Genomic DNA, 72,089 nt, shown 5'->3' with positions numbered 1-72,089 from the left:
CCTTTGTCTTTTCCTGGTATGTATTTGAAAGGGGGGGTGGAGGGGGGAGGGGAAGGGAATTGTTAATTTGGAAAAAAAATTGAGTACTTAATTGTTTTAAGTTTGTTAATGGAAAGAAATTATTTTTCTATGAAAATAAATAAAGATTATGTAAATAAAAAAAAAAAAAAAAAAGACATGGACTCTACCCCTCCGCTGCTGACTGGTGAGCCCGAAGCTTGCTCGGATGCAGAAAGTATACCTGGAACCCAACAACCACGTGTAGCGCCTTCATTGCGGGACGCTGACCTGTTATCTCGCTTTAAAACCATGCTGCAGGGGGAACTGTCAGCAGCCACTTCTAAACTGGCCACGCATCTCACGAAGGAAATTCGTGAACTTGGCAACCGTACGAATGCGTTGGAAGATAGAATGGAGGCTGCAGCAACGGTCATTGATCACCATGAGCAGGACTTACAAGACCTCCGCAGGGACCTGGACGCAGCTCTCCTAAAATTAGAAGACTATGAGAACAGGTCTAGACGTGGGAACCTTAGGCTTAGGGGACTTCCCGAAACTATTGAGGACTTAACTTCCACGGCCACGGCCCTATTCCAGGAACTGGTCCCGGGCATCCCTATTGATCGCATGGAGTTTGACCGGATCCATCGGGCCCTGGGGCCGAGGAGGGAGGGGGGCCCCCCTCAGGACATTATCATCAAGTTCACGTACTACCGTACGAAGGAAACACTCCTTAGAGCAGCACGGGACAAACCTGATCTCCGCTTCCAAGGTCACAAATACCAGCTCTTTACTGACCTGGCCCCCACCACGGTGCTAAAGAGACGTCAACTAAAGCCTTACACCTCAGCTTTGGTGGAACGCCACATTAAATACACATGGGGCTTCCCTTTTCGCCTCGCCTTCACCTACCAAGGTCGGGGCTACACTGTGCGTAACGCGGAAGAAGCTCAAGCAACTTTTGAGGCACTACACTTGCTCCCCCCCCGGATGACCCCAGCATCCGCGAGAGAGCCCCAGGTCCTAAACCCGCTCCTCGGCGCTTGGGCCGTGTATGGGAGCCGGTCAGCAACAGGAAACGACCCCCACCGGATACCCAGCAGCATGTGCGATCCCCCTATTCAGATCCAGGATGACGACTGCACGGAGGAGCCCGTACATGATTCTGTGCTGTTTGCTTGGTAACCTTCTCCAGGCCTTTGGAAAACTGTTTGCCTCCTCCGGGTGCGGGACTTTGTTTTCTACCGGATGATGTGCCAAGTGTTCCTTGTTCATACCTCCTCCCCCCCTCCTTGTTCTTATTTCCAAATTTTTGGTTAGTTCTACTTTGGTTTTTTGTTCAACCCAGAGGCCCTATGCACCTTCCTTTATGACTTTGGGCTTCTACCAGTGATTCGGCCCTACTAGGACTGCCTAATTTTGCCCAGACCTCTCAGCTAACCTGAGGGTCCTATATCAGGACAAAAATTTTATGTTATTTATGATTTTAAATTAATTTTTGTATTTTTCCTTCTTCCTTTTAGGGGGGGGGGGGGGGGGGGGAATGGGACTATAGTCCTGGTGGGGTGGGGGCGGTTTGGGAGGCTGGTTCCGGGAGTACTGTATGTATTGTCTACTTATTATGTATGCAGGTTGCCCTCTGGACCCTAGGAACCATCTGGGGCTTCAATTTTGCATTTTTCTTCCCCTTGTATTTTATTTCGTATGTTTTTGCCCCCCCTCCCCTTGTCCATGGCCCCTCCCTGTTTTCCCGTCAATTCCCCTACTCCCCTTACCCTGCTCTTCTATTTCCCCCCTTCCTGCTTCCCCTCTTGCTCCCCTTCCCCCCTCTCCACTTGACTCCCTCCCTTCCCTGACCTCTCCCTCCCTCTTTTACCCTTTTTGACTCCAGGGGGCCTGGCGGCGAACCAACGCGGGGGTCACGTTTGGGGACCGTGGTTGCGTCCTCTCCTCGGGCGCTCCCTGTGGGGTGGCGCCTGGTGGGGAGAACCTATGGTCCCGGGGCCAGTTCTTATCACTGCCACCCGATAGCAGTTCTACGAGATGGGCCTGGCCCGTCTCATCTGTTTTTGGTTTAGTTCTCGTAGCCCTGTGCAGGGGCGGTAATAGGATAATAAGGTAGTAATGCTCTAGAAAATTGAAGTATTATTGTTCCTACTGTTGTTATGTTTTACTATTCGTTAGCCTTGTGGTTGGTGGTGCAGCCACCTATATTAGTGTCCGGTAACGGGATGCTAAGCCCACCCATTGTGGTGTTTATGTGTGTCACATGTCTATTCAATGTTTCCTCTTCTCTTTCTTCCTCTTCTCCTCTGTGTTCTCCTCCCTCCCGCTCCCCTACTCGGGCTCGGACTGCCTCGCCATGGGATCAGGGTAAGTACGTACCTTGCTGGCTGCGATATCATTATATGTACCTTCCTTTACCCCCCAGATGGCTCAAAATGTGTTGAAAATATTCTCGCAGAACATACATGGGTTCAATTCCCCCAATAAGAGATCGAAGGTCTTCCACCATTTAAAATCACAATCTATTGATGTGGTGTGTCTGCAGGAGACCAGGTTCTCCCAATCCTCATCCCCCAAATATTTGTCCCCCCATTATCCAATGTTTTTTACGGCCTCTGCCACTGAGAAACATAGAGGGGTGCTGATGGCCTTTCGGCGTAACCTCCAATTTATCTGTTCTAAAGAAATAGCAGACCCTACGGGTAGATATTTGATCCTGCAGGGCACCCTGTGGGACCAGGAGGTCACTTTGGTTGGATACTACGCTCCTAACTCATTTCAGCAGAAGTTTTTCTCCCACCTACTCCAAGTGATCACCAGGCACCAAAAAGGCCTTCTGATTATGATGGGAGACTCAAACTCTGTTTTTAACTCCTCTTTGGACAGGCGTAGTCTCAGGGAAGTGCCTCCGTCCCGTGATGCCTCTCAGGAACAACTATTGCATGATCTTTTCCAATCTTATGGCATGGTGGACGTGTGGCATGAGCAACATCCATTGTCTCAGGATTTTACCTTTTTCTCTAACCCCCATCAGAGTTTTTGTAGGATAGACCACGTGTTCCTGCAACTTAGCTCCCTGCCATTGGTACAAAAGATCACTATTGCCACCTCTCCGTGGTCCGACCACGATCCCCTGATCTTTGGAATCACTTGGGCGGGATTCTCCCGCCCGGCCTATCTTTGGCGGCTTAACGAATCCCTCCTAAGTACGAAAGCTACATCCTCCCAGATAGAAACTCATATCCAAACTTATTTTGCAGAAAATGTGGGCTCGGTCGGCTCTGCCATCGCCTTGTGGAAAGCCCACAAGGCGACGGTCAGGGGACACTTGATCCAGATCGCTTCCCGTACAAAACGGGCCAGGGAGCAGCGGATACGGCAATTGACCTCCTTATTAGAGGCGGCGGACGCGACATGGAAGGCGCACCCTACGGTAACCCATAGGCGGACACGTGACAAATTGGCCACTGAGTTGGACCTGCTCGCCTCTGCTCAGGCGGAAAAGGCCCTGCGTTGGTCCAAATATAAGTTTTATAGTTGCTCGAACAAACCTGGTCCTATGTTGGCTAGGAAACTTAATTCAGTGGGACGCCCGGGCAGGCCGGTTCGACTGCAGGTGACGGGAGGGGGACTTACGTCAAACCCATCTAAAGTAGTGGCAGGCTTTGCCTCCTTCCTCTCATCCCTATATAATAGACCGGCAGCCTTCGACCGAGACAGGGCTGAGAGATTCTTCCAATCGATTGACCTTCCTACATTGTCCTTGGCGGCACGAGATAATTTGAATGCTCCTATAACGGAAATGGAGGTCGCCCAAGCCCTAAAGTCCCTTAAGCCTTCCAAGGCTCCGGGTCCGGAGACATTTGCACCCCTGCTCACGCCCCATCTCACATCTTATTTCAACGCCTGGCGGGACGGCGCGAGACCTTCGCCGGACTCGCTGAAAGCCCATATCACTATGATACCTAAGTCGCCTGAGGAGGCCACGGACCCACAGTCCTTTCGTCCCATCTCCCTGTTGAATGTTGACCTGAAGGTACTGGGCAAGGTCCTAAGTGCGCGGGTCAACAGATATCTTCAGGCCCTCATTCACAGGGATCAGGTGGGCTTTGTACCCGGTCGCCAGGCGGGGGATAATGTCCGCAAGGTGGTCCATCTCCTCCATATACTTAATCAGCGCAAAATTCCAGGACTCTTGCTTTCCCTAGACATATATAAAGCGTTTGATTCGCTCTCGTGGGATTACCTTTATTTTGTTCTAACCAAATAGGGATTTGGTCCACATTTCCTGCAATGGATCCAAGCCCTATATTCCGCACCGTCGGCATCAGTAAAATACGCGAGCTTCCTTTCGGACCCTTTCCCAATACTCCGGGGAACTAGACAGGGCTGCCCCCTGTACCTGGCACAGTTTATCCTGGCCTTGGAGCCGCTGGCGGCGGCGGCGATCAGGGCCAATAGTGATATCCCGGGAATTCCTTACGCGGGCACTCAATACAAAGTGAACCTATTCGCGGACGACGCCCTCTTGACCATTTCAAACCCGCTCATCTCCCTGCCCAACCTGCAACTTGTATTAGATCAATTTTCAGCCTTCTCAGGTCTTCAAATTAACCACTCCAAAACCACAGCGCTGAATGTTAACCTCCCTTTGGAACTGGTACAGCGACTTCAAGACCATTTTCCTTATCGTTGGGCATCTCACTCGATTGACTATTTAGGTGTCAAATTGACTCCAGCTTACTCCTCCCTATTCTCTGCCAATTATTATCCTCTGTTACGCATGGTGTCCACCCTTATGCAAACCTGGAAATTTCCCTCACTCTCCTGGGTAGGGAGGATCTCGGCGGCAAAGATGACGATACTTCCCAAAGTCCTTTATTATTTTCGCACTCTGCCTGTCCGGGTACCCGCTTTTTTCCTTCGACTCCTGCAGAATAGGATCCTCCAATTTATATGGGCGCGCAAACGCCCTAGGGTACCTAGAGCGACCCTTTATACCCACAGGCTCCGGGGAGGCCTGGGGGTCCCCAATATCTCTAAATACTACGTAGCAGCCCAGATCTCCCCATTGACCATGCTTCATGCAACCACGGATGTTCCTCTGTGGGTACTCCTTGAGGTACCTGGTTCTGACCCGTGTTGACTTCAGGCACTCCTATGGCTCCCCAGGAATCTACGCCCTCCCTCTCTAAGCCCCATGCTGTTTCATGGTCTGCAGGTGTGGGACTCAGTTCGATCGGTTAACAATTTGATGTCCCCCTTCCTACCCCTACTCCCCATCACCCATAACCCTCTTTTCCTTCCCGGTCATGTGGAGCCCCAGGCATTCTCCTGGTGGTCTTCGCATGGCTACCCACAAGTTCAAAATTTTCTATCTTCACGTTCTTTCCCCTCCTGGGAGAGTATCAGGGAAGCGCAGGGGGCGCCGGTCACGGAGCATTATCACTTTATCCAATTAAAGCACTGGATTGTAGCATTGCGCCGCACGTCCACCTATCCCTTCCAAAAAACTTTTTTTGAACATACATGGCATCACTCCCCAGGGTCCCCGGGTCTCCTCTCGGCCATTTATGCCTCCCTGAATGGTCGCCCGCCATCGGCACCCCTCTCTTATATGACTCAATGGGAAAAGGACCTTCAGACCCCAGTAGACCCTGAGGATTGGAACAGAGCCTGGTACACGGTCGCCAAATGCTCGTTCAACACAAATACCTTAGAGGCCGCATATAAAGTAATGTTCCGATGGTATTGGGTACCTGCCCGCACGGCTCGGGCATTCCCTGGGAGTACTGACAGATGCTTCCGCAACTGTGGTCAGCGAGGTGATGTCATGCACACATGGTGGGCTTGCCCAAGGTTGGTGGGGTTCTGGTCTAGGATCTTTGGTTTACTGCAGACACTCTTTCATCTAACGATTCGAAGGGACGCTAGGCTAGCTCTCCTACACTGCCTGGTTCCTGGCCTGCGCGGCCCTCAACAGAAGCTGGCTACCTATCTATTTATAGCGGCCAAGCGGACCATTGCCCAAGCCTGGAAGTCACAACGGGTAGATTTTCAAGGGGTTAAGACACGTATGACTGCTATGTTACTTCAAGAACGTATGTCCAGTATTGTCCATGATTCTCATGCTAAATTTCTGAAGATCTGGGAGCCGTGGATCTCTTATGAGTTCCCCACGCTCCAAGCGGCATGCCTGGGATTGGTCTGAATTCTCCTGGCGGGGCGCCCGAGCCCGAGCTTTCCCCCCCTTCCTTCCCCCCCCCTTTTTTTTTTCTTTCTCCCTACCCTTCTTTCTTCTGTTCCCTATTTCTCTTCTCTCTCATTAGTAATCTCTCCCATTGCTAATTAAAAACTGCTACCTCCCATGGACGGGGGTGGCAGGAACAGGGCTTACTCGCAGAACATGATTAAGAGACGAGTTGTTTGACACTGAATCAGTCTAGATTCCATCTTTTGCTCATTTCCCTTCCTTATCCTGAGTTTATTAGAAATATATTGTGATGGTTAGCCCTTTGGATTTATATTCGTGATTAGTGGCCCCTGCAAAGGCTCACAAGGAGATGATTATGCTCTTTTGTTTATTACTGTTTATTCAAAAATTCACAATAAACATATTGAAACAGAAAAAAATAGACAAATCCCTCTTGTGGTCCAAACAGAAATTTTACGAATGTTCTAACAAACTCCATAAGATGTTGGTAAACAAACTCAAACCTCGACCCTTCCATGCATTCCCAGATTTTCTCAGACAGTCTGATGGTACCCCCACTTACTGCCCTCTCACAATGTCAAAAGTCTTCGGTGAATTCTATCACAAACTGTACAATTGCCTGCAAACGGACACCCCTTACACCTTTACACACAAGAAATTTAATTCCTTTTTTGATTCTCTACATCTACCCAAACTCTCTCCTGACCACCTTTTATCCTTGAACTCAACAATCTCCCCTGAGGAACTAGCTGAGGTGGTGAAAAACCTCCCTACCTAAAAAGCCCTTGCCCTGACGGCTTGCCGTACTATTACAAAACCTTCCTTCCAATCCTGAGCCCACACCTGATCTCCCTACTGAAAGGCACCAAACCTCATCCCCAGTTACTTCATGCCCCCATTTCTGTGATCCCAAAGCCTGGAAAAGACCCGTCCCTCCCAGATAAATAAAAATCAGGCGATATCCAGTACCAGTAGATTGTCCTGAATAAAACACGGTATAATCCACCTTGATACACAAAATAGTTTGATGATATGTACAGTTTTACTAACACATGTCAAAGTTGCAAACTTGTGTTTAGGCATTAGCATTTGTTTTACGCTTAGGTGAGAAGGGGTTGACCATGGCCCTTTAACGTGGCCCGACGTCAATCCAGCATTGTGCAGTAAAGCAGTATTGCCGCTTTCACTCTGCATTGGCTCAGAGGCAGTCACAGTCAGTGAGGAGGGAGCAGGGGTGGGGCTGAGCCACGCTCTGTATTTAACATCTGCCTACATTTCTGATTTAAAATACAAAGTCAGATTCCTTAAAAAGAGTAATTCCACTTGTCTTGTATGTACATTGCAAGGATTTTAACAATTAAAAAAAAAAAAAAAAAACAGATTCCTATCATTTGTTATTCTGAAGAAATAGCAGTTTGTTTGTGTCCATGTCTAGAGTGAATCTGTATGGGAGTGATTTTATATTTATCAAGCAACTGCTGCACCTTCAGGGCTCTAAGGGCAAGAAGAATTGGTAAGGTCTGCATCTATTTAGATATGATTTCCCTTTGGGAGTATGTCACCAAAAATGACATTTTTGTTGCAGGGGATGGCAAAAATTTGACTTGTATCTTAGTGCAGATTTCTGGGAAAATCAATAATCCAATCACACAATGCATTTTACAGAAAATTACAGTGCTGCAGATTGAAAAGGAAAGGTAATTTGTAATAACATTCAATTACAATATGACTTCAGTCGTAATTGTACTTTATATTCTATATTATTATTATTTTTTTATTTGCCATTTTTTCTCAGGAAAATGGAATTACCCTTTAATAACACAAGATAAAAATAAAACATATTTTGCCCTTTGTTGTAAGATTTTCATACAGATCCATCTTAAAAAGGAGAACTCTAGGAATTTATTTTCAAGTGTGGTGGGTAACAAATGATCAACTGTACAACACTGTAATAGGAGAGGAGGGCTTCGGCTCACTGTTTGTCCACCCCTCTTGGCCATTCATAGAATGCTTTGCAAAACGCAAAGCATTCTGTGAATGGACAAAGGCAGAGGAGAGGAGGATAGTGCAGCTTCTATGTATGAGAGCCACAGCTATCCTGAAGCAGCACCAGAAGTATAGGGAGAGCTTTACTATATGGCACAAGTGAAACAGTAAAAATTAAGAAGCAGTGATCCTGGAGGTGGCATCCTGGTGTTCTTTAATTTAATCCCTAGATGGAGTGTTATTTGTGTGCTGATGCAGAACAAGGAAATCTATACTTGATCCAGGACATTTAAGCCCTGATAAGAGTGATAATATGATCAGACCAGGTTTAGGCAGAGAATAAGAAGAATGATCTGTACTCGAGGTGAAAAACAGTCATGACCTGACCCCACACCTGGGCTTATTTTCCACAAGTCCAAGCAAGGAGCTTACTAAAAACCTTTGCCTTATTTTTCATAGCTCCCACCAAAACGTTCCAAAATTAAGTTATTGCAAGATGCCGACAACCTTAAGAGAATCTCCTACCAATTCTAATTTGGTGTGGCAAGGACCATGCTGCCTCAGCCTTGAAGGAATGTTTGAAGCCCAATTCCAGGCTCTGCAAGCCCACAAACATCGAACCACTCTTGTGGCCCCCACTGATTGCTTTATACTACCCTATCTTCAGTCTGGTCATGTGATGCTGCAGGGTCCTTTTCCTTTTTGCCCCTTCTACAGGCTGGGCAGTCCTGATAAAAAAAAAAAGAAGCTACCTCAGTACCACTGTGCCAATACACAGTCAATGTAGGGTACTCAGGGGTCGGGCCCATACTAATCAGATTGCATGTAAGTACTGCAGCCAGAGCTACTTTATTTTCACTGGCTGAATTAAGATAGCCAGGTGTTGGACTCTAAACCTAAATTTAGGTGAACCTGATCATTTAACTTTAAAACTAAAAAAGTTTCTTAGAGGATAATTACATGAGAGTGAAGGCTCATTTGTAAAAATGGTGTCGCCTTATAAGACATATATAAATAAGGTACCATCATCCCATATAGATTTCAATACAAAAAAATGAGGAGCTCAAAAGAGGGCATCTATGAGCAACCAGAGGGGGAAGAGGGGGGGGGACTATTGCGGTACTAAAGGAATAGAATAATTTGGAAAAAGTATTTTTCTAAAAACACATTTATTCAAAATATTAATTGACAATGACATCACAGAAAAAGAAAACAATTCCAAGAGACAAACATACATCTCAAAAAAGTACTACATAAACATTACAAAGATATATTACAGTAAAGTATAATTCCCTTTCAGAAGAGGCAAAGGTCATTGGATACAGGGTTTTTTGACGTTTTCCTCGACTAGTTTCGCGACAGAGCGTCGCTTTCTCAAGAGGCGTCACCCGTACAATCTAATAAGATATAATAATGATTTATTAAAGAGACATTTTAATATACAAGGAGCAAAAATAAAATAACAATGTCATTATACAGCAAGGTTTATAAAATCCAATGACTCACCCACATAAAAAGACAGATCCAAAAAGAGGCAGAGGGGGCAATTTAGTGAGGTGCCCTGAACCAAAGGACAGGGACACCCCCCTGGGGACGGACAAGGGGGGTAAAACAGCAGTAGCAACAAAGGCAGTTGTCAGCTGGAAACAAAATAAATTCATATTCAATTTACTAGTAGAATTCCCCATTTCAAAAAGGAAAAAGAAAAGGAAGGGGCAAAACTAGAAAGTAGTAATTAAACCAAGATAAAGAAAGGGGAAAACAGAGGGGGAGAAAAGTTTAAGGATTGGCCCAGAACCAAACACCTACCATCCAGGTAAAAACACCATAAGTGAAAGAGATTGAATGAATGGTGCAATTTTCCAAGCAATGATTTGAACGGTTGATTACATACCCCACACAACTCGAGAAATAACTCGCAGCTGGGACGGCTAGAGTTTATACAGATCCAATAGATAGAGACTTAGCACCAAGATTCAGGGTATCCAAGGCTGACTCTATAGCAAAGTTTATTTAAAAGGAAAAGCATAAAGAGTCAATTACTCTGTCCCAGAACTGCAATGAAATTCAAAGCAAAAATACTTCAGACAGCAGTGTTGAACTGGCAAAGAAGAACATAACTCAGTGGGTGATGATATAATAAACATCCTCACCCACCAAGCATACTGATATCAATAGAAGCTGGATAAGGTAAACATTTTGAGTTGGAGAAGTTAACTACCAAAGTAGCGACCTACCTAAAGTGAAGGTATGCAATCGTCCGCCCAGCTGCTGCCGCTCTGTTGAAAAGCGCCGAGCCGGCGCCATTAGAACTCCCAACCCGGAAGTCAGAGAGCGTCATCAGTGTGCTCCCTGACCGTCGTACGTCCATTCCCAGTGCACAGGCACCCGAGAAGACTGTGCGCGCGCACATCATCCCGGCAACAGCTGAAAAACATAAGCCGGTGCCAGGGAGAAGGAGGGGGAATAGGCGGAGCGCGCCGCCCAATTCGGGAACGCCCACCCACCCATCCTTCAGAGTGGACGCAGGCTTGCCGGGTCTGATGGCCAGAGGTGCGCGCGCATATCATGGAATTGCGTACGCACGACCTCTGCACCGAGTATTTGTAGTTGGGATCAAAGTGAAGTAAGTGAAACAAGTTAAAGTGATTGTAAACCCATTATTTTTATTCTTTGAAATTACAAACCTGTCACACTTACCTGATCTGTGCAATGGTTTTGTACATAGCCCTGATCCTCCTCTTCTTGGGTCCCCTGACAGCTCCCCGTTGAATGCCCACCATAGCAAGCCACTGGCAATGGAGGCACTCTGGCAGGCTCTCTCCTGAGCCAGCTCTGTGTCTCCATAGGCAAATGGGAAATTGGCAAATTGATGTAGAAGAGGCCAGATCTTTAATTTAATTGGGAGCCACAGACCAGAGGATTATTATTATGCCTGCCCCCCAAAAGTGATGAAATATATCTCTTCTGCTCAGGCCCCTGCAGCTGAACTGACGTGGTCAAGGGAACTTTTTTAACCTCTGGAAATCATGAACCCTGGAATTCTTGTGCACATGTCCAAAGGTATTTAAAAAAAGTTACCTTTCTGCCTACAGGCCTCCTGCTGAACGGGGGGGGGGGGGCAGACTCAGTGAAGGAAGGCCGTCTACCCCACTGTGTCCTATTGTCGAGGTCTCCCTTTACTTCTTGTCCCAAAGACACATAAGGGAATGAGAGGAAAAATCTCCGAAGTCTGGTAAATCCTCTCTAAGCCCTTGTACACACGGTTGGACATTCCGACAACAAAATCCGTTGGATTTTGTCCGAAACTTGTGTTGCATACACACGGTCGGACAAAGTTGTTGGAAAATCTGATCGTATGTAACATGACGACGTTATTTCGTTACGAAGGGACTGCATTCAGGCGAGTAGCCAATAGCTTTGGTCTAGGAATTTGATCTGAGCATGAGTGGCACTTTGTCCGATCGGAATTCTCTACACACAATCGGACAAAGTCCGATCGGATCATGTTGTCGGAAAGTTTTATAGCCCAGCTCTAAAACTTTGTCTGTCGAATATCCGACGGAAACAGTCCAATGGAGCCCACACACAGTCAGATTATTCGACAACACGGTCCGATGGGGCATTTTCCGTCGGAATGTCCGACCGTGTGTACAAGGGCTTAGACAGTTGTCACCTGCTCTGGGGACAACCCAAAATTTTAATTTCCCTCACTCAGTCCTGATGACAGTGGTTGCTAGGACAAAGAACATAATAACTCTCCCCAGCAGGGAAATAGACAGCAGTAAAAAAAAAAAATGACATGTCGGATGCAGGGAACTTCAAATTTTATAGTGGTTTCTATACCATTGCAGAGTGCGTGAGCACCAGAACAAGAAGTGAGGCACAATTCTCCAATAGTTAAGGAACCAGTGATAAAGACCAGAGGTTCTAACCTTACCCTCTCTGACCAAAAACAAAAATGGGGGTTTTGCTGTAGTTGTGCTTTAATCAAGAAAGACTACAGTCATAAGAACCACCTATGAATGCACCACAATGACACAGACCATTACCAACTCAATGGGAATATCAAACTTTTCTCTATGAGTGATATGATCGTGAAAGCGATATAGGAGTGTGCTCGTAAAAATCCCACCTTGCACTGAATGTTCTAGGAGATCTACAATTTTGGCAGCACTTTTGTTATAAGAAGTCCGGTTTCCGTTATATAATACACTTATCAAACAATGAGCTCTTATTTTCACTGTCGCCTTCCTGACATGGAGGGGTGTATAAATATAGGTGCCAGGCATCCATCACATCACAACAATCACTCAGCTCAATACCAAACATGATCCGAATCATCGCCATTGTGGTGCTCTTCTTTCTCCAGTGCCAGGCTGATTTGCCGCCGGTAATGAAAGGTTTAGAAGAGAACAAGGTAAGAGAAGGACATTTTTTTTTTAAATAATTGCAAAAATAAAAAAATATGTTACTACTCAAGCCTCCATCAGCTACAGCTACACTCCATGGTATTTGCATGGTAAAAAGAGCTAAAACTGCTTAAGCCTACCCTAAAGAAGAACATTATTAAAATAGAGACTTCTTAGAAACCAGCAACTGTTTTTTTAAATAGTTTAGTCAGGAATATGAAATGTACAGTATAACATTAAAAGTGCATGGGTCAGAAGTATGCACTCTAAAATATAGTGCAGGAGTCCATAACACAAAAACTGCAGGGCTCAGAAGTGTGAAAGGTATAGAGTGCAGTGGTCGGGGTGTGTAACATGCGCAGTGCAGGGGTCAGGGGTCTCTACTGCAATGTGTGTAGGGGTTAGGAGCATGTAATGCACAGTGTAGGAGTCATTGGTCTCTCCTGCAATTTGTGCAGGGGTTAAGTTACTGCAATGTGAGAAGGGGTTAGGGGAGTGTCTTGCAAAGTGTGCAGGGGTTAGGGGTGTGTAATGCAAAGTGCACAGGGGTCAAGGGTGTTTAATGCACAGTGCAGGGGTCTCTACTGCAATGTGTGCAGGGGCTAGGGGTGTGTAATGCACAGTACAGGGGTCTTTACTGCAATGTGTGCATGCGTTACGGGCGTGTAATGCACAGTGCAAGGATCAGGGGTTTCTGCTGCAATGTGTGCAGGGGTTAGGGGTGTGTAATGTACAGTTCAGAGGTGTCTACTGCAGTGTCTGCAGGGATTAGGGGTGTGTAATGCACAGTGCAGGTGTCTCTACTGCAATGTGTGCAGGGGTTAGGGGCGTATAATGCACAGTGCAAGGATCAGGTGTCTTTACTGCAATGTGTGCAGGGGTTAGGGGCGTATAATGCACAGTGCAAGGATCAGGGGTCTCTACTGCAATGGGTGCAGGGGTTAGGGGAGTGTAATGCACAGTGCAGGGGTCTCTACTGCAGTGCGTGCAGGGGTTAGGGGCATGTAATGCACAGTGCAGGGGTCAGGGGTCTCTACTGCGGTGTGTGCAGGGATTAGGGGCATGTAATGCACCGTGCAGGGGGCTCTACTGTAATATGTGCAGAGGTTAGGGGCATGCCCTCATCCAGTATAACCCCCCCAATCATTCCTCCCAGCACAAATCATCTCTCCCCCAAATTCCCCATACCAGCACAAAGCTCCCCCACAGACACAGTGGGCGGTGTGGCAGTGCTGGGGGGAGTTCTGATCAGCCACCTTAGGTGTTCTTGATCAAGGTGATCTGCTGATTTGAGAACTGTAGTGGGGACTTTTAATAGCAACTCTAACCGCAGGTATTGTTACTCACTGCATCTCCGGCTTCACTGCGTCTCCAGCTCTGTGGTGTCTTTCAGCAGTGACACCTATGTCGAAATCAGGAGATAGGGTCTCCTCTAGCCCCTCCCATTTCATATTCCTCACCAGTCAGCTTACCTCCAGTCTCTGCCCCCCAAGCCATACTGTGAATTGAATGGGCGGCTGCGAAGGGGCTGAGTGGGCGGCCGCAGGATCCAGGAAGAGCCCTGCTGTGCGTCCGCAAAAAAGCTGGGAGAGCAGTGCGGGCTTCAGCAACAGCCCAGGATTCGTGACCCCTAGCAAATGGTCATTCGACCCTCGAGGGGGTCCCGACCCCAGGTTAGACACTGATCTAGGGGATGTCCTTTTAGAATTTATTGCTGAAGAACTTCACAACTGGAGAGAAGTTTTGAGTCACAGGGCCCTCCAAATGATAATAGGAATCACTCGCAGGACACATTTCTCAGCAGAAAATCCTAATAGGAGCAGAAACATATACTACAGTCCTAAATCAGGTCTTACCCACAATGTCCCTGGAGTTTTCTGCCACTCAGCATCCACAGGTAGATTCCTCTGTGAGGGAGATAAAAACATCCTTCTCCAGACCAGGACCTTTAGGATAGTGCCCTCCAACAAAGTCCATTAGCAGTCTTCTCTAGGCCCTCAACCCAGCTTCTGCTAAGACCCAGACTGCAGTTTCTTGTCTCAGTAGCAATCTCCCAGATGCAGCAGCCCCACCAGGAGAACTGGAACGCCCTGGAGGGGAAACAACACTTGGTCTGCACAGGCCTTTCAAACAGTTATCACCTCCCCATCCATGTTCTGGATGCCTCCCTCCAGGGATTGGCTGAAACATGATACTTGTTAATTTCTTTTCTTTTTTTTAATTTATACAAAAACACAAATAAATTGCAACATGCAAGTAAATATTGTATACATTTTACATTCCTTCCAAATATCCAACACCCCCTGGTTTCTCCATCTATCCCCGTCTGTCCATACACTGCATTTTCTTATTTTATCCCAGTTCTCCTAATTAACCCTATTGTCCTATTACAAGGAATTATAACTCACCACAAATATCACTGAAAGGAACAAATTGCTTTATACCGGGTAAAGGGAAATTTTTTGGGGATTGGATAAAACACGATAATGTACAATTAAAGGATATAATGGAAAATGGGAAGATATACACATTCCAAGAACTAAAACACAAGACAGAAATGATGGTGATAAATGAATGACAGTACCTCCATCTGAAACACATTGTCAGGGGAACATGCCGGACTTCCGGTGGAGAGGAACATGCGAGTGAACGAGTGACTGACGCAGCTCCCCCCTCCCTCGCAAGGAAGCAATCACAGCGGGATGTCTGACCAATCTCCCTACCTTTCAGAAGGAGAAGATAGAATGGCTAATAAGCGGTAAGCCCGAGGGTACCTCTCTGCAAAGCTGGAAAGGCCTCACCTTCTTGCCGCCTCCCTCCTCTCCTCCCGCGGATCCCTCCATCTTCCACACCCGGGGTTGCGGTGCCCAGCTGCTGGGATTGACAGATCGACGGAGGACGAGCGATGCAGGGCAAGTGACAGAGAACCAGAGCAGTAAGTCGAACGGGAGGAAGCGAGGATATCGCGAGACTCTGGGACTCCCCGCATCCTGGTGCGGAGTCACGAAGGGGTGAGCAGTTTACAACACAGGCGTTCGTAATACCGGTGTGACTGGCAGAGACCGAGCCGGACGCTAGAGAAGATTCCGATCTGGAGGAGCAAGTCAGTGAACCCCCTGTCTGCCTGGATTGACGATACACCAAAGGACAGCCCGGAGAGCATTAGAAGAGAGGGTGAGAGAGAACTTATTTTTATTTTCTCTATGGGACTGTAACTTTGAAGTTAGACCTGATCCACTCTGAATGCATATATAGGGCAGTATAAAGATGTGTATAAAGACGCATGGACTTTAATGACATGACTTATAGGAACTGGGTGGCAGACGAATCCTGGTATATATCACTATATATGCTTATATGTTGGAACTTGTTTTCAGCTGCAGAGGTAGCCTGGCTATAAAAAGAAGCTGGTGAACAAAATAAAGTTGGAGAGCCCCCCCCCCCCTGTATACCCGGGCTTCTTAAGACCCGATAGAAGTATGGGTGTATAGTTTGGGGTAGCAGGGAGACTGAACTATAACACAAAGAGAAATAAAGAGATAATAGAGGATAAAGGAAGCGGAGGAGAGTAAGCAGCAGGGATGACAACACGCAGACGTGCAGCATTACAACCAGCGGCAGGCGGAAGTGGGAATTCGGCAAGCGTACTGCGAGCTTACCTGACGCCGCAAAAGGGAGAACGATTGGCAACCCGGAACCAAGAAGGGAGACGGGGGAGTCTGGAGATGGCAGGTGGGCACACAAAGGTGGGACGAGGAGCGTCAACACTGAACCACAATGAGCCAATGGGGTACGGCCGTGGGCTACAAATCTCAGGCAGAGAGGAGCGGAGAGTAAGTGGAAATCATCTGGAGGGAAGGCAGAGAGAAGGAACACAAACCCCAGGAGGCATGAAAGAGGATCGGAGGGACGGTGGTGGAAGGGGGGACAAAAAAAGACTTTCAATAATGGAAGGTACCCCAATAGATCAGGGTCAGGAGTCACAAAGACCTTCTGCTAAGGAAACAGCAACAGCCAGTGAAGATGAGGAAACTCAATATACAGCTGATAATGGAGGTAATATACCTGAGGAAGAGCAAGCAGAAAGAGGGGCGAAAGGCAAAGACCCCATGGGACCTCATGCCGACATATTAAAGAAAGAAACGGCAAAAAAGAGACTGGAAAACCCCACCATGATAGAGCAAAATAAAAGAGGCTCCGAGGGGGGAGAGACAGAAAGCATAAATATAGAATGGGACCTAAGGGAGCATATAAAGGCTCTACCCACAAAAGCGGATATTCAACAGCTAATAGCAACAGTAGAGAAATCATGTAAGCTAGCAGTGGAAGAACTAAGGGAGGAGGTTGTGGCAATAGGTAATAGATTGGAAGGAATTGAAAATACCCAAGAAGATATGGCACAGGCAGTAGCAGAGAACCAAGACACTATTAAATACCACGAGGAAGTAATGAATAATTATAGAGATCAAATGGATGAATTTGAGAACAGGGATCGGCGACAGAATATACGCATACGAGGACTACCGGAAAAATACCATAGTAGCGACCTGCCAACGGTAGTCCAAAAGCTATTTTGCCAAATTATGGGAACAGCTGCGCCGGAATTTATTGAAATGGATAGAGTTCATCGTGTCACCTCTTTTGGTATTCAAAATAAAGACAAGCCTAGGGACGTGATATGCAAATTGCATAAGTATACAATAAAGGAAACAATAATCAGGATTGCACGAGACACTTCCACAATTGAATACGAAGGAGCTCATATCCTTCTGTTCCCTGATATATCTCGTCGTACATTAATGCAGCGCAGGATGGTCCGACCGCTATTGGAAGCTCTACAGGCAGCAGACATTAGGTATCGATGGGGGTACCCTTTTCGCTTAATAGCATCAAGGAATGGGAAAACAGCAGTACTCCGCACCAGAGACGATTTAAAAGAGTTCTTAGAAATACTAGAGCTCCCATTTGTAGATTTTCAGGATTGGAGAACAGCTAATGTCAAGACACTAATTCAACGACCTGAGCCATGGTCCCAAGTGGGAGGAAAAGGTTAAATGAAAGACTATAATACTCTTTAGTATAAAAGAATGAAAGTAGGGAAGAGAAGAGAGACCTAGGAAGAAATAGCAATAAGTAAAGCAAAGGGGGAGGGGGGGAAGTATGGGTCAGTGCTTAAACTTGTCACTCAACTTTACTGCTTTATTGTAAATTTTTTTTTTTTTTTTTGTATTTTTTTTTGTATATTTGTATTTTTACCCTTTTTTTTTCTTTTTTTATTTTTTTTTTTTTATTTTTTTTCTCTCTTTCTTTTTTGTATTTTTATCCCTTTTTTTTTTTTTTTTTTCTTTTTTGTATTTTTGTATTTTTACCCTTTTTTTTTTTTTTCTCCAACTAGGCAGGTCCCGTGGAAAGGGATTGATAAACCTGCAATATGCAGGAAGGGGGGAGGGCTCGGGAGGAGCTGGGAGCAACCAAACGGGTTCACCCTACCAATAGTTGGCACATTTTACAAAGTAAAGTGTTAAGTTGTGGATGGGGTCAGAATGGAATTTTTTTTGAAGTTTTTACCACAGGTGTACATGGAGGCGGGGAACACGAGAAGCGCAGCAACAGATTAAGAATGGTACATACTTACGTAGATTAAAAGAATGGCTAAAGCTTTAAAAATAATTACTTATAATGTAAGGGGACTGTGCTCACCTCAAAAAAGGGGCCGTCTTTGGCAGGAATTAAATCATCAAGCTGTAGATATAGTATATCTACAGTAAACACACTTCACGTCAGGATCCGTACCAAGGCTACCGTTATTCCCATACAATCAGTGGTTTCATGCAGTATCGCCCATTGCGAGAGCTAGAGGAGTATCGATAGCCTTTGGAAACACGTGTCCTCTGACATCCATAGTAGTGAACACAGACCCAGAAGGGAGGTACCTTTTTATTAAAGGAACACTGCAGGGACAAGGGTACACATTCGCTTCAATATATGCCCCAAACACACACACAGTCGATTTCCTGGGAAAAACACTAAAAGCGTTAGAAAAATTTAGGGAAGGGTTTTTGATTCTTGGAGGGGATTTTAATGTTATTGTTGACACTAAATTAGATACAACCACAGGGAAAACACCACTATCATTTAGAGCACTTAAACATGTAAAAAAATTATTTCAATCCTCACACTTGGTAGATAGTTGGAGGGCATTAAACGGAGAAAAAAAAAATTACAGTTACTACTCAAAGAGCCATAACACCTACTCCAGGTTAGACTGGATTTTGGTAGATCAATATTATTTAGAACAGGTAAAAGCAGTAAATATAAAGCCAATAACGATCTCGGATCATGCCCCGGTGGTGGCGGTGATCTCCCCTATATACGCGGGTCACAAGGAACGAACGTGGAGACTAAACGAGTCATTACTGGATGATAAAATAATACTAGAGGACCTCCAACATAAATTAGAAGAGTATTTTGATTTAAATACGTCAGAAGAAGTGTGTGCCTTTGCTTAGGATAACCTCCGCCCGTTAACCACGCAAATAAAAGGCGCTTAGCATTAAAGAGTATGCTTTCTACCTGGGAGTTGTGGAATTTAAGCAGCTGTTCTAAAAGGTATTAAATCAATAAAACCACTAAAAAACATTAAACAAAAATCTGCGAGGTGGATGGATAAATCAATTCACCCGTAGAAAAAACAGCGCATAATATTCAATAGAAGAAAAGAAATTATATACAAATTGCGCTAGTGCAACCTATTGTTCTATGGAAAGAATATTTCTATCTTCCCAAATGTAACCATACAAACACAATATTGTCCATGAACACTGTCCATATATCTAAATTGTACTGAGTACTTGGGATAGTTTCAGGAACCAAGTTGAACCAGGATATCTATTACAGTCCATCCACAGAAAATAAAATTAAGAGCCAAAACTAAAACAAAATGTCCTGGTATAAATCAAGAGGAGTGTACGATGCAATCCTCCCTTAACATGAATAAACAGAGATCCCGAATTTGCTGGGGTACAATCTCAAGACTGGGGTAACCCCCCCTTAGTAATGCTCTTACCAGATATGCCTGGTTACAAAGGCTCTTCGAAAATGCTCCTCATCCGCTCGATTTCATCCGGTTCGTTTGCGCTAGGTAATACACGGTCGGATGTGCTTGGTTACGCGGGCTCTCAGATGTTACTCATCGGCTGGATCCCATCCACTGCATACACGATCGGATGTGCTTGGTTGCACAGGCTCTCAGATGTTACTCATCGGCTGGATCCCATCCACTGCGTAAGTGCCGGGTGATTCAAGATCTCCGAAAGAAGCAATTACGGGAAACAAACATAGCGTAATACTGTCTTATAAAAACACAATTTATTTAAGTAAAAATGTTGCACTCACACAAAGTTAATTCTTTAAAGCATTGGTTCACTCAGCGTGCATAGTTCTTAATCACAGTCTCAGGGGAAATAATAGCATCAGCCGCTAATGGCCGTCACCACTTAGTAGCTCACGGTTAAAGCTGTGCGTCTCTTCCTCCCTCCTGTCAGTACCTCTATGCTGCGAACGATGATGATGTCAATACGACGAAACGCGTCAGGGTGGTAGCACACGTTCGCAGCATAGAGGTACTGACAGGAGGGAGGAAGAGACGCACAGCTTTAACCGTGAGCTACTAAGTGGTGACGGCCATTAGCGGCTGATGCTATTATTTCCCCTGAGACTGTGATTAAAAACTATGCACGCTGAGTGAACCAATGCTTTAAAGAATTAACTTTGTGTGAGTGCAACATTTTTACTTAAATAAATTGTGTTTTTATAAGACAGTATTACGCTATGTTTGTTTCCCGTAATTGCTTCTTTCGGAGATCTTGAATCACCCGGCACTTACGCAGTGGATGGGATCCAGCCGATGAGTAACATCTGAGAGCCTGTGCAACCAAGCACATCCGATCGTGTATGCAGTGGATGGGATCCAGCCGATGAGTAACATCTGAGAGCCCGCGTAACCAAGCACATCCGACCGTGTATTACCTAGCGCAAACGAACCGGATGAAATCGAGCGGATGAGGAGCATTTTCGAAGAGCCTTTGTAACCAGGCATATCTGGTAAGAGCATTACTAAGGGGGGGTTACCCCAGTCTTGAGATTGTACCCCAGCAAATTCGGGATCTCTGTTTATTCATGTTAAGGGAGGATTGCATCGTACACTCCTCTTGATTTATACCAGGACATTTTGTTTTAGTTTTGGCTCTTAATTTTATTTTCTGTGGATGGACTGTAATAGATATCCTGGTTCAACTTGGTTCCTGAAACTATCCCAAGTACTCAGTACAATTTAGATATATGGACAGTGTTCATGGACAATATTGTGTTTGTATGGTTACATTTGGGAAGATAGAAATATTCTTTCCATAGAACAATAGGTTGCACTAGCGCAATTTGTATATAATTTCTTTTCTTCTATTGAATATTATGCGCTGTTTTTTCTACGGGTGAATTGATTTATCCATCCACCTCGCAGATTTTTGTTTAACGTCAGAAGAAGTATCGGAGCAAACTGTGTGGGAAGCCCACAAAGCGGTAGTTAGAGGAGAACTAATAGCACATGGAACGCGAGTAAAGAGGGAAAAAAGAAAAGAGATAGAAGATCAGTTGGAAAGAATAAAGGAATTAGAGAACAAACATAAGAGTACTTGCGAACCAGAAGATGCCAGGCAGCTGGGAATCATGAGGGAGGAGCTCTCCAGGTGTCTGGATAGAAGGGCCAGGGATAAATATAGATTTATAACACACAGATTTTACGAGCATGGGAATAAATGTGGCCGATTATTAGCTAGACAACTAAAAAAAAAGAGGGAATTATCCCACGTACATGAAATTAGAGTGAATAATAAACAAGTAAAAGACACAAAATTAATAGCAAAGGAATTTCAACAATTTTATAAGAAGCTATATAATATCCAACCCATGCTGGAGCAGGCGGAAGATAGGGAGAGGATAGAAGAAATGAGAGATTATATCCGTAGTTCTACAATATCAATGTTCCCCTCCAGGATAATAGAAAAATTAGAAGAACCAATAACTAAAGAGGAAATAAGAATAGCAATTGAGAACCTGCCGAGGGGGAAGAGCCCAGGACCCGATGGGTTAACTAATGCATACTATAAAAAGTTTGCCCAAATTTTAGAAATACCTTTGTGTAGATATTTCAATAATATTACTGCCTATAATACAATGTCCTCAGAAGCACTGCTAGCATACATAACAGTTTTACCGAAACCAGGGAAGGATCCACAGGAATGTGCTAATTATAGACCCATATCATTGCTTAATTCAGATACTAAATTAATGGCAAAAATCATAGCGACTAGAATACAAGAAGAGGTAACACAATTGGTCCATCGTGACCAAACGGGTTTCATGAAAGGCAGAGAAACCAAAGATAACACCATTCGAGCCTTACATATACTTTATTGGATGCAAAATGGCCCAGATAGATTACCCAGGACAATACTATCAATGGATGCCGAAAAGGCATTTGATAGAGTGGACTGGGACTTCATGAAAGAAGTGCTGAGAGCAATAGGTATGGGAGACCGAATGATGGGATGGATAGAAGCACTATATGCCAAACCCAGGGCAAGAGTGAAGGTAAATGGAACTCTATCAGGATGCTTCGATATACGAAATGGCACAAGACAGGGGTGCCCCCTGTCCCCAATACTATTTGCCTTGACTCTGGAACCATTTCTGTGCAGGGTGAGAGAAAATAAGAGAATAAAAGGGATAAGAATAGGATCTGAGGAGCATAAGGTATCAGCATATGCTGATGACCTACTATTCTATCTTTCAGAACCACAGGGATCAATAATGGCACTAATGGAGGAGGTCCAGAGATATGGGAAAATGTCCAATTTTAAAATAAACATGGAAAAATCTATAATATTACCCTGTCATGTACCCCCATTGATGACAATGGTAATGAAGGATAACCTTCCATTTAAATGGGAAAAAAAATCATTATTTAGGAGTACATATTACGGCGGAGGCTAAATCTTTATATGAACTTAATTATGGAACTCTAATAACAGAAATAACTAAAGATCTAAATAGGTGGAAGGGTTATTCACTGACATGGTTTGGAAGGATAAACACTCTGAAAATGAATATATTACCTAGAATAATATATATCTTAAATATTGTACCTATAGCAGTGCCTCAGGTCTTTTTTAAGAGAATACGTAAAATGTTTATATCCTTTATATGGAACGATAAAAACCCTAGAATAGCATATGATATCCTGCGTAGAAATAAGAAGGAAGGTGGAATAGGGCTTCCAGATGTCTTTATGTATTATAAAGCAATGTCTATGGTACGAATACTAAACTGGTGCCATGACTCCTTAAATAAGGCATGGGTTTCGGTAGAAGAAAGCATGGCGCGCAGAAATCTAGCAGGGGCCCCATGGATACAGGCCACGAATAGAGCTTTAGCAAAGTGGACATCACCACTAACACGGAATACGTTAGCAGTATGGGACAGAATGAACAAAAATGGAAAATATGCCCCACGTACATCACCACTGGCCCCATTAGGGGGATATCCATGGTTTCCACCGGGGGAAGAAAAGGGAGCATTAGGTTCTTGGGGCTCAGGGGGAAATACAAGGTGCCTAAGATACGCTCCATTAGGAAGTTTACTCCCCTTAACAGAATTAATATCATCACAAGGAGAAATATACATGTCAAGATGGAGATATTACCAAATGAGAGATTTTTTTAATAAATTAGAACCCCAAGTAAGACCTCTGAGCTCCCTTACGACATATGAGAAGATGTGTATGAAAATAGAAAAACCAAATAACTTGCTATCCTAGATGTATAAATTAGTTCTTAGTGAACAAAGTAGCACAATTCCTTACTTTATAAGAGAGTGGGAGAAAGAACTAAGATGCACATTTAGACCAACACAAATAAAAAAACTTATGGAAATGACGCATGAGACATCAATAAGCGCAGCAATACAAGAAATGTCATATAAGTTTATAGCTAGATGGTACCGAACCCCAGCCAGAATAGCAGAGATATACCCAACAGCGGATGGGCATTGCTGGAGAGGATGTAAGGATAAGGGGACATACCTTCACATATGGTGGGACTGCCCAAAAATTAGGATTTTTTGGGAGGGAGTGGCTAAATGGATAGAGAGGATAACAGCAAAATCAATAGAAATGACACCCTTACAATATCTGTTTCATGGGACAGAAGGATCCATTAAATCTTATAAAAAAGGAGTCATACCACATCTGCTGAATGCAGCCAAAATATTAATACCTAGATATTGGAAGCAGAAAACATGTCCCACTCTATTGGAATGGAAGGGGGAGGTAGATAAAATAATGGAAGCTGAAAAAGGGATATATGATATAAAAGAACAACAAGAAAAATATAAAAATATATGGGCGGGCTGGAAGCATTACTCCCGAGAAATAGAGAAAGAGTAAGTTATACCAGATTAAAAAATTTGATAATCCCTCCGGAATCACCCAGAGATCCCTGATAGGGAGAGGGAGAAAGGAAGGGAAAGAGAAAAATCAAGAAGCTGCTGCGCAAGCTTGTGTCCTCCAAAGGTACATCGTAGAAAGGGTAAAGGGGAAATATGAATCCGAACCACAACTTATAAATTTTGTTGTTTGTAGTATGTTTTAAGGTATATGGGAAGTGAATAAATGATGGAAATATAATTGGAGGGGGGGTCTGGGGGAGGGGGGTAGGAGGAGAGACAACCAGTGGGGGAGACACCAAAACAAACAACACAATTTTCAGGAAACATAAAGGAAAGCCGAGGACTTTCCTAAGCACAAAACACAAACAACACACTAAGGGGACACAAACGGAATAAAAGCACGTAATAATGATTAAAGGAGAAAAGATTATTATTTTTTTATTAAAAAGAATTTTTTTTTTTTTTTTTTAATATATAAATAAAAGGAATCACAAGGGCACAAAAAACACATAAAGAAGGGAAATAACACAGGGGAGAAATTTAAACCTCCCCCATTTTTTTTTTTTTTTCCTCTCCTACACACAGGTTGACTCTCCCCCAAATATCCCCACCTCTCGGGCCACCACCTAATATTGTTATAGATATGAAGTGGAAAAGTACGCATGTAAATGTGAAGACATTGGGGGATCTGTGTAAACCTCAATGCTTCAGGATTGAATGTAATTGTTTGCTGAATTTTATATAAGAAAATAATAAAGATGATTTAAAAAAAAAAAAAAAAAAAAAAGAAACACATTGTCAGTACCTTACCACAACTAATAAGATCAGCGGAAGATCTTAGGCCACTAGAGCGGCTGAGTTTAGCATTAAGCACAAAAAATGGGATATGACAGATTTATAAAATCTTACTGGCATTGGATGGGCTGGAGGCCCCGCCATATTATATAAAAAAAAAAAAAATGGGAAAAATCAATAAACAAAAACTAGGAAAAATTCTGGTACATGTTTCTGCAGTTGACTAATACAACAGAGATGAACTATAAATGTCTTTCAATGTGGTATAGAACCCCTGATAAAATAAGTAAATATCAAATAGAGAAATTGTCATATTGTTGGAGGGGATATAAGGTAGTGGGAACAATGGTGGGACTGGCCAAAATTAAAAATTACTAAAAAGAGATTATACAGTTAATAAAAGGAAATTGCCAATAGGAAAATATTACAAGACACATGGACGTGCTTATTTCACGGGTATGGATGAGCCGAACACCCCCCTGTTCGGTTCGCACCAGAACCTGCGAACAGACCTAAACTTCGTGTGAACTTTAGAACCCTATTAAAGTCTATGGGACTCGAACGTTCAAAATCTAAAGTGCTAATTTTAAAGGCTAATATGCAAGTTACTGTCCTAAAAAGTGTTTGGGGACCTGGGTCCTGCCCCAGGGGACATGGATCAATGCAAAAAAAAGTTTTAAAAACTGACGTTTTTTCAGGAGCGGTGATTTTAATAATGATTAAAGTGAAACAATAAAAGTGTAATATTCCTTTAAATTTCATACCTGGGGGGTGTCTATAGTATGCCTGTGAAGGGGCGCATGCTTCCCGTGCTTAGAACTGTCCCTGCACAAAGTGTCATTTCTGCAGGAAAAAAGTATTTTAAAATCACTTCGAATTGTCGGCTCCCTTAATACAGAGAACACTTAATGAGTGCTCTCTGTATTATGGGAGCCGACAATTCATTAATTGATAAAAAAAGCGTGGGGTTCCCCTAAATTCAATTACCAGGCCCTTCAGGTCTGGTATGGATATTAAGGGGAACCCCACGTAAAATAAAAAAAAAATTGACGTGGGGGTCCCCCTAAAAATCCAAACCAGACCCTTTATCCGAGCACGCAACCTGGCAGGCCGCAGGAAAAGAGGGGGGATGATAGAGCGCCCCCCCTCCTGAACCGTACCAGGCCACATGTCCTCAACATTGGGAGGATGCTTTGGGGGTCTGTGACCTCTCAATACACCATGTCCCCATGTTGATGGGGACAAGGGCCTCATCCCCACAACCCTGGCCGGTGGTTGTGGGGGTCTGCGGGCGGGGGGCTTATCAGAATCTGGAAGCCCCCTTTAACAAGGGGACCCCCAGATCCCGCCCCCCGTTTGAAATGGTAAGGGGGTACAAAAGTATCCCTACCATTTCACAAAGTAAGTGTAAAAAATGGTTAATATAAGAAACGTCAGCGCTGGGTTCCCCACAGTGTCTCCTCAGTGGAGACAGAAGATGGATGGATGGACTGCGCTGGACTGAAAATCACCCGTCGCTGGATCAGATCAGCCATCGCTGGACCCCGGAGAGATGATCATCCATTGCTGGATAGCAAGAGTGGATTAGCAGCACTGGAATCTTTTATTTTTTTTATTTTTAATAAAGGAATTTTTCAAAAGTGTGTTTGTCTTATTTAACAATTTTTTACACTTTCTTTGTGAAATTGTAGGGGTACTTTTGTACCCCCTTACCATTTTAAACAGGGGGGGCCGGGATCTGGGGGTCCCCTTGTATCAGATTCTGATAAGCCCCCCACCTGCAGACCCCCACAACCACCAGCCAGGGTTGTGGGGATGAGGCCCTTGTCCCCATCAACATGGGGACATGGTGCTTTGAGGGGTCACAGGCCCCCAAAGCATCCTCCCAATGTTGAGGGCATGTGGCCTGGTACTGTAAAGGGGGGGCGCTCTATCGCCCCCCTCTTTTCCTGCAGCCTGCCAGGTTGCGTGCTCGGATAAAGGATCTGGTATGGATTTTTAGGGGGACCCCACGTCAATTTTTTTTTAAATTTAATGCGGGTTCCCCTTAATATCCATACCACCAGACCTGAAGGGCCTGGTAATTGAATTTAGGGGAACCTCACGCTTTTTTTATTTTTTTATCAATGAATGAATTGTCGGCTCCCGTAATATAGAGAACACTCATTTAGTGTTCTCTGTATTACGGGAGCCGACAATTCAAAGTGATTTTAAAATACTTTTTTTCCTGCAGAAATAACACTTTGTGCAGGGATAGTTCTAAGCACCGGAAACACGCGCCCCTTCACAGGCATACTATAGATACCCCCCAGGTACGAAATTTAAAGGAATATTACACTTTTATTGTTTCACTTTAATCATTATTAAAATCACTGCTCCTGAAAAAACTGCAGTTTTTAAAACTTTTTTTTGCATTGATCCATGTCCCCTGGGGCAGGACCCCAGTCCCCAAACACTTTTTAGGACAGTAACTTGCATATTAGCCTTTAAAATTAGCACTTTAGATTTCTCCGATAGACTTGTACAGGGTGTTCCGGCTTTTCGAATTTTCCACGAACAGCCCAAATTGTTCACTGTACGTTGAACAGACGAACAGGCAATGTTCGAGTCGAACTCAAAGCTCATCCCCATTCACGGGATAGAAAATTAAATAAAACAATACAAAGAATCCTTGATCCCTCATTTAAAGTGGAAGTAAACCCTTCTATCGTTTTCATTCAAGGAAGCTGCCATCTTGGCCTCTAATGATTCTTCAACTGCCATAATGCTGCACATGTGATCAGTTATGAAACCAGCCATTGGATGGTTTGAAAGAGTTTTTTGAAACTGGGTTTACTCCCGCTTTAATAAATGCAGCTAAAAATCTGATTCCAAGACACTGGCAAGAAACAGAAAGTCCCATAATAAAAGATTGAATTAGAAAGGTAGAAGAAACATATAATATGGAATATCTGAGATATAGTGGAGAGGAGGAAATAGAGGGAGTGATAAACAGATGGAAATTGGAAGGTGTTTAAGAAAACGAGGAGATATGTGGAAGTCATGATACCTATTCATGCTATTTGAATCTCCCTGCCCTATGTCCTGGAAGCTTCTTCCAGAAAACAGGTGAAAGGAATCAAAACACCCAGCATAAGAAGCCTTGAACAGACAAACAACAATCAACGCTCCACTCACTACAGTGAAGCCAAAATCGAATTTAAAGTGTTAATAAATCCACAACAATAAAATCAGTCTGCATATGCAAATTGGCATGCTTGTTATACTCACTGTGGAACTTAGAGGTTAATCCTCTGCATTGTGTAAAAAGGCTATTTGATCCTCTATGCACACATCCTCATGCTCAGTTTGGTCTCTATTGTTGGAGAGAACAGTTCCTTGTTGAACTGAGCTTTTCAGTTCACATGATATTGACATTACACATGTGGGCGTGTATACAGATCCAAATGACAGCCCAGTCCCTCCCTCCTCCTCCATACCCAGTAACTAAAAAAGAACAAGGTGGGTGGGATGTCACATCTTGATTGATGGATAATCTGCCTCTCATAACAGCATGAGGACACAGGCTATAGTGAAAATCTCCTCCTACCTGAACACTCAGTACTCGGGCAAACTCTGCAGTTTATCACATGACCATGGTATACAGATCAGCCAAAAAGGTATATAGTGGCAGTATTTTAATGTAAAGAAGATTTATAAGCTGTGGGCACTGTCTAAAGCAGGGATCCTCAAACTACGGCCCTCCAGCTGTTGTGGAACTACGCATCCCATGAGGCATTGTAAAACTCTGACATTCACAGACATGACTAGACATGATGGGAATTGTAGTTTCTGAACAACTGGAGGGCCATACTTTGAAGACCCCTGGTCTAAAGAGTGCCCACATCTTATTGTACAGTTAATTGCTAATTTGTTAGTACTATGATTTTGTGAAGAAATACTGCTAAAGCATAAAGAAAGAAAAAAAGAAAAAGAATCGCTTTAGTTTGTCTACTTTGTTTTACAGGTTGCAGGTGTTTGGTATGGAATTGCTGCAGCATCCAACTGCAAACAATTTTTGCAAATGAAGTCAGACAATATGCCGGCTCCCGTCAATATCTATTCCCTGAACAATGGGCATATGAAAAGCAGCACTTCCTTTCAGACGTAAGTACCTATGACTATGAAGCTACAAAAAAATTATATTCTATGCAGAAGTACTAGAGCTGCCATAAGATAAAATAAAAAGCCTTTGTGGTAAAAAGTGAGCATGGCTTACCTAAAGTGGATGTGGCCTAACAGGCATGCATTAAAAGGCATCATTTATAATGGGCATGTTTAAAACAGAGCCGGGTACTGACATACTCTTTGCCCTGCTTTTCCCACTAATAAGTCAAATTCACGTAGAAGCCGCCAGACCATCCGCTTGGCGTCCCACGCTGATATGCTGTACCACTACCTATGTTGATATAATTACGCTGTATGTCTTGTATCTAACCCTGATGAAGGAGATTACAAGAGCTCCGAAACGCGTAGGTTAACAGGCTCTGCAGTTAATTATATCCTGAATAGGTGATACGTTTGTCAACTGAATTGTATCATGTATACTGTTATGATGTTCATAATTTACGCTTTATGATACGTTTTTATACCAATTCATAGAATAAAATAGTTTTTACTGATTCCATTGTTGTACGTGCCTCCAAAGTCCACTACCAGGGGTTTTCTCTTCTTTTTTAGATTCTCTATAGGATGTGGCACAACAAATTTGCACAGTAATGTCGATCTATACATATTTTTCATTATACTGCAGAGAGCCAGAATGGTAGTCTACCTATGTAAACAAGTAAGATTGTTCTTACGGGGGGGGGGGCATGGATCCAGTGACTCTGCAAAGCAGGGACAAGGATCCATATCTTCCCCTAGCACAAGCACCTCCCGCACAGTGAGCAAGCACAGGCTCAGCACACAGTTAGCCCTTTGCTCAACAATGGCAGTCCTTATTTTTAGTGTTGATCACTGTGTTAGTGTCACTGGTTCCCAAACATGTCAGTTAGTGTCGGATTTTTCGCTGTCCCACCATAAGTCGCTGATCGCTGCCATTACTAGTAACAAATAAATTAATAAAAATTCTATAAATATAGCCCATAGTTCGTAGACCCTATAACTTCTGTGCAATTTGGGAATTTTGTTTTACCAAAAAACATGTAGCAGAATACATATTGACCTAAATTGATGAAGAAATTAAATATTTTTTTGGATGGGTTATAGCAGAAAGTAAAAAAAATGTTATTTATTTTTTTCAAAATTGTCAGATTTTTTTGTTTAGCACGCAAAATAAAAAATAAAATAAAATGTGATCTAATACCACCAAAAGAAAGCTCTATTTGTTGGGAAAAAAGGGCAATTAATTGTCAGTTTTATATCGCAAAAGATTTCCTGGTCATGAAGGGGGTAATCTTCTGGAGGTCAAGTGGTTAAGGCAAAAACCTTCTGGGCGTACCCCCCCCCATTCTTACCTGAGCCCCATCTCAACCCAGCGATGTGCTTAAGAGCAGTGGCTCTCCCAGGTCTCTGCCTCCTCATTGGCTCACGTAGCAGCAGGAGCCATTAGCTTTCCCCCTCAAAATAACTCAACACACATCTATTAATGTTTAAACTGCTGGCAACAAAAGTCAGTACACCCCTAAGTGAAAATGCCCAAATTGGACCCAATTGGCCATTTTCCCTCCCCTGTGTCATGTGACTCGTTAGTGTTACAAGGTCTCAGGTGTAAATTGGGAGCAGGTGTGTTAAATTTGGTGTTATCACTCTCACTCTCTCATACTGGTCACTGGAAGTTCAACATGGCATCTCATGGCCAAGGACTGTCTGAGGATCTGAAAAAAAAGAAATGTTGCTCTACATAAAGATGGCCTAGGCTATAAGAAGATTGCCAAGACCATGAAACTGAGCTGCAGCAAAGTGGCCAAGACCATACAGCGGTTTAACAGGACAAGTTCCACTCAGAACAGGCCTCGCCATGGTCGACCAAAGGAGTTGAGTGCACGTCCTCAGCGTCATAGCCAGAGGTTACCTTTAGGAAATAGATGTATGAGTGCTGCCAGCATTGCTGCAGAGGTTGAAAGGTAGGGGGGCCAGGCTGTCAGTGTTCAGAACATACGCCTCACACTGCATCAAATTGATCTGCATGGCTGTCGTCCCAGGAGGAGGCCTCTTCTGAAGATGATGCACAAGAAAGCCAACAGTTTGCTGAAGACAAGCAGACTAAGGACATAGATTACTGGAATCATGTTCTGTGGTCTGATGAGACCAAAATAAACTTATTTGGTTCAGATGGTGTCAAGCATGTGTGGCGGCAACCAGGTGAGGAGTACAAAGACAAGTGTGTCTTGCCTACAGTCAAGCATGGTGGTAGGAGTGTCATGGTCTGGGTCTGCATGTGTGCTGCCAGCATTGGGGAGCTACAGTTCATTGAGGGATCCTTGAATGCCAACATGTACTGTGACATACTGAAGCAGAGCATGATCTCCTCCCCTCAGGGACTGGGTCGCAGGGCAGGATTTCAACATGATAACGACCCCAAACACACCTCCAAGATGAAAACTGCCTTGCTAAAGAAGCTGAGGGTAAAAGGTGATGGACTGGCCAAGCACGTCTCCAGATGTAAACTCTATTGAGCATCTGTGGAGCATCCTCAAATGGAAGGTGGAGGAGCTCAAGGTCTCTAACATCCACCAGCTCCGTGATTTTGCCATGGAGGAGTGGAAGAGGTCTCCTCCAATGTCAACCTGTGAAGCTCTGGTGAACTCCATGCCCAAGAGGGTTAAGGCAGTGCTGCAAAATAATGATGGACACACAAAATATTGACACTTTGGACATTTTCACTTAGCGGATACTTACTTTTGTTGCCAGCGGTTTAGACATTAATGGCTGTGTGTTGAGTTATTTTGAGGGGACAGCACATTTATGCTGTTACACAAGCTATACAGTCACTACTTTACATTGTAGCAAAGTGTAATTTCTTCAGTGTTGTCACATGAAAACATAATAAAATATTTACAAAATTGTGAGGGATGTACTCATTTTTGTGAGATACTGTATAATTGTATATACCAGGCTATAAAATTAGGGATTAGAAATTGAGTCTAATATTTTTTATTGACACTTCGCAGAGAAAAGGGTTGTCAGCAAATGGACGTTGAGATGACAACTGTGGAGAAAGGCCACTACAAATGGAAAATGCGTAAGTCTATTTTTTTTGGGGGGGGGGGGGGTTCTGTTTTGTGGAGTTCATTATGGTAAATGACTGTAAGTAAAAGATCACAGCCCAAAACATCTTAAACAGATTGGTGTATATACTGTACATATTGTCGTTTACGCAATCAGCTACACCATTTTGCCTACCCACCTAATATTGAGTACCTCTTTTTGCCTCCAAAACAGTCCTGACCCTTCAAGGCATGTTCCCAACTAGACCCAATACCAAAAAATAACTCAGTGGGACTTTAATTATGCCTCTAACAGCCACAACACCAAACAGTTACAATTAATATAAAATTCTTCTCCCCTCCGCACAACAAATATTCCAGGATAGACTATTTTTTCCTTACTCAAAAAGACCTCCATCTTATCCAACATGCATCTATTGACCCCCTGTTCCTCTCGGATCATCATCCGATCTCCATGATGATCTCCCTCCCCGACATGACTAACCGCAGCCCGATTTGGAGACTGGACCTGTCCCTGCTCACAGACCCGGCAATCCTCGAAACTGTCAAGACTCGCATCCAACAGTACTTCATAGATAACAAACCCACAGATACGTTGCCACTAATGAACTGGGAGGCTCACAAATGTGTCATCCGAGGCACCCTAATCGCAGCTCTTGCAAAACATAAAAAAGGCAGACAGCAGCGATTCAAGGAGTTGACAAACAAAATTTTATTGCTTTAAAAAAACGCACAAACACTCTCAAGCTCTCCAGTCCCTCACCGCGCTCATCCAAGCCAGGAACAAAATGCTAGATCTGCTGGGCAAACAAATATGGCAGAAGTATGTCTTGTCACAAAAATACTTCTATGAATATGGCAAAGCCGGTAAGGGACTGGCCGGAGCCCTACAGGCATAAAAGGCTGCATCAACCGTACACTCACTAACGGACTCGTCGGGGTGTAAAATGATGTCGACCCCAGATATAGCTTCCCAGTTCGTCAATTTCTATGACCAATTATATAACCTGACCCCTGCCGACCGATCCTCTACTGATACGGAACGACAAGACATGATTAAAAACTTCCTACAACAACATATCCCCACGCAAATCTCAGAGGCTGCCTATCAAATGCTTGAAGAACCCCTTACTATTGAAGAAGCCGACAAAGCCTTGGCCCAAATGAAAGTGGGTAAAAGTCCGGGTCCCGACGGCCTGACTACAGGGTACTATAAAATGTTTAGAGAGATCCTTACCAGCCATTTTGCAAAAGCATTCACTACAGGTATGATGCCCCAAACCCCCCCCGAGAGACCCCTTAACTGCCCACATCACAGTCATCCCTAAACCGGGCAAGGACTCCTCGCAGGTATCCAACTACTGACCGATCTCTTTAATTTACGTAGACTTAAAATGGTTTTCTAAAATATTGACCAACAGACTTCTCCCCCTACTCCCCACCACTATCAATCTAGACCAAGTGTGATTGGTCCTGGGCAGGGAAGTGAGGGATAACACCCTCAAAGCCCTTAACGTACACCATTGGATGCATTCTGAGAAAAAACAAGGCTTCTTTCTATCCCTGGATGCAGAGAAGGCGTTTGATAGAGTGGCCTGGGATTACATGATAGCAACTCTAGAAATGCTGGGCCTTCCCCCCCCAGATGCTAAACTTGATATGGACACTATACTCTACCCCTACAGCTAGGGTACGAGCGAATGGCCACCTATCGGAAGCCTTCTTGGTTTCCAATGGGACCCATCAGGGATGCCCACTTTCTCCTATTATATTCATTCTCACACTAGAACCCCTCCTTAATTGTATTAGAACAAACCCGGACATAAAGGGAATAACGATTCCCCAACGAAAATACAAAATTGCAGCCTTCGCTGATGACATACCTCTCTTCCTAACTGAGCCCCTAATGACTATCCCCACCCTTCTCAAAACCTTACAACACTTTCAATTACTTTCCAATCTCCAAATCAATTTTTAGAAATCCACGGCCCTCAATATTACCCTCTCACAGGCTTTATGTGACCAGTGTCGAAATAACTTCCCCTTCATCTGGAATACACATAAACTCACGTATTTAGGCATACCGTTGACCACAAACACAACAGACTTGTATGCCACAAACTATTTACATGCCTACAATCAATAACAAAAGACCTCAAACAGTGGTCAGGAGGACTATTTGCCTGGTTTGGTAGAACAGCGATCCTTAAAATTAATGTCCTACCGAGGGTTCTATATTTACTGCAGACGGTCCCAATTACTCAGCCGAAAGCTATTTTTTCTTCCTACCGCAGACTCTGCACTGACTTCATATGGGGGAAGTCCAAACCTAGGTTAAGCTATGCCAAACTCACTACTCCCAAAACCAAAGGTGGCCTAGGCGTGCCGGACATTCGAAAATACCAACTTGCTTGTCACTTAACTAGAGTCATCGATTGGAATATACATTCCAAGACGAAAGACTGGATACAACTAGAAAACTCTATTACACCCTTCCCAATAGCCCAAACCCCCTGGTTAACCCAGACCCACATTCTGACTAGTATTAAAGATCACCCCTTAATAAATCCGACGCTTTGCACCTTTCGCGAATGCTGACTCAAACATGCAATCTCTTCCAAATTAGGCCCTCTGACCCCTCTGATAATGAACCCACACTTTACCCCAGGCATGAGTTAAGACTTCTTAGCCGACGTATGGTCACTCACAACCGTACAAGCTGGACAATTCTATGAGGGAGACCGGTTGCGTCCCTATGAGGTAATCGTCGCTCTATCTCTGGCGGGAACATTTCCCTTCTGGACGTATGTACAATTACGAAATTTTCTCCACTACCCACCGACACAAGCACACTGGTCAAGGCAACTTACCCCTTTTGAAGCTCTTTGTTCGCAAACAGAGACACAACAACATCTTGTCCCTACCACATACACGTTCCTATTTAATGATCATTGTACACACCACTGGACTAAAAATAAGTGGGACCAAGATCTATCCAAGAAACTTACACAATCGGACTGGGATACCATACATACATTCACACACAAGGGCTCCCTCAACACTTATACGCAAGAAAACGCATATAAAAGATAGCGTCTCAATGGTACAGAACCCCTCTCAAATTAAGCTGGATATCGCCAAACCTTTCTCCCCAATGTTGGAGATGTAGAGACAGAGTGGGGGCCATGCATACACATCTGGTGGACATGCCCCACACTTCAGACATTTTGGACAGAGGTCCACAGATTGATTAAGCACATAACAACATATGACCTTGCATTTACACCTGCACAATTTCTCTTGAACCTACCCTCGATTCCCAAATGATCATACTTCCGATCGTTAGCTATGCACATGGTTAACGCAGCCAAACTGTGTATACCATCCAAATGGCGCTCCTCCGATCCATCGACCATAGTGGAATGGTTGCAACAAATCGGCAAAACGGCAGAAATAGAAGACCTAATCCATCAAGCTCATGATCGACCTGCCAAATTTACCACGACCTGGGCCTGCTGGTTTCACTTCATTTCAACTCTCGAATACAAACAACTTATGCACTAGATGGTGCTGGAGGGCCAGAGTAGACAAAGGGAACCTAAAACACCAGCCATTACCCTACCCTCCCCATATTCACCTACGCCTTGACCCACCCTTCCTCCCTCTAGTTTCACAGGCATTTACGCTAATCTAGACAACATCTCCGATGGGCCAAAAGTCTAGCTCCCAATACAGCTGTTAGTTATACCACCCACTGAGTAGGAGAACCGCACTGTTTCATCAGAGTGCTGTTACATAATACTAGCCATACTTTCTTCACTATGCCATCTTCCTAGGCTATGCAGTGAACTATCCAATAGATACACTTAATAACACCTCCGCCTAATCACAGTTCTTCTAGCACATTAGAGAACACATGCACCCAAAATCATTCAGCGATAGGATATAAGACACAATTTCTCAAAAGAAGTGTGAAGTATACAGGTGAATAGTTGCCAGTAATTGTGACTTCAACTGCTTAGCCTGTATGGTTACTGTATTTTGCCTCTGTTCAAGAATTTATTGTTTATGGCAATTTCTGTATGTTATAAAATTCCAATAAAAACATTTTGAGAAAAAAAAAGTGATCATTGCACATATACATAAACAAATATCCAATAAATACAATACAATTTTAGGTTGATGCAGTGGCCTACGTGTTTCTCCGGACACCCCACTTCATCAGAGCCTCCAAGAAGCTCAAACAGAATTTCTCCTGTATTTTGTTGTGATGATGTATATAAAACATCATTTTATCCTACACTGCATCCTGGGTGTCAGCCAAAGACATGGGAGCACACATCAAGCCTCAGCCCAGCCTGTGGGGGCACCCTCCAATATGACAACAACCTGTTAATCAGCTTAATACCAAACCATAGGCAGTATTAGATTTGTCATGACAGCTTGTTCTAGTTATGGCTTCCAATATAAACATAGCATCCCCTCACAGCATGGTGGACTCCACAAGACCTCTGAAGGTATGCTGTGGTATCTGGCACCAAGCCATCAGATACGGATGTATGCGTGTTGCGTGCATCCCCATGCTGGCAGACCCATAAATGTCTATTGGGACACACGGCTGCATGGATACAGCTGCAGTTTCCCAATGTGACATCTGTGCAGGTGCATAGCCGCAAAAGCACCCGGGGGGGGGGGGGGGTTAGAGGACAGATGTCACAATGGGACAAGCAGCTGTGTCCATGCAGCCGAGTGTCCAAATAGACAACTATAAATCTGCCCGCATGGACATGCAGCCAACACTTGTGCATCCCCGTGCTGACAAAACATGGCCCTGCATGAGCTATGCAAGTAATTGGCTTTGTGAATGAGTCCTAAGACATCAATAAAGACATGGTTGCCACCAAAACCTCCATCGGCTAATAAGATTGTCCATCACATTACAGCTACATTCACATGGACGTGAATAGTTTGCTAGATTCAGAGGTGACTAAACCTGCCTCTGGATGCAGCAACACACTGTGCTATGGCTGCATATAAATTGTTGGCTTAGCTGCAGCCAGTTGGTGTGTGGGTAGAACTTCACAGAATCGCCAACCCTGGAGGAGGCACACTGTCTGAATCCAGGGTTGGTCGGAGACTCTATTCATATGTGACCACTCAGGTGAGCAGTTACATGCAAACATTGACAGTGCATTCAAGTGTACAGAGTCCAAATCTGACAGACACTGCTCACAGTTGCTGTGGTCACACACATTGTGTTCAGGCAGCATTTACAACCACCGGCAAGAAACTACTGATTCTCACAAATGGCTGCACCTGGCCTACCCCCGACGCTTGTGTGAATGTAGCTTAAAGAAGACTTGCATTTAATTTCAGCAGCTTGTATCTCTTTAAATTGCCTTGTTTTGTGACAGGGTTACCATTTATCTAACACGACCACACAGTATTCTTTATTCTTCTTTCCACACAGAACAAGGGGATAGTGACACCATCATTGCAGCAACTGACTATGACACATTTTTAATGGAATTTACAAAGATCCAGATGGGTGCGGAAGTCTGTGTAACTGTTAAACTTTTCGGTAAGCATACATGCAGTATAATACAGGCATTGTTAGGTCTGCAAAAGATCTGGGGGTAGACCCCATAGCAGTGGTCACCAGCCACTTTGCAGGCCCGGGGGGCACACTGGCGGTAAGCAATTTTTTGCGGGCAAAGGCTGGTGTTGGCGTTTCAATCATCATGGCACCATGGTTGATAGGGTGTCAGGTGATCGAAGCGCATTGTTTCTATTGTTACATTGTAATATATAATGAAGTGATTCAACTCACCATAATGCCGAACCAGTGGGAGCCTTGGGCATGTCACTCACCACATCTCCTGCCACCAGATGCAGCATGTCACTTGCTACTGTCGCCTGTCACCAGATGCAGCTTTTTAACTTGCCACTGTCATCTGCCAGTAGATGTTGATTGTCACTTGCCACATCACCTGCCACCATTTTCAGATTGTCACTTACCATGTGACCTGCCACCATTTTCAGATTGTCACTTACCATGTGACCTGCCACCTGATGCAGATTGTCACTTGCCATGTGACCTGCCACCATTTGCAGACGTCACTTGCCACGTCACCTGCCACCATTAGCAAATTGTCACTTTCCAACTGATGTGGATTGTCACTTGCCATGCCAGCGCCACCAAATGTGCATTGTTGCTGCATTGGTGGCAGGCTAGTAGCACTGGTCCATTTAGTGAGGGCAGTAGAGCAGAGATGCGGGGCAGGCAGTGACATATGATGTAGTCTCTCTGCTCCCTGCCGTACCTTCGACATTGAAGAGGCCCACGCTGTGAGGGCGGAAGAGCGCTGATGTGTGGCGGGCAGTGAGAGATGATGTCATCTCTCTGCTCCCAGCCGCACATCACTCCCACATTGAAATGACCCAGCTGTAAGGGCGGAAGAGTGTTGACGTGGAGTGGGTGGAAAGAGATGATGTAATGTCTGCTTGTCCGCTCGCTCGTCTCTCTCCTCTCATCCACCTCGAATGCAGCCTGCCTGCTGTAGCCACGAACCACTGGCTAGGCAGGGGCCCTGTGGCAAGACACTCGGGGCTATAGGCTCCAGATTCTGGGCTAAAGCCTCAATAGCCAGCCCCTGGAGACACCTATGGAAGGCACAATATTCCGTGTAAACCATTTGACTAGTTTGCTAAATTGTTAGGATATATCACTTATTACCGTCAGTTTAAGTACAGTATATGTCACACAGGTTGATTCACTCAAAGTGGAGAGTACAAAATCTGGTGCAGCTGTGAACGGTAATCATTCAGCTTCTAACTTCAGCTTGTTCAATTAACCTTGAACAAAAACAAATGAAAGGTAATTGGTTTCTATGGGGAAGATGAGTGGATGCTGCTGCCCCACGTGACCCTGGCAGCCATCTTGGGTCAGGCAGAGCCTATTTAAAGGCCTGGATATCCAGGCTTGGAGTGCATTTGTGAGTGGGTAGAGTAGGGACAGGTACTTTGTCTGTTAGGGACAGAACTAGCGGCCAGGTTCCTAACAAGTAGGGAAAGTATAGGGATCGCAACTTCTCTGGACCTCTTCCCATTTGGGCATGAGATGGTCAGGCTGAATTCTGCCCCTCCTAACAGGTGTGGTCAGTTTGGCTGGAACCTGTTTTCTACATGCTGTTGGAATCTGTGAGTGTTTCCGATTGGGTTGTTGTGAACTGTTTTTTGCATTACTTCAGTACAAATTCTTGAATCCTACTCAGACTGTGTGTGTTAATGCCCACACAAAGTCAGACCCCTCCCCATTCTTAAAAAAAAAAAAAAAGTGCTTTGCCATTTCGGCACCTTGAATGATATGCTTTACGTATCAATAACTTTTCTCTTACAGGGAGGAAAGACACGGTTCCTGAAGATAAAATTAAGCACTTTGAAGATCACATTGAGAAGGTGGGCCTCAAGAAGGAGCAATATATCAGATTCCATACTAAAGGTAACTATGACACATGAACTGGAGCTGTTTGTCATATGTAATGTTCTGTGAACTGTGCTGAGCATAAAAAATACAAGGGAATTTCTAAGCAGTAAGCAAAAGCTAAACTAAATTCCGGTAAACAATGCAACTATGCTAAATTCAAGAAGTTCAATACTAAATTTGTATTATTCATTACAACCAGAATCAGGAGGCCTTTCAGAGTGCTGCTGAGTACACTGCAGTCCTGTGTTTCATCATTATGGGGTGTTAAACTTCCCTCTGAGAACCACAGAGGATGGTGTGGAACCAGAAAATAAAGTGTCATGCATTTTCACAGGCCCAGATTTTGGGTCATTGTGAAAAGTGAAACAAAATAACAGCTGTCACTTTAAAATGATTTCCTTCACTAATAGATGCACCCGCTTGTAGGCAGGCTATGTAAGTAAGGGCATTTGTGTTGCCCAGGTAGGGGAAAGAGTTAATGTGGGGTCTGTCGGTTTTCCAGGCTTTTTTGGGGGTCTTCCCTCCTTTCTGTGGTACTCTAAATAGGGGGAAGGCTGCATTCAGAGAGCCTGGAGAGGACCACATGGGAACCAGCTTCAAAGTAGACCTCATAACCAGCGTGTATACCCACCTGAGGAACCACCAGCAATGGACCTTTTATGGACTCATAACTGTACAGGTATGCCTGGGCAGCTACCAAAGAGTTAGTTAGGAGGACTGAGTTTTGCTCTTTCTCCTGTAACCTTGCAGAAGCTTTTAGTAAAGTTCCTTGAGCTTGGTCTGAAAGGGGTGCATGGTGATACATGGCGTATTAAAGCGGAGTTCCACCCAAAAGTAAAATGTATGCTTTAAGCACTCCACGCCCCCTTATATTCAACATTTGGCATGTAATTTTTCTTTGGGGGGTGGGTGCTTAGTTTTGAGTGGGACTTCCTGTCCCACTTCCTGCTTCCAACTACGGGCTGCCTAGGCTACTCCTCCTCTCCCATTAGGTGGCCCCCTCCCTCTCGGCAATCTTCTGGTACACGCCACAGGTCCCAGAAGATTGTCTGTCCACTGGGAGAGCGCAGCACGACTCGCACATGTGCAGTGCGCGCCCGGACGTGAGGTTGCACGGCCGGGTGCCCACAGTTTCAATGGAAAGGGAGAGGAGCGGCTGCATCGCTGGATTGTGGGACAGGTGAGTGACGTCCGCTTTAAAGAACAGGGCCTGTTGAAGCACACATGGGGTAGAAGAGGAAGTCCATAACAGGGGGTTAACTTGGCAGAGGGCACGGGGTCTGCGGTGTCCCTCCTAAATGCAACACTGTAAGTCAAGGTGTGTAGTGACACGGGATAGCATGTTTTACAGAGAGACTCTATAGGTCACATCGGCTGCACACGGTGTGTGGCTCATCTCTAAGCCATAGTTCTTCCTTATTGTAGACTCTCACATGAACGCAGCCTCGCCTGGTCCCAGGCATTGATGAGTAAGTAAATGAGAAGAGGTACCCCCATGTGCACGGGCAAGGTGGCCCTGTCCACATGCTACAAGTGTTGTATAAACTGTATGTAGCCTTAGTTCCATACAGTATACAGTGCTGTGTTACAACAGCTGGACAGAGACATCCCATCCCTCTCCTAGAACAAAACTGAGTCGGACTGAGTGCTGTTCAGCCATTCACAGGTGTTTTATGAATGAATACAAATCTTCCTCTAATTGGCTGAGGTGGAGAGGCGGGCAGATGACATCACGATTACCACCTCAGCCTATCTAAGGAAGTCTTGTACTCATTCAGAAAATGTAAAGCTGTCCTGTCGAATAGGGGTCCCACTCTCCCTTCTTTTTTTTTCCTTTTTTCTTTAAATATGTCAGGTTTAAAACGGTTTGTTGGGTTGATAAATGATAGAAGCAACCTGGGGAGGGAGGAGGGAGGAGGGGAAATGGTTTAATACAACGATAATGTGCCATTGATGTGCTTGTTGTGATGTAAAACCTTTTTTCTCAGATTGCTGGGGTGGATATTGAAAAACTGATACTGATAGAGGGGTTAGTGACAGATGGTAAGGGGAAGGGAAACATAGGGTAGGAAAGTGGAAGAGCTGTTTATATAAAGGATTAGGTAAAATTGAATAGTAGGAGGAGCGTGGAGGGATAAAAGAAAAGAATATATAGAGGCCGCTTTAAGGGATAAAAGTATATAGGGAAGGGCTGAAGGTATAGGGTGAATTGCATCGCCAACTCAGGCTTTAGCTAGTAACCCCCATTTCCAACACCTACGGGAAACGAAGTACCCTAGGTAGGTGCTGGGAAATTTAGGTTAGCTATTCCCCTTGGGGTTTTTTTTTTTTATCAGTAGTCGCCCAGGTCCAGGATAGGATGGAGGGGTTATGCGTTACATCATTAAATGCTAGAGGGCTTAATATTCCAGAAAAACTTAAAATGTTACTAAATGACCTTAAACGTCTCAAAACTGATGTGGGTATGGTGCAAGAAACACATTTGGAGAGGGGAGCATTCCCCATCTTCAAAACAGATATTTTCCAAACGTATATCACGCCTCGAACCAGGAAGCCAAAACCAAAGGGGTAGCCATCTTAATCTCCAATCGCATTGCTTGGTCGTTGTTGGATAAATGCCCGGACATAGGGGGAAGATATATTTTTCTCAAATGTTTTATAGGAACAGACTTTAAAAACCATGAATGCCCCAAATGTACATCAAGATAGTTGTTTGAATAAAGTTCTGTCCAAACTAATGGAATTTAAGGAGGGAAAATTGATCATGAGGAGGGGGGGGGGGGGGACTTCAACGTCCCCCCTAGATCATCAATTAGATACCCTCTAATGGAACATCTTCAGTTTCTAATGAAATTAGGAAAAGGTTTTCTTGGAAGCTAGAAGAATTCCAATTAATAGACGCCTGGCGGGCCTTTCATTCAGAAGAGAGGGATTTTACATATTTCTCTAACCTCCATCAATCATACTCACAAATTGATTTCTTTTTAATACCACAACAGATACTCTCGATGGTACAGGATATACTAATAGGAAATATAACCATACGCCAGTTACAATTAGGATATCCCTGACGGGCGCAACTCAAAGGATGGAATGGAGATGCGCTTAAATGAAAGCCAATTGCAGTATCCTGAAATCAGAGAGGATCTGACTAAAGAAATGAATTCTTATTTTCAAATCAATGATAATGGGGAAACTGATTTGGGGCTAATATGGGAAGCTCATAAGGCAGTAATTAGAGGAAACATGGGTCTGGAATAAAGAGGGCCAGAGAGGAACAGACAGTGGGGTTACTGGAGAGGATAAATCTAAGGCAACACTACAACGGGGGGGTTCCAATGTTACACTGTATAGCCGATATATTCCACACCACAAGCCCTGGTGAAAGCTAATGGGGCACATTCAGAAAAATTTTCAATATTCAATGGGATGCGCCAGGGATGCCCCCTATCTCCCCTCCTGTTTGCTTTGACGTTGAAGCCTTTATTAAATAGAATCCGACAGAACCCTGATATCAGAGGTATCCCTTTAGGAAAACAGGAATATAAAGTCTTTTACGGAGCTCTGTCGAATTTTAAGGTAAATTATGGCAAGTCGGAGGCGATGGGGGTGTCCCTGAAAGACAAATACAAATGAGCCTAGAGAACAACTTTAAGCTTAGGTGGACATCAAAGGGCATTAAAATACTTAGGAATACAGATTCCACCTAGGTTAAAGAGGAAGTAAACCCTGATGAGTTTACTTCCTCTTTCATTCCCTGCAAAGCTAAAGCATAATGGACTACTATGCATCGCATAGTAGTCCATTATGTGTCACTTACCTGACACAGGAGCCAGCGAAGTCACCGCTGTCCCCTGTAATCCGCCGCATCCATCTTCTCAGTGGGTCTCGCTGCTCCGCCACTGTCATTCGTCGAAGCCGCGATGACGTCACTCCCGCCCATGCGCACGGGAGCCGCCACTCGTGGCATATCCCCGTTGACCGCTGCGCGAACAGTGCGCTTGCACGCCGTAGACAGCGGTGCCTGTCTTTCGGCAACACGGTTTAGGAGATATTTCTTGGACCTCTTGGACACACTTTGACCTACAGGTAAGCCTAGATTAAGGCTTACCTGTAGGTCAAAGTGTGTTGTAAGTGTTTACAACCACTTTAACAGATATCTATGCCCGGAATTATTATTTTTTTTTCTTTAAACATCCAAGCAATCTACAAAACAAAATTTCGTTTTAGATTGCGATATATAAAATAGTAGCTATAGTATTATTATTATTTGCTTGCCCTCTTCTTTTCCCCTAACTATTCCCCCTACCGCCCTCCAGCCAAACCCAACCCCCCCCCCCAATGTCCACACCACTTATTTTAGTCCCTTTTAGCTCCACTTTTTATCCATAGCTATATTGATTTTGTTCTTATAACTTTGGAGAATTTTAGGGAGAAAAGAAGAAAAAAAAAAAAGGAAGGAGGAAAAAGACGACAAGACTGGGAATTGGGAGAGAACAAAGCCTATGAGGGGGAAGCATAGAATGCCCGGAATTTTCTACCCCTACTCAGAGAAGTTAAAATATTATTAGATAGATAGAGTAAAGCCAGACATGGTTCGGGAGATGTAATATACTGAAAATGAGGCACTACCAGTTTCTGTTCCATTGGCTTTCTTTAGTCAAATTCGAGCGGTCTTTACAAAATGTATTTGGGCGAGTAAGCGCCCAAGGATTAACAGAAGCTTGATGACCCTATCTAAAGAAGCAGGAGGAATAGCGGCACCTGATCTATATAAATATTATCAGTCTGTCCAGCTAGGTAGAATAATCGATTGGTGCCGGCATGGAGATGGTAAATTGTGGATCACCACTGAACAACAAGAAAGTTCAATTCCATTAAATAGAGTCATATGGTGCTTCGCTGCCTTACCCTCCCTCTTAAAATTACATCCTTTGATAGGGCCCACACTTCGGGTAGGATCAAAGGTTATTAGGAATCTTAAATTTTCATCTTTTTTTTTTTAATTCCTTTATTCAGTTTTCAAAGCAGGACAGATACAGTAAGCAAAACAATCACAAATAAACCTGGTCCTGCACATCATGACCATAAACATACACTAGAAAGAAGTATGCATATTCATAAACAGTCTCACATATAAGAGGTATTTGTAGTCGTGAACCTATGATGAAAAAAAACAATATCCTCCTACACATTTAGAGTAACAGGCCGAGGGGGGTGTACGTGAACCACGCGACACCCCTCTCGCAAACATCCACAGACCCTCACCATTGTAACGGCTATACGGACACTATGGGTCCGCAAGACATACCACAGACCTGTTTAGGTCAAAATTGAGTCGGTCAGAAAAGATAGACAGAGAAAGAAAGAGAAAGAAAAGAGGAGGGAGAAAAAAAAAAAAAAAAAAAAAGGGGGGGGGAGCAAGTATAAGGGGGCCCCACGAAAGCCCACCTCTACCTCCAGGGCTAGAGCAGCACACCCATCTCCGCATGCACTAATAATGACAGGAGCCTCTAATCGGTCCCCGAGTCGGCAGCAGATACCCTCTCCCGCAGGTATTCCGTTGTACCTGTAAAGTACCTCCAAGGTCTCCATTTCTCGCAGAATTTTTCTTCTGTATTGTGGAGGGTGGCAGTCAATTCCTCCATACGGAGGATAAAATTGATTTTGGAAAACCACAGGGCCCTAGACGGGGGCCGAGATTGCCTCCACATTGCAGGGATGCATACCCGCGCTGCGTTCAAGAGTTGCATTGTCAAAGTCTGTTTATATTTTTGCACAGGTCTTTTCGTCAGATGGAGTAGGCACGCCGCCGGGTCACCCTGTAAGTCTACCGACGTCGGTTTTTTAATTGTCGCCGCCACATCATTCCAGAATGTGCCTAACGCAGGGCATGACCAAGATATGGACCATAGTCCCCGCCGCAGATTGGCATCTCCAACAGTTGTTGGGGATTGAGTTATTCATCTTGTTCAGGAGGTATGGGACCCTATACCATCGGGAGACTATTTTGTATCCCGACTCCTGAATATAACTAGCGATGGAAGCTTTGTGGGTCAAAAGCAATATCTTCCCTATCTGCTGCGGGGTGAAACGGGTACCCAGGTCCTTTTCCCACTGGTGAATGTACGCAGGTGGTGATCCCCCATCTAGAGAAGCCAATAGAGTATATATCAAGGAGAGTGAGTGCCGCACAGGTTCCGTTTCATGACACAACGTCTCGAAAGGGGTAAGGCCTCTGGGCACATAGGGGGTCTTTTGGATCGCCAGTAAGAAGTGCCGGAGTTGGTATGCGCTGTACGCGTCGAGTGGTGGCTCTGTAAGTCCCGCCACAGCCTGTAGACTCGGGAGATCCCCAGCAGGCCACGCCCCTCGCAATCGGTGCTTACCCGAATCCACCAGCTGCCGCAATCGTTTGTTAGTGAACCCCGGGGGAAATTCCGGATTCCCCACTATCGGGGTCATTGGGGAAGGGAGGGGCGAGATATCGGTGGTACGGAATAACCTCCTCGTCACTGCCAGTGTTGCCCCGATGAGCGGGTGGTCCCGCAGATCCCTGGGTGGGGATGCCAGGAGCCACGGGGAGGTCAAGAGAGGGATGGACGCATCCTCCATCTCCATCTTCACCCACTGTTTGTGTGGGCCGTGGCAATGCCAATCCACGACCCTAGTCAGCAGAGTCGCCCTGTAATACCTACACAAATCGGGGAGACCCACCCCCCCTTGGTCTTTGGGTCTAGCAAGGGTCTGGAGTTTGGCCCTGGGAGGCCTCCGCGCCCAGATGAAATTCCTAAGGAGGATCTGCAACTGCGCAAAGAATCTCGGAGGAACGCGAATAGGCACAGTCTGTAAAATATATAGGATCCTAGGCAGCGCCGTCATTTTAAAGGCGCTGCAACGCCCAAACCAGGTTAACGCCAGGGAGTGCCATCTCTCCAAGTCGGACTTCAGCCTGTGCAACAGGGGGGTATAATTATTCAGGTACAATTGCGCCGGGTCCAAAGTAACATTGATCCCCAAGTATTTAATAGAATCAGCTGCCCAGGGGAATTGGAAAGCCGAGCGAAGACCACGAGTCTCCGCGTCAGGGACAGAGACGTTCAGGACTGCGGACTTGGCGCAATTGACCTTGTAATTCGACAAGGCTCCGTATACGCGGAGTGCTTCCAAAATATTCGGAAGGGAGACATGGGGAGTGGAAACAAAAAAAATTAAATCATCCGCGTAGGCCGCGAGCTTGTGGTGGGCCGAGGGCTTCCGAAAACCGGTTATGTTTGGATCATTGCGTATATGGCACATGAAGGGTTCTAGTGTCAAAATAAAAATAAGGGGGGACAGGGGGCAACCCTGCCTCGTCCCATTCGTAATTGGAAAAAAGTCAGAGCGCCAATCGTTCACGCGCATAGCCGCCGAGGGTTTGGAATATAACGTCGCTATCCAGCCCTGCATACATGGGCCCAGGCCGATATGGGACAGAGTGGCCCGCAAAAAATGCCAGGCCACTCTGTCAAAGGCCTTCTCCGCGTCGGTGGAAAGCAGTAGAAAGGGCCTCCCCCCCACCCGAGCTGCATGAATCAAGTTGAGGACCCGAGTCGTATTGTCTCGGGCTTCTCGCATGGGGACAAACCCCACTTGATCGAAGTGTATTAAATTCGGGATATGAGGTGCTAATCGGTTGGCAAGGATCTTCGCGAAAAGCTTCAAATCAACGTTCAGGAGTGCGATTGGGCGGAAGCTCCCACACTGCGACAGGTCCTTGCCTTCCTTGGGAAGCAAGGATATGTATGCCCTAAGCGAGTCTATATGCAGTCCATCGCCCCTCTTCGCAGCATTAAACGTCCGCAGGAAGTGCTGTGCTAGAAGGTCCGTGTAAGTGCGGTAGTACGACAAAGTGAGGCCGTCAGGTCCTGGTGCCTTCCGGGGCTCCATTTGAGCCAGTGCCACCTGAAATTCCTCTGCGAAAATGTCCACCTCCAGGGAGTCACAGACCTCCGCAGGAAGAGTCGGCATCCCAGAGGCCCCGACGTACTCACCTGCCGCCACCTGTCTAGACACGATTGCTTCTGCGCTCTCCCCCCTGTGGAGATTATAAAGGTCCTGGTAATAGTCAAAAAATTCCCTCGCCATGTCCTTAGACGTATTAACCCTAGAGCCCTGTCTAGTAGTAATATAGGGGATAAAGGTGCGCTGTCTTGGACCCCGAAGGGCTCTCGCCGGCATCGCACTAGGCTTATTGGAATATTCAAAAAATGAACGTTTCGCCCAAGCCAACCGAGAAACCGTCTTCTGATACAGAAGGCCCCGCAGGTTCTCCCTGGCCCGGGCCAGGGCCTCCAAATGAGTTGCCGCTAGAGACCTCTTATGCAGAAGTTCAAGAGAGCGCACCTCCCTGATCAATGCTTCAATTTGCCTATTTCTCTCCCGTTTTTTCTGAGCTCCAATCCGAATCAACACCCCCCTCACTACACACTTATGTGCCTCCCACACGCTCGAAGGGCTCAAGGCCGGGTCTACGTTCTCCCGAAAATAACACTTAAGTGTCTCCCCTATCTCTGTCCGAGTGTCAGGGTCCTGCAGCAAGGATTCATTGAGCCGCCAAGTGGGGGGCGAGCGGACGTCCAAGTCCCAAGCCAGAGTCAAATGTATTGGGGCGTGATCCGAGAAAGAAATATGGTCAATCTGGGCAGAAGTCACCATGGGGAGGTCTTTATGTCGGATCTGAAAGCAATCAATCCTGGAGTAAGTATGATGCACCGGGGAGAAGCAAGTATAATCCCTCTCCGCCGGGTGCAGGACCCTCCAAGGATCAATCAAGTTCAGACCATGTAGTTCCACCCTCAGTTTTTTGAGGCAGGAATAAGTAAGGTGTGACGCCCCCCTGGACACGTCCACCAGTGGTTCCTGAGCGTAGTTGAGATCCCCACCCATCAAGAGCACCCCCTCACTAGCCTCCAGAAGTATAGGGGCCAAGGCTCTCATAAAACCTAAGTGGTTCGAGTTCGGAAAGTAGACATTCAGCATGGTAATGATATCTTAAATTTTCATCTTTAAACTCACCCCTGTATCCTATTTTGGGTAATCCAAATGTCCCATCTGGCCCAGAGCCAGGAGTATTTGGGAAACTGAAAGAGAAAGTATGCTTCCAAGCTTCGCATTTCTCAAGGTCTGATAACTGGCCAACAATAGAACTTCTAATGCAACCAGGAGGACAATATGAAATACCTTTCCGACAGGCATGACGGATTAGACATTTTCTGGAAACATTGGGGTCACTGGAAAGTTATAGACAACCATGTACAAAATTTGAGAGGTATTGTGAGGAAAAGGGGCCTCTCTCTCATGTTATTTCCAAGATATATGCTCTGTTGACAGCCCCTCTGGAGGACATTAGAATGCTAAGCTTGGGAAAGTGGGAAAGAGATCTGGAACAAATTTTTACAACAGACCAACGACAGAAAATAATACATCTAACTTAGCAAGACACAGGAGTTGAATTATAAATTATTAATGCGTTGGTACTATACCCCCTCACTAATGAATAAATTCTCTCCAGAAACATCAGATAGGTGCTGGAGGGGCTGCCAAGTGAGAGGTACTATAGCACATATGTTCTGGACAGTTCTGGCAAGAAGTTCAGAGAATTACCCAATTATTTACTGAATATCCTATTCCTGAGGATCCGGCATTTTTCCTTCTGCAATGCTCACAAATCCCAATGGAGAGATATAAAAATTCGATCATAAGTCACTTGGTAAATGCAGCCAAAGGCTGCATCACTAAGTGTTGGAAAGATCCAAGAGCACCCCAGATATCCATGAGGCTCAATAAAGTAAGAAGCATTGGGATAATGGAAAATTTGACACCTATGCCTCTGGATAGAAGAGAACATATATCTCAAATTTGGGAGTCTTGGGAGATATTCTTGCAAACAGAAGAGAGAAAAAAGCTGACCGGAGAGGAATAAAGGGAGTAGTTTAGCCGGGAACATTAAAATGGTGATATATAGGCATATGATCCTGAACCTATCTGGACAGGGAGGCCACTGAGGGGGGAAAGGGGCTGGAGCCAGCTTGTTATTGCTGGTTTTAGAAGCCCCTCGTTGAGTTTGGGGCTTCAGAATAGGAGGTTGTAAAGAGGAATTGATAGTGATATGTGTGTATAAAAATAACTGGATTACAGATCTAAAATCTGAAGATTATTTTGTTTGAAATATGACCGTAAAATTATGAAATTAGGAAGCAGCGTGTAATTGCTATTATTGACTTATTTCTGTTTTCCTGTAAAGAAATAAAGAATAAAAAAATAAAAAAACGAAAATGTAAAGCTACTTGAGCAGTGTTCAACCCATCTCGATTTTGTCCCAGGAAGGAGACAGAAAGTCCTTGTACCTCTGCTGGAACACCGTGCTGTATACTGTATGGAGCTGATGCTCCATACAGTATATACAGGGCTTCCAGCACTGACATGTACTAGTGAAGGTAATGGTTTGTTTGGACCACTTTGGTTTAAATTAAGTATTTAAAGTTAATTAAATCTGGAGTTCGGCTTTAAGATGCCATTCACCTCAGTCTGTGTGTCTAACCCACATGTGTAAGGCTGGCCATACATTAAACACGTTTCTTGTAGATTTACCAAAACCATATAATATGAGGTCAAATTTAAACACTTTCAATTTGTATGCAATCAGGCAGGCCCTTGTACTACATAGTTGAAGGCAAATCTAAAGCAAATTGAATAAGAAAATGTAATAATGTATGGCCAGCCTTAACCTGCATTGCATTAAGATAGCCTGATAATATTATTGGACTATCCAATGATGAGTAATGGATTTAAAGTGGATCTTCACTCCCCAGGCAATCTTCAGTTCTATCCACCTCTCTTGAAATCGTGCTGTTTTTAAAAAAAAAAAATTTTTAGAAACAGGTTGGCAAGATACCATTTAAGGACTTTTAGTGGAGCCTTACTGTGTTCTGTATTTATTCAGCCCATGCCAGCATCATTGGTAAAATCTTCCTGAAAAATAAGTGTTTTTTGTCTTTGCAGTTGTTTTTACAGATTCTTAGCTCTTGACATGTTCATCCAGACCTTACCATGGCTTTTTTCAGACCAGCCGATAGGTCTGAGCATCTGCCTTTATAACCACCTGAGCATTCTCAGTGAAATAAGGAAAAGGGCCAACAACAAACTCAGCAGATATGAAGCTCCCACTGTAGGGGATAGCAGCTTTGATCTCCAGCTCTGTGCAGATTTCACACAATGCAGACAGTCACACAGACTGCAGATTTTTAATGACACATTTTTTGGTAGTAAAGGTTTTCTTTTAGTAAGCAACCTAAAACTGATATTTGGATTTTAGAGGATGAGGAGTCCAACCACTCTCAGACTTGAGGATAATGGAGGGGAGATCTCTGTAGTGGAGTTCCCAGCTCCTCCTAACTGCTGTGGTCATTTAAGGGTGTCTTTATCTGTTGCTTTTCTTTCCATGTAGATTGTGTTACATATAAAACAAAACAGGAGTGAGACTCCAAGTTAGGGGAGAGCATACCTCCCAACTTTTTGAGATGGGAATGAGGGACACCTATTAACAATGTAGGCATAGGACACACCCCCTGTCACGCCTCCTTAAAGTAGAATTATACTAAAAAAATTGATTAGGTAAACCCACAAGTGCTTTTCTTTACCCTACTATTCTTTTATACCGGCTGTTGAAATTTACAAATGTAGCCGTTTAAAAATTGTATGAAAGGTTTAGCACTGGGGAACACTTTTTCAAAGATAAAAATGTGCATTTTATATACAACTATATAGATCAGACCAAAATGAGGGACAAATGAGGGGGGAAGAGGAACAGAGGAACTTTGTTCCAAATCAGGCACAGTCCGGAGCTATGGGAGAGCCTCATACATTGTGAAATATGAGTTTCTGATGCGGTGACCCTTGAAAAGAAGCACATGGCATAGCACATATAGTATGGATCTTACAATATTCTTTATAACTGACCTCTGACCTCTTGTCTTTACAGCAACTTGTGTCCCTAAATGATTGTAGGTAAGTTTGTTATTTATTTCACAAACACCTACTGCATACTAACACTGGGCTAAATGAATGAAAGCATCTAAAATTCAGTATTGGACAAACCAACCGATCAGCTTCTCAAGTTCATACTATGATATGCTGGGGAGGAGGAGTGTCCAGTCACAGCTTATTTCTCGAATCCTTCCACCTACATCTGACTTTTAGAGGAACGGGGACCACACAAATACCGATTTATTTTCATTATAAAGGTTCTGATGGGGTTTGAATATGTATTGTTTGTGTAAGCAGAACAAAAGGGTTCATTTTCATCTATGCAATGGTCCCTCACTGGTGCCAGAGTTTACTTTGGATGCTAGGCTTCAGGCCTCTTATTGCCTAGCGTGGAATGACATCACTCCTGTGCAAGAGCCAGTCATCCTGGCATTTAGAAACTTCACGGTGCTGTAAGATGAGCTGTGCATGTGCAACTCAGTTTACAGTGCCAGAGGAGATGGCAAGCAGGCAAGGACATTTTATTGCACAGGAAACATTGCATGTCTTTTGTGCAATAAAGGCCTGCCTGCTCGCTGTTCTTACAATGGAACTTTAGTTCTGCTTTGAAGCAAAACTAAACCTACCAATTGTTAACTGTTTCCCAAAAAGTTACATTCAAGGCATGTCAAGTGATCACTTTTACATTTACCAGCACTAGGGTGCTTCTGGCAGTGCTCAACTGAACTGTCAAGCCATTAAAGGCTGGTGTCATTGCTGATCACTTGTGTAGCACCATGGCACCTACAGATCAAACAGAGGCTAAGATGGCAGCTTCCTCAGCTTCTGAGAATAGGTGGGTTTAGTTCTGCTTTAAAGGTGGGGCCATTGGCATCACATGTCACAACACACTGCTGTGCAGTGACTTGAATGACATGTACTGTGACATTTTAAACTTACAAAAAAAAAAAAGTGAACAGGGATGGGCTGTAACAGTAAAGCTCTGACCTTAATGAATAATGTGCAGGCAGTCCCAGTCGTGCCTATTGGAACACAGCGGCTGCACGAAAAGAACCACTGGTCTCAATGTGTATGCATTCGGGGACAGGCATTTGCATGGCTGTCATGACAGTGTATTGTTTCTGTACTGAACTATCCTTGTAAAAATAGCATTTCCCTGGCTGTCAGGTTGATATAATGCCTTCTTCAAGCGGAGTTCCACCCATTTAAAAGTCAGCAGCTACAAAAAGTGTAGCTGTTGATTTTTAATAATCAGACACTTACCTGTCCTAGGGTCAAGCGATGCAGGCATACGAAGCCCTGCTCCTCTTCCCCTCCCTCTCCACGGTTCCGGCATTCTAACTGTGGGCTTCACAGCCAGGTGCGCACTGCGCATGCATGATGTGAATGGCGGGGCAATCTTCTGGGACCTGTGACATGTCCCAGAAGATTGCGGAGGAGGGAGGGGGGAGAGGTGAACTTCCTTCCGGCGCCACAGAGCCATAGGAGGAAGTGGGAGCTGGGTGCTCATAAAAACTGGGTACCCCCCCAAAAAAAAAGACATGACAAATGTGGCATGTCAGGGGGTCACCATCACTTAAAGTAGAAGTTCCATTTTTGGGTGGCACTCCAATTTCAAGACATATTTTCTCCAGATCAGTGACTGAAAGTATTAAAGTTAGAGGATAAGAATAGTATAATAGTACTTTCAGAAGGAAACCAGCACCTCCTATAACTACTAGCCATGGCTCTAAACAGTCCAGATTCTATCAGTATTGACTGTGTGTTAAATATAACCTGCAAGTGAATGTTCTGTATTGAAGTGACCTCTGACCTTTGTGTTTTACAGATGAGATCCTTTCCAGTGAACCCCAAGCTTTACCCATCCCTCACTATACTTCAGGTCACCTTTGTATCCAAAACGCCCCTCTCCTCTCTTCCTATTATGAAATAAAACAAATCAATAACGCAAAGCTTCCTCTGTTTATTTACCAGCTGTGAAGTGCTTATAGGTAGTCCTACACTGCTTGATTTTCTTTTGATCCGCCTGCAGCAATCAATCGATCCCCCAGTCACTAAGGCCTCTTTCACACTGAGGCGCTTTGCAGGTGCTAAAGTGCTGAAAATAGCGGCTGCAAAAAGCACCCTGAAAGAGCCGCTCAGTGCACTCCAATGTGAAAGCCCTGAGGGCTTTCACACTGGAGCGGTGCGCTTGCAGGACAGTCAAAAAAGTCCTGCAAGCCACATCTTTTTTAGAGCGCTGTAGGAGCGGTGTATGTACCGAACCTAAAGCGCCCCTTCCCATTGAAAACAATGGGGCAGCGCTCCAAACCCGCCTGCAAAGCGTCGCTGCAGCGGCACTTTGCGGGCGGTTTTAACCCTTTTTTGGCTGCTAGCGGGGGTTAAAACTGCCCCGCTAGTGGCGGATCAGCGCCGCTAAAATGAAAGTAAAGCTCCGCTAAATATAGCGCCGCTTTACCGCCAGCGCTCTGAGCGCCCCAGTGTGAAAGGGGCATCACAATGTGGATGGAGGAATCCCCACTGAAGGTTAATGTATTTTGAATACCTGAATAGTGACTGCATCTGATAAGATAAAAATCAGCTGATCTGGATGGAAAATTGACTATTGCTTGGCCAGGTGGAGCTTGTAGGGCAAGCCACAGCTTGAATTTGGGCTTATCCAGTAAAATATTCAAGCCATCTATATACTAGTAGATTTTCAAACAAACATTTGTACAAACATTTCTCAGTACATTCAACAAGTTGACAAATTATATTCAAATGTACAAACTTAGTAGGGAAAAAAACTGTGCTAAGAATAAAACATAGAAAACAATAATAGATTTGGATGGACCAGCCCGAAAAGCAGCAATAAATGTGAGATATAGCACAAACATAATAGCAAGGAGAATAAGTGCGCTAATTACAGTCCATACATCCAATTGTAGGGAATAACAGTTCCAATATTTGTATGTGGTTGAAAAACTTCAAAAGGATGACAACACACTAATGTAATCACAAATAAATGTCCCACCACCTCATAGAAAACATGCTTACCAGACAGCAAGCAAATTAGGGCAGATGGCTTTAACCCAGCCCTTTGCTTTTCACAATCAGGATTCAGCATACAAGTTGATGTAACCCTCAATTGGATAACATAGATTGGTGGCTCCGTGGAAAATGATTTGACAATCAGCCCAGAAAAAAAGAAATAACACTGCATTGCACCCCAGTGATGTTAATGCAGACAAATGAACCGCCACCACACAGAGAACACGCCTACCAGACAACCCACAGGGATAAGCATATGGCTTTAGCCCAGCCCAGGCCAGGCCTTTGCTCGGCAGCAAACCCTAGGATAATATAAACTGATAGATTCTCAGGTGATTTAACACTTGCCAGACACCACCAGCCACATCATTTTGACTTCAACTTTAGGCAGACAGTATCCACAATGACAAAATAAAGGATACCAGGTACAAAGGAGGATACTATTCCACTGACTGAGCAAAAATAACAATCATATCAAGATTATTGAGGAATTACCCACGGAGTTGCGGACCATATGTTAAATCACTTGAGAATCTATCATGCTTAATGATGCTTAAAGTGAAGCAATAAAAAAATAAAAAATAAAATTCCTTTAAATATAGTGCTTTGGGGTGTCCCCTTTGCCTGATGTAATGGCCCATCTGTACCGTGTAACCTGCTGCTGCAAAACTGACATATATAACAAAAAACAAAAACAAACTAAATTTAAATTGATTTTCCCCTGCAAGCTTTCTTTATTTAGTAAACAATGGCTCAGGGAGCCAGTCTGTATGATGAGGCCACATTTTATTGCACTCAGAACAAGATTAGAGTTGTTTTGGATAAACTCTGCACCACAGTGAGCAAGCCTAATTTAAAGTGGTTGTATACCCACATTTTTAACTTTTACCTACAGGAAAGCCTATAATAAGGCTTACCTGTAGGTAAAAAAAATATTTCCTAAACCTGTACGGTTTAGGAGATATTCCCCTCGGTATGCGCCGCTGACTGCAGCGGCGCATGCGCACAAGGGGTTTCTCGCCGTCAAAATCCGGCAGCGGCCGAGCGGCCGGACTGAAATCTCCCGCGCGCATGCGCGGGAGTGACGATATCGCGGCTCCGGCCACTCACAGCGCCGGAGCCGCGATACACGGAAGAAACGCCAAGGGAGCATGTCAGCTCCCTCGGCGTGGATCGGGCCAGATGTCGGGGCCTCGTTCTAAAGTAAGTATTTCATAATGAGCTAGTATGCGGTGCATACTAGCTCATTATGCCTTTTGCTTTGCAGGTTTAAAAAAAAAAAATGTGCGGGTTTACTACCGCTTTAAAGAAGGCAAATTATAGTACACTCAGGCCCAAGTTCATGGGGGAACATGACTGCCAATTTGTTATTTAATCACTACTGGGCACTTAAACACCCCTCCTGCCCAGACCAATTTTCAGCTTTCGGTGCTCTCACTCTTTGAATGACAATTACTCAGTCATGCAACACTGTACCCAAATAATTTTTTTGTCCTTTTTTCCCCACAAATAGAGCTTTCTTTTGGTGGTATTTGATCACCTCTGGGTTTTTTATTTTTTGCGCTATAAATGAAAAAAGACAGAACATTTTGCAGAAAAAAACAAATTCTTCTTTGTTTCTGTGATAAAAGTATGCAAATTATTAATTTTTCTTCATACATTTTGGCCACAATTTATACTGCTACATATCTTTGGTAAAAATAACCCAAATTAGTGGATATTATTTGGTCTTTGTGAAAGTTAAAGAGTCTACAAGCTGTGGTGCAAATCATACAAAATTGATCCCATCTGATGTACTGGTGGCCTATCTCATTTCTTGTGACCCGAACAAGCCAGGAAAGTACAAATACCCCCCCAAATGACCCTTTTTTTTAAAATAGACATTCCAACGTATTTAGTAAGAGGCATAGTGAGGTTTTTGATGTTGTCATTTTTTTCTCACAATTCTTTGCAAAATTAAGATTGTTTAATTTTTTAACAATTTTTTCCACAAAATTGTCATTGTAAGCCCTTGTACACACGGTTGGAGAATCCGCCGGAATGTGTCCTATCGGACCGTGTTGTCGGATAATCCGACTGTGTGTGGTATGCATCGGACTGTTTCCGTCGGAATATCCATCGGACTCAATTTTCCAACTTGCTGGAAATATTTTCCGACAAACTGGTCCGATCGGACATACTCCGATCATGTGTAGAGAATTTTGATCGGACAAAGTGCCACGCATGCTCAATCAGATCAAATTCCTACACCAAAGCTATTGGCTACTAGCGTGAACGTAGTCCCGTCGTAACGAAATAACGTCATCACGTTCTGAGCGATCGGATTTTCCGACAACTTGGTCCGACCGTGTGTAGGCAACAGTTTCGGACACAATCCGTCGGACAAAATCCAACGGATTTGGTTGGCAGAATGTCCGACCGTGTGTACAGGGGCTTATAGGTTATTTCTCTCACATGGCATGTGTATACCACAAATGACACCCCAAAATAAATTCTGCTACTCCTCCTGAGTTTTACAATACCACATGTGTGGGACTTTTTCACAGCCTGGCCACTTAGAGAGGCCCAAAATTCAAGGAGCACTGTCACGTGTTCTAGGAGCATAAATTACACATCTAAATTGTTGACTACCTATTACACTTTTGAAGGCCCTGGAGCACCAGGACAATGACACATGGCACTGATACCACATGACACTGATGTGGCACTGATGACAGATGCCACTAATACGGGGCACTGATGACACGTGACACTGACAGATGGCACTAATATGTGGTACTGATTACAGATGGCACTTATACGTGGCACTGATGACAGATGGCACCAGTACGTGGCACTGATGACAGATGGCACCGATGACACGTGACACTGATGACAGATGGCACTGATACGTGGATTTGATGACAAGTGACACTGATAACAGATGGCATGTGACACTGACAGGTGGCACTGATGACAAATGGCACTGATAACAGATGGCATTAATATGTGGCACAGATGACACGTGACACTGATGTGGCACTTATATGTGGCACTGATGACAGATGGCACTGGGGACAAATGGCACTGGGGACAGGTGGCACTGACAGGTAGCACTGAGGACAGATGGCACTAACAGGTGGCACTGGGGGCAGATGGCAGTTTATTTTACTTTTTTTTTTTAAACTTACGGCCGCTGCAGCCGTTCATCCCTCCCTCCTCACATGCTGTCTGTGTGAGGAGGGAGAGCAGCGCTGAGAGATGATCTCATATGTTTACATATGAGATCATCTATCACTGGACACGCCGATCGCGCTGTAAATGGCCGCTGTGATTGGCCGTTTACAGCGATCTGCGATTGGCTGTGTCCAAGGGACATGGCCAGCACAGAACCTCCCCGATGTGCACTCTCAGGAGCATGCATTGCGGAAGTAAATAGGGGGACGTCCAGGGCCGCCCTCGCGGTAGGTAACGTCCTCGCTGTAGCCGTCTTTCGGCTATAGCGCGGGCGGGAAGTGGTTAACAATGTTATCCCCTCTCCGTAGGCTCATGTTACTCCCTTCATCAACCTCAGAATCAAGTAATGTCTGTGCACCTGTAACCACTTCAGCCCGGAAGATTTTACTCCCTTCCTGACCAGAGCACTTTTTGCGATTCAGCACTGCGTCGTTTTAATTTACAATTGCGTGGTCGTGTGAAGTGGCTCCCAAACAACATTTTTTTTCCCACAAATAGAGCTTTCTTTTGGTGGTATTTGATCAGCCCTGTGGTTTTTATTTTTTGTGCTATAAGCAAAAAAAGAGCGTCAATTTTGAAAAAAAAACACATTATTTTTTACATTTTGCTTTGATAAATGTCCCCCAAAAATATTTAAAAAAATAATAATAATTTTTGGTAAAAAAGGGGATAGTTTTATGGCATTTTTATTAATTTTTTTTTTTTAAATGGCGGCGATTATCGATTAATATCGTGACTGCGACATTATGGCGGACATATCAGACATTTTTGGTACCATTGTCATTTATACAGCAATCAGTGCTTACAAATGCACTGATTCCTGTGTAAATGACACTAGCAGTGAAAGGGTTAACCACTAGGTGGCAGTGTGGGGGTTAAGCGTGTCCTGGGGCGTGTTTCTAACTGTGGGGGCCGTGGCTGTGACATGTCACTGATCTCTGCTCCGATCACAGGGAGCAGGGATTAATGACACTGTCACCGGGCAAAACGAGGAGATGCTTGTTTACATTAGCATCTCCTCGTCCTTCCTCCCCATGAGGCGATCACGCGTATCCGCGACCCGACTCAAGGAGCTTGCCACAGGCGGCGCGCGTGGGCCGCCCCCTAAAGGACTACGTACAGGTACATGATTTTGCCTGTACGAGCCCTTCTGCTGCCGTATATCGTTGCGAGGCGGTCAGCAAGCAGTTAAGAAGCAAGTGGCTGACACTGTGTTCAAATAATTCAATTGTTTCCTCCATGCATGATGCTGGGGCTATGGCAGGAGTGGCTGTGGACAAGGCAGAGTAATCTGCTCTGGCAGCTGTGGTGGATTGCACACTAGTCTCTACTTGGGTTATAGACGATGAGGATGGTTTAGTATGTCAGTTCACCACTTCCTCTGCATGCTGTGGCTGGATAGCACGGCCAACGTAAGTAAAAAGAGACAAACGTGATTGTGGACAGACCACGTCCACCTTTACCTGTTGACACAGAAGCTGCTGGCCCCCTCATAGTGGCATGACAATGTCCACTTCTTCTTTTGGCCTCCCAGAAATGATGGGGGTGCTTATTACACAAATGTTTTGGATAATAGGAAATGGGTGATTGGATGCACTTTTTTAAAAGAAATGTGGTATACGATTGAGCACTACAACTAATGCACATTGAAAAACGAAAAAAAAAAAATGTATATAAAAAGGAGGGAACATCAGCATGGCAGCAAGACAAACTGCAGCTGACAATTTAAAAAAGGGGGGCAGGAGAACAACAATAATAAAAGGCGCAGCGAGAAAAAAAAAAGTGTCCAGTGTTGCTAGGTGGCGTTATGCTGGTGACTTTAGATAGACAAGGGCTTAAGTGGAAGTAAACTCATCGATTTAAACAGTTAAAACAAAAAGGCATGCCGGGAATGCTAACTGCACATTGGCTGTGCTCTCAGCCAAACTGTCAAACCATCCAATGGCTGGTGTCATAACGAATCACATGTGCAGCACCATAGCATTTGAAGATTAAACAGAGGCAAAGATGGCAGCTTCCTTGGCTGAAAACGAGGTCAGGTTACGCATGGATGGGGTGTCTCAGCCATTGGCAGAGATTTCTTTAAGCCCCTTGGCCTGCTGGGAGAGACTATTTTTTTTTGGGTGGAGTCAGGTGATCGGGGTTCTGTGCCACCCGGACGACTGTCTGGGAAGACGTGTTATGCTGCCCCGGGCTGCTAGGCTGAAAGTCTGAGGCCTATCCCAGGGACATCTGGCTGCTAGGCTGTCTGAGGCCTATCCAGAAGCAGGAGAAGCAGAACAGGGTTGGGACTGTAGGATTGGAGTCCAACCGAGAGTAACAATTCAGCCGGATGGGAACCAGTTGAGGTTGGAGGTAGAGGGGAAGCTGTTGCCACTAAGGGACCATCCACCTTGTTACCGGAGACCTCTGTGAGTGAGCTGGAGCTAGTACCAGAGCAGTCTTCTAACCACCCGGGGACGGTGAAGAAGTGGGAAAACTTCAGCAAGTGCCAAGTCAGGGACCCAGCAGGACAGCAAAGGTGACACTTGAGGAGCATCAGTGAGTGTCAAGCCAGGGACCCAGCAGGGAAGCGGGGGTGAAGCTTGAGTAATGGAAGTGGAAGAGCTCAAGAGATCCAGTGGCGATTGGGGCTGAGAGTCTAATGAGACATTGGGAGCTCAGTGAGTGAAGATCTACAGTGAGAGACTGTAGCGTGCAAGGAGAACTGTGTTACCAATAGTTAAGTACAATACCGTTAGACTGTTACAAGATGTGTTGCCATAGGAGACAGCGTGGTATTCGGCTGGAGGCCTTCCACTGTATAGCTGCCTACCTAAAGGAGTCTGCCAATAATCATTGCATCTACCTAAGGGTGTCCTGGCCTTAACCCTCTCTCCCACAGTACTTGTTTAAGAGACAATAAATCTCTTTGCATTCAAAAAGTGTCTAGCGCCCATCACTTTAGCTTGTATTACATCCAACATGTCTCGTAACCCATTCTACCAAGAAGGATGTCAGCTCTCCCTGACCCTGGAGGTCACCATTTGGCCTCGATAGGTCTGGGACCTTGCTACAGTAATATAACTACTAGAAATGGCTCCCAACAGTCCAGATTCTATCAATATTGACTGTGTGTTAAATATTACCTGCAGGTGAATGCTCTGTATTGCAGTGACCTCTGAACTCCTGTCAAGCTTTTCCCGGACCCCCCCCCCCCCCCCCCTCAATCTATCTTCAGCTCCCTTCCTGTCCAGTATTCTCTTTTCTTCTGAAATGAAACCCACAAATAAAGCTAAGCTGCTACTGCTTATCTGTTTTTTTTACAACCTAGAACATGGCCATACATGGCTTGATTTCAGCTTGCAGAAATCAGTCAACCCCCCCATTCACTCTGACAGCATGGATGGAGGAATCTCCACTGACGTCTATTGTATTCAGGCCACCTAAGCATCCGTGGCTGCTTGAACAGTGAATGCATCTCATAGGAGGCAATCACTGCTTAGCCAATAATTTTCTATATGGCAAAGGATCCTCTCACACAGACGGTCCGTCCAGCAAACTCAGTTTTGCTCAGTGGTGGATCGATTCGCTGATCTCTGGTGAGCAGGCGGATGACAGGTCCGTCTCTGCTCACTGTGTAGAGATGGACCTGTTAGAGCCCCGCTCTTCTCTAGGCAGTCCATTTTCATTCGATTCAATCCGCCAAACAGGTGGGAAATAGGGTCACTATCCATCTGGATTTCACGGACAGGACTGGATAGTAGTGGGCGTCAGCGCCATGTCACCGCTGACATCCACTGCTCCACAGGAGTGAATGGAGGCTGCGATCAGGTCCGCCTTAAAAACTGACAGGCGGACCTGGTCGGAAAGCCGGTGTGAAAGGGGCCTTAGTTGATTTTTAAATTGACTATTGTCAGGCCAGGTGATGCCATGGCTCAAATTTTGGCTGATCTAGCAGGACTTGGATGAAATTCAAGCTGTGCATCCAGGTGCATCCAATCATTCCGTCATCCTAGATTTGCCCTGCAGTATAAGGTCCTTTTCACATGGGGCGGACTTTGCCATTAGTCCGCCTGCTCAGGGAGGAATCTGTCTGCTGATCCCCACTGAGCAGGCTGATGGCTGGTCTGTGCCTACTCCAATCATGCAGAGCATACACAGACCACTCTCCTCCATGGGCGGTTGGATGTTAAAGGCACGGCTGTCCATTTACACCCGACTGCCATCCAATCTGATCCGCCAGACGGATCAGCCTTTTGTTTTTAGCAGATTGGATTGGATGTGGACAGGTGTAAACGGATACGTCTACGCTTACATCCACTGCTCCATAGAAGATAATGGAGGGTCTACCTGTCAATTTTTTCTGCCCATGTGAAAAGAGTCTTGTACTTCCATACCTCCCCACTTTCTGAAATGATAAAGAGGGGTACCTTTTGGCACACAGTATGTAGGCAAAGGACACATCTCTGCCATGACCCGGTAACACAGACCCTATTCTAATATGCAGAAAATGATTGGCTAAACCACACATGTGGTTTTCTGACCTCTATTTTTACTTTTATATCTGCTTATTAACCTCTTCCCGACCACTACACAACTAAATATGTCGGCAGAATGGCACGAGTGGTCAAAAGACAGTACAGGTACGTCCCTGTTAAGATGCGGCACTGTGGATGCGCGCACCTGTCCCACTGACTCGATGTCCACCGGGTGTCATGGAGCAGAAGAATGGGGAGATGCCTTTGTAAACAAGGCATTTCCCCATTCTGCCTATTGACATGACAGAGATCACTGCTCCTCGTCATCGGGTGCAGTGATCGCTATCATATATGTAGAAGGCCATCCCCCCACAGTTAGAATCACTCCCTAGTGATTCTCCCTAACCCCTTGATCGTCCCCTAGTGGTTAACCCCTTCCCTGCTAGTGTCATTTACACAGTAATCAGTGCATTTTTATAGCACTGATTGCTGTATCAATGACAATGGTCCCAAAATAGTGTCAAAAATGTCCGATGTGCCCCCCATAATGTCGGAGTCCTGATAAAAATCGCAGATCGCCGCCATTACTAATAAATTTTTTTTAATAAAAATGCCATAAAACTATCCCCTAGATGCTATAACTTTTGCGCAAACCAATTAATATATGCCTATTGCGATTTTTTTTTTTACCAAAAATATGTAGAATCCTATCGGCCTAAAATGAGGGGAAAAAAATGTTTTTTTTATATATTTTTGGGGGATATTTATTATAACAAAAAGTAATAAATATGGCGTCTTTTTCAAAATTGTGGCTCTTTTTTTTTTACAGTGCAAAAAATAAAAAATGCAGAGGTGATCAAATACCACCAAAAGAAAGCTCTATCTGTGGGGGAAAAAATAGGATTTTTTGTACTGTAAAATCCTTTTCTCTGTAATTCATTGACCGACACAGCTCCTCTCTTAGCCCACGTACACACAGTCGGAGATTTTGCCAACCAAATCCATCGGATTTTTACCGTCGGATTTAGTCCGACGGATTGTGTCCGAAACTGTTGCATACACACGGTCGGGCCAAGTTGGCGAAAAATCCGATCTTTCAGAACGTGATGACGTAATTTCGTTACGATGGGACTACATTCAGGCTAGTAGCCAATAGCTTTGATGTAGGAATTTGATCTGAGCATGCGTGGCACTTGCTCCGATGAAAATGCTCTACACATGATCGGATTAGGTCCATCCGGCCCAGTTGGTCGGGAAATCTTTCCAACATGTTGGAAAATTGGGTCGGACGGAGATTCGGACGGAATCAGTCCGATGCATACCACACACAGTTGGAATTTCTGACGACACAGTCCGATAAGACTCATTCTGACAGATTCTCCGACCGTGTGTACAAGGGCTTAGCCATTGGGTTGTTTGCCCTAATACTAGGAGATACTAGGCATAAGTTGTAACACAACACTCAGAACTCTTAGTTCCTCCCAGGGTCCCTTGGGCAACAACCCTCCAGTCTGCCAAACAGACCTCAGTTCGTCAACAAGCATTATAACGTAAAGAGAAAAAAGGAGGGTGGGTGCTTTGACGGTCGGTGAATTACAGAGAAAAGGATTTTACAATGAGTACAAAAAAATCCTATTTTCTCTTATATTCAACGACCGACATAGCTCCTCTCTTAGCCATTGGGATGTCCCCAAGCAGTGCCAAACGAGGGGTGATAAAAACAGCATAGCAACTTCATCCACCATGGCAAGTGGGAACTAGTGAAACTTTACCCACAAAAGACAACAGTGCGTGGAAAAACCACCACAAAACCCAGGGTACCCTCAACAGGAGTGATTACCCAAAACCGCACCAAAAACTGCGAAAGTAATGCAACAGCGCATTAACTTAACAGTACTGTGTTTTTATCGAAAAAACAGGAAATATATACTGCATATGCAATTGTAACTATACGGCCGCCTGCAAAACTTTGCGGCCAAAACAGGCATCAGCCGATGCACTGACGTCTACCTTGTAGAACTTGGTAAACGTAGGGACAGACGACCAGGTTACCGCTTTATACACCTGAGCGACAAATGCTTGGTGTGCGAAGGCCCAAGACGTTCCGATTGCCCTTGTGGAGTGGGCCGTGACCAGAAAGGGGGGCACCTGCCCCTTCAAGGCGTAGGCTTGGACTACAATCTGTCTGATCCACCTGGAAATGGTGGCCGACGAGACGGCCATGCCTTTCTTTGGACCAGCCACCAAAACAAACAGTGAGTCTGACTTCCGAAAGGGAGCCGTGGCAGACAAATACCCTTCAGAGCTTGAACCACGTCGAGAGCGTGAAGGGCCACCTCCTTAGGGTGCTTCGGTTTAGGACACAGAGATGGTAATACAATGTCCTCATTGATATGAAAAGCCGAGACCACTTTCGGTAGAAAAGACAGTTGCGGACGAAACACCACTTTATCCTTGTGGATAACCAGATAGGGCGACTTGCAGGACAAGGTCGCCAGTTCCGAAACCCTCCTGGCCAATGTGATGGTCACTAGAAAGACCACTTTCTGGGAAAGAGTCAACAGGGGAATCTCCCTGATTTTTTCAAACAGTGTTTTTTGAAGTGCCGACAACACCAGGTTCAAATCCCAAGGGGGCATTGGTGGACGAACCGGAGAGACTACATGTCGTACCCCCTGAACGAAGGTACTCACTAAGGAGTGAGACGCCAGGGGTTGCTGAAAAAACACAGCCAAGGCTGAAATTTGCCCCTTAATGGTGCTTAATGCCAATTTCTGGTCTACTCCTTGCTGAAGAAACAGTAGGATCCTGGATATAGAAAAGAAGTGCGGATCCCATCCCTTCTCCTCACACATGGAGATGTAGGCCTTCCAGGTCGATGGTATATCTTCCGAGAAGAAGATTTTCGTGCTCTGAACATAGTTGGGATCGCCAAGCCCGACAGACCCTGGTTCCTCAACACCTGGCTCTCAACAGCCATGCCGTTAAAGCCAGCGATGGTAAAGCAGGATGGAGAATGGGAGAATGGGACCTTGAGACAGAAGGTCCTCTCACAACGGCATTCGCCAGGGAGCGTCTGCCACCAGACGCACCAGGTCTGCATACCAAGGACGCTGAGGCCAATCTGGGGCCACCAGAATCCCTGGGATCCCCTCGGAAGCAGGCGTGGTAGCAGTTTCAGTAGAGGAAAGGCGTAGATCAGTTCATACTGATCCCACAGAGCCACCAGCGCATCTCACGCGTCTGCCCATGGATCTCTTGTCCTGGACACGAATCTTGGTACCTTTCCGATTGAGACAGAGGCCAGCCGATCCACGTCAAGTGTGCCCCACTTCAAGCACAGTAACCTGAACGTCTCCGGATGCAATGCCCATTCTCCTGGGTCCAGCAACTGCCACTTCTCCTCTCCCGGGATGTAAATGGCCAACAGGGCCGGTACGTGTCACTCTGCCCACCAAAGTATGTGAGCGACCTTCCGTGCAGCGGCTGAGGTTCTGGTTCCTCCTTGGTGATTGACGTATGCCACAGTAGTGGCGTTGTCTGACTGGATCCCGATCAGATGCCCTTGCAGTCGCATCGACCATGTGGAGAGGCACAGCCTGATCGCTCTCTATTCGAGCAGACTGATCGGCAACTTGGATTCTTCAGTCGACCAGAGGCCCTGAGCCGACTGAACCCCCATCACTCCACCCCAGCTAGATAGACTGGCATCCTTTGTGATCACTGTCCACTTCAGAGGAAGGAACGATTTCCCGGACTGAATCACTGGGGACCTCAACCACCAGATCAGTGAGTCTCTGACTGACTGGCTCAACTGGATCTGTCGATCCAGGGACAACTGAGATTTGTCCCATTTTGTCAAAATCTCCTTCTGCAGGACTCCGGTGTGAAACTGGGCATAAGGTACTGCCTCAAAGGAGGCTACCATGAGTTCCAGTACTCGCATGCAAAAGCAGAGCGACGACCACTTGCGATTCATCAGCAGTTTTACCGCGGCTCTGAGAGTCTGCAGTTTGTCTGAAGGGAGAAACACTCTTGCTCCCCTGGAGTCCAGCAGCCTAGGTACTCCAGACGCTGGGTCGATTCAATCACCGACTTCTTTAGGTTGAACAGCCACCCAAATTCTTGCAGGGTCTGCATGGTGATTGCTCTAATTCTGAGGCGGAAGATGCCCTCAGGAGGAGAACATCTAGGTATCCCACGTTGCCGTAGCAATGCCAAAACCCAGAGCCAATACCTTGGTAAAGACTCGAGGGGCTGATGCCAGACCAAAAGGAAGAGCCACAAACTGGTAGTGGGCTTCCCCGACTGCAAACCGCAGAAATTTTTGATGCCGCGGGCATATGGGTATGTGCAGGTACGCATCCTGGATCTCTAAGGATGCTAGGGAGTCCCCTTGATGGAGTGCAGCGACTACTGAGCGAACTGATTCCATTCTGAACCTCTGCACTTTCACAAGTGATTGAGGGCTTTTAGGTCCAAGAATGGACATACCCCTTCCTTCTTGGGAACCACAAACGTATTTGAGTAGAATCCCTGGAAGCGTTACGATTCTGGAACCGGTACAACCACCCCGCGATTCACCAGGTCCCTTACTGCCCCCAAGAGGGCCTCCCGGCGAGCTGGGGAAACAGGTATGCTGGAGGGGAAGAATCTGTTTGGTGGCCAAGAGAGAAATTCTATCTTGTAGCCTGAGGAAATCAGATCGCAGACCCATCGGTCGGAAAACTGAGAGGACCACCGGGCTGCAAACTCCCAAAGGCAACCCCCCACCTGAGACATGGGTGGGGGCAAACTTTCATGTGGTAGCACTTTTATTTGCAGGCTTGGTAGGCTTGCGGTTCCAGGGATGTTTTTGACCGTCCGTGGTCGTCCTGTCGGGCTGGGGGCGTTTTGCTGAAGCTCCGGGCAGATGAAAAAGCCGTTTGTGAGCGGAAAAAGAGGGCTCTTGCCTACGGCGTGGCTCCTTAGCCTTCCTGGCCTGTGGGAGTAGGGTACTCTTACCACCGGTGGCATTTTTAATAATGTCATCCAGAGAGGCTCCAAAGAGCTGGTCGCCAAGGAAGGGAAGATCCATCAGGGCTTTATTGGATGCCTGGTCATCAGACCAGCATTTTAGCCAAATCAGGCGTCTCAGCACCACAGCTGACACTGAAGCCCTGTATAACAGAGGGAGAGCATCCAGGGCCGTGTCACAGACGCACTTAAGGCCTTGCACTAGTTGGTCCGCTAGTTCCATGCAGACAGGAGAAGCCTGTTGCTCCCCCAATTCGCAGTGCAAAAGTTTTGCCCACTCAGTCAGTGTCTGCGGCACAAGTGCTGATGCCAGTATTGGTCGCACAGCTGACCCCATAACCGTAAACAAGGAACGAGCCACAGCCTCGGCCTTCCTGTCTGTGGGATCCTTGAATGGCGGAGTCCCCTCAACCGGGATCGTGGTTACTTTATTTAACCTGCATACTGGGGAGCCGACCATTTTTTGGAGAAGGCTCTCCTCAAAAGGGTAATGCACCGCCTTGTATTTGGGGTCCATGGCGAGTGACCCCATTCCTTGTAAACAAACTTGTCAAAATAAGTCAGATACAGGAACACCTTAGGTGAACGTGCTGGCTTGCGGGACCCAAAAGGGACCGGTACATCAGCAGAGGGATCTGCTGGCTCCTGAATCTTCAGGATATCATGCAGAGCTGTGATAAGTGCTCCAACAAGCGCTTTGTCGCTCCCGGACGGGGACTCATTCTCCCTGTCCAAACTGTCCTGGTCAGCGTCGTCTGACAAGACAGAGCAAGGGTCACCAGCCTCAGCAGGACCCGAGACTGCGTCAGAGCTCTCCCCAGAGGACGGTGGAGGGAGGGGGGCCGCTTTAGAACACCTTTCTTCCCACGCACCGCCTCCATCTTGGCAACAAACAAATTGAGGACCGCCATCAGGGTGCCCATGGGCACTGTGCAGTCTGCAGGTGACCCGGTTGCAATTGCCTGGATTTCGGGGGAAGAAACACCAGTTTCTGAAGCCATGCTGACCCTACCCTGTCTGCCACCCGAAGGGGACATAGGACAGTGACAGTCCCACCCTCCTTGCTGTCGCTGGCTGAGGGGCTCTTTCCCACCGGACTCACCACCCTGAGGAGTTCTGTGCTGTCCCACAAGTATTGCCTGTAGTCCCTGTGTGCTCCCAGGTGCAGGGGAAACAAAAGCTGTGTTGGTGGCAGCTGCGGTAATTAGCGCCAAACCGCTCTGAAATGTGCTCAGGCTTCAATAAAGCCCAGCGTCCAGTACAAAGACATAAAACACAGGGAAATGGCTGTGAGAGCACATGAGCTATGCTGCTGCTAGAGAACACTGAAAAAACATGTTCAGGCTTGCAGAAAATGGCCGCCAGTGTCCTGAATAGGAGATCACTAGGAAAATGGCCTCTGAAGCCCAGGAAGGTATGCTGCCCTCGACCACACCTAAAATGGCCGCCAGCAGCTCCATGAGGTACAGAAAGAAAAACGATGACAGAGAACACAGCCCAATACAAGACATCAGCAAACCCTCACAGGCACCTTCCAGGGGCATGAAACACAGGACCCCGATAGGCAGCACAGTCCCCCATCCCAGGTGAGAGCCCACCAGAGAGCCCCTGTATAGGCAAACACACCGCTCAGCAGCCACATGCAGCATCCCCCCGGGGGGAGGGAAGATAGGGACAGGGAGAGAAGAGAGGGAGGTGAGGGACCCCCGAATTGACCTCCCAGGGAATGCCCAGCTGCTCAGCCCCACCGAGGCAGGGAGAGCTGTACTTACCAGTCTGGAAGAGCTGGGAGACATTCCATTACAGACCCACTCACTGATCAGTACAGGGTGGCTGCTGGCCTTGGCCCACTGTGATGCAGACATCAGTAGCCCGGTCATATGTCTGCCCCAGAGCATAAAAGCTCAGGACCACCTCTGGAGCTGAGGTTTCGTTGTGGCCGACCTAGTGTGGAGCTCTGATCTGCACACTCTCGATGGTCGGACTGGGGAGACTACAAGGATAAGGGTATCCAACCTGTCACCCAGCCGGCTGTTGATAGCAGATCACAGGATCATTCATCTTGCGCAAAAAACCAAGCTTCTGCATAAATAAGCACGGACCGATGGGCCTGCAGGGTTCCTAGGTCCTTCTCCTTCACTAGGCAAAATAAAACTGAGGTCTGTTTGGCAGACTGAAGGGTTGTTGCCCAAGGGACCGCCCCCTGGGCGGAACTAAGAGTTCTGAGTGTTGTGTTACAACTAATGCCTAGTATCTCCTAGTAATAGGGCAAACTACCCAATGGCTAAGAGAGGAGCTGTGTCGGTCGGTGAATATAAGAGAAAGCACGTCAATTTTATTTGGGTGCAACGTCGCACGACCGCACAATTGTCAATTAAAGCAATGCAGTCCCGAATTTCAAAAAGTGCTCTGGTCAGGAAGGGGGTAAATCCTTCCAGGGCTGAAGTGGATAAAACAACAAAAAAAAAATAACAATAATAGAGAATTTGAGAAAAAGTTTAGTGCAGCATAACATGTTTTAGTAATAAAATAGTACATTTTATATGGCGATTTTAGATGCACAACATTTCAATAATAAATGTTTCCACAGAAGATTCACACATCATTCCCAATTAAAATGCGTGAATTTTGGGAGAAAACATTTACCAATAGACCTATTAAAGTATATTTAAAAGACAAATGTTTTCTTTTTAAATGTTTGATAGGGTAGGACAGGGTTAAAACCACTGTTATATATTTTTTTTGCCAGACCATTCAGTTGAACCAAAATCTTCCCATGAAGTTATATATGCATTTAAAAAAAAGTTATGCATGCTATCCATCTGCAAAAGCCTCCCTCTTTTAGGCATCCAAAAGCCCTAAGACTGCTGCTGGGTACTGCCATCTTGGATGTGATGTCAGCAGCCCCAGCAGACACTCAAGTGACAACCTATAGCAGTGGTCTCCAAACTGCGGCCTGAGGGCCAGATGTGGTCCTTTGCTTGCTTTTATCCAGCCCTTGGGGTACTAATTCATCCACTAATATCAACAATGGGGAATAATTACCCACCACTGAGACCAGTTAAGAGGCACAATTCCTTCCAATGACACCAACGATGGGACACAACAACTCCTCCCACTGACACCAACGAAGGGGCATAATTGCTCCCAATGACACCCATGGGGCACAATTCCTCCCAATGTCACCAATGATGGGGCACTGTTCTTCCCACTGACACCAAGGATTAGGCATTGTTTTTCCCCACTGATGTTGGGACCTGTTCTACTCCCAACAGCTACACTCTGCCCCCCCTGTAAAGCAGCGGTCCCCAACCTTTTTGGCACTGGGGACTGGCTGCATGGAAGAGAATTATGCCAAGGCCCGGATGGGGGGCCATGTGGGTTTTTCGCAGGCAATGGCTGGTGTTTGTGCTTTAATCATCACGGCACCATGGTTGTTATGGTGTCAGGATGATTGAAGCGCATTATTTCAATGATTACATTGTAATATAAAATTAAATAGTTCAATTCACCATAATGCAGAATCATTGGGAGCCCTGAGCTTGTCACTTGCCACCATCGCCCATCACCAGATGCAGCTTGTCACTTGCCACATCACATGCCACCAGAAGCAACCTGTGAAGTCACCTGCCACCAGATTCAGCTTGTCACTTGCCATGTCACCTGTCATCACATGCAGCTTGCCACCTCACCTGCCACCAGATTTGTATTGTCACTTGCCACTTCACCTACCACATGTAGCTCGTCACGTCACCTGCCACCAGATGCAGATTGTCACGTGTCACGTTGCCTGCCACCAGATGCGGATTGGCACTTCCCGTGTCACCTGTCAAGAGATGCAGCTTGTCATGTCAACCTGCCACCAGATGCGGATTGTCATTTGCCATGTCACTTGCTCCCAGATGCGGATTGTCACATGCCACGTCACTTGCCACCATATGCAGCTTTTTCACTTGCCACATCACCTGCCACCATATGCAGCTTGTCATTTGCCATGTCACCTGCCACCAGATGCAGCACATGTGCATTAACTGAGTCCCAGAGAGAGAGAGGGCAGGCAGTGACAGGTGATGTAATCTCTTTGTTGCTTGCATCTGCACAGTGGATGGAACAGAGGTGATGCAGGCAGGGCGGTGAGAGATGATGTCAACTCTCTGCTCTCTTGTTCGCCGGCCAGCTGGCTCTCTTATGCTGCCCACCAGCTCTTTCATGCTGGCCTCCCACCCACCAGCTAGCCGGATCTCTCATGCTATCTGACCGCCGTGGGGGGAAGGAAGAGAGGGGCCAAACTGCTGGCTGAGTTTGCAGCGGCAAAACTAAGTAGGCAGACTAGCGGTGCTTCCCTTTTTGGGTGGAGGCCTTCTTTAAAGCCCATCTCTGGGTGAAAATAGCCCCAGCAAGGGTTTGCAAAGAACCAAAAAAGCAGCTCCGGCAGCAACTCTCACCTTATATCAAGTGCTGCCTCCAGCAGGTAACATTTTCGAGTCACTAGGTGTCCTCAGTTTTGCAAGTCGAACAATGCCTGGACTGTGGATGTCCTGTGAGTACAGAATGAATAAGACTACATTCACGTGACAGCAGGAGAAATTGCTGCTGATTTTGCCACCTGTGAGCAGCTAGCTGCAGCTGCTGAGCCCTCCTGTACACTTCAATGACACTTTGTGTGCAGTCATAGATAGCTGCAGCCATCAGTGACCTGACATTTGTACAGGGCTCAGTGACCGCAGC

The 72,089-nt window shown here is 45.4% G+C and overlaps 1 protein-coding gene across 1 annotated transcript; it reads left to right on the top strand.

Annotated features, from left to right (window-relative positions):
* The first annotated feature begins 12,460 nt into the window (after nt 1-12,460).
* On the top strand, nt 12,461-53,591 carry LOC143974989 (olfactory protein). Its single transcript, XM_077476899.1, has 7 exons — nt 12,461-12,626; nt 28,922-29,061; nt 32,070-32,140; nt 37,597-37,707; nt 39,526-39,627; nt 51,635-51,660; nt 53,468-53,591. Exons 1-6 carry the CDS (start codon nt 12,537-12,539, stop codon nt 51,652-51,654), a joined length of 534 nt encoding a protein of 177 aa, XP_077333025.1. The 5' UTR covers nt 12,461-12,536; the 3' UTR covers nt 51,655-51,660; nt 53,468-53,591.
* Nucleotides 53,592-72,089: the final 18,498 nt, after the last annotated feature.

Source organism: Lithobates pipiens, unplaced genomic scaffold (assembly GCF_037356315.1).
Source record: "Lithobates pipiens isolate NorthernLeopardFrog02 unplaced genomic scaffold, aLitPip1_a1.2 Scaffold_1, whole genome shotgun sequence".
Lineage (NCBI taxonomy): Eukaryota > Metazoa > Chordata > Amphibia > Anura > Ranidae > Lithobates > Lithobates pipiens.
This window is presented reverse-complemented; position numbering and strand designations above follow the sequence as displayed.

Bases quoted from the DNA above. Each gene is read 5' to 3' on its own strand.
- LOC143974989 (XM_077476899.1), top strand. From the start codon at position 12,537: ATGATCCGAATCATCGCCATTGTGGTGCTCTTCTTTCTCCAGTGCCAG. The intron at 32,141-37,596 runs GTAAGTCTATTT...CTTTCCACACAG, and splicing joins CCACTACAAATGGAAAATGC to AACAAGGGGATAGTGACACC. The intron at 37,708-39,525 runs GTAAGCATACAT...TTTCTCTTACAG, and splicing joins TGTAACTGTTAAACTTTTCG to GGAGGAAAGACACGGTTCCT.